This window comes from Notamacropus eugenii, chromosome 1 (genome assembly GCF_028372415.1).
Source record: "Notamacropus eugenii isolate mMacEug1 chromosome 1, mMacEug1.pri_v2, whole genome shotgun sequence".
Lineage (NCBI taxonomy): Eukaryota > Metazoa > Chordata > Mammalia > Diprotodontia > Macropodidae > Notamacropus > Notamacropus eugenii.
In genome coordinates, this window is record NC_092872.1 from 415,960,688 (window position 1) to 416,032,776 (window position 72,089).

Below are 72,089 nucleotides of genomic sequence, written 5' to 3' on the forward strand. Positions count from 1 at the left end.
AGGCAAGAAGCGATGAGGGCTTGAACCAGGGGTGGCTATGTAAGTAGATAGAAGGGAATAGATTTGAGAGATTTTGGAGGTATACTCAACAAGATTTGGCAACTTATTCGATTTAGGGGGTGAGGGTGAAATCAAAGAGTAGAAGACAGAAAATTTGTATGGACTGATACGGAGCTAACAGAAACAGGAGAACAATTCATCCAATAACAGGAATATTATACAAACAAAAAACTTTGAAAGACTTAGTAACTCTGTTCAACACAATGGCCAACCACAATTCCAAAGGATTCAAGATGAAACATGATGCCAACCTCCTGATAGAGAGGTAATGGATTCAAAGTATATAGACTGAGATTTATTTTTAACTTGGCCAATGTTGCTTGATTATTCATGTTTGTAAGAAGAGTTTTTGTTTTTCTTGCTTTTTCAATTGGGGGAGCTCCGGACATAGGAAGGAGAAAAATGAGGATCTGAAAATAAAATAAAATTTAATTAGAATTTTTTTTTACAAGAGGATGAGATTGAAGCCTCAGGTGTCTGAGAGAACAGTGGTTCCTTCAACAGAGATAGGGAAAATAGGGACTCAGAAGGGTGGGGGTGAGCAAGGTGGGAAGGAGGGAATTAGGATTTGAAACTAAAATAAAATTTAATTAGATTTTTCTTAAAGAAGCCTAGGAAATGATTTTAATGTGGAAGGCTTGGGTGACTGGGAGAAAAGAGAGACCATCAGTTGTTGTGTTCGTCCTTCGTTTTTTGAAGAGGACCATGACATCAATAGGGAAACACAGGTGGCATGGGGGTAGGAGGGAAGATAATATGATGACTTCTGTTTTGGACATGTTGACTTTGAGGTGCTTGAAGGGCATATGATTTATATCCGGTTGGCAGCTGGTGGTACCAGACTAGAGCTGAATACACAGGTGAGTACGTGCACTGTATAAATTATGTATACGTATATTGTATATAATACATGCGTATTCGGTTCGAATCTTTCCTGAACTCCACCAGCTGCCCATAGGCTATCATCTCTGCGCAGAGATCATTGCTGAATCTATGGAAGCTGATGAGTTCACCAAGAAAACAGGTAGGGAAAGAAAAGCAGAGAGAAAACAGTCTTGTCCACAGCAGGCGAATCATCGATGCGGGTCGAATGAATGAGCTAACCGGCAGGTAAGCCCACTGGGTTCAGGTGTCTACCTGTTCCCACACCGGCTAGGTGACGTGGGCCTGGCTTGCCCTCTCTGTCCATCAAAGGTGACGGGATCAATGTTCCCTTCTGAGGAGGGTTTAGAACACCTGCCAGCAGAGGTCCACGGCCCCCCCTCCAGTCCAGCCCAGGCCAGCCACACCTCCGGCCAGAGGCGGCCCTCCCGGCAGCCCCGGCTCCAGGGCCCCGCCCTCTCTCAGGATTGGCTGCGCCGGGCCTCGCTTTGCGCTCAGCGATTGGCCGCGGTGCCCGTCGGTCCGCCGAGCTGGGCCCCCGGCTGCTGAAGACGGAGCCATGAGCGGAAGGGCCTGAGCTCGGCTCCCAGCTTCGGCTTCGCACCCACTGCGGCGGCGGCGGCGGCGGCCCGGGAGCTGGGGCTGAGCCCTGAGCGCCGCCCGCCCGCCGGCCCAGACAGCCGCGGGGAGGGCAGGTGAGGCGGCAGGGAGGCGGGGAGTGGTCGGGCCGGGGCGCGAGCCCCGGACGGGGAGCCGGGGGCCGGGACCCGGGACCCAAGGCGGGTGGGGAGTGAGGCGCCGGGTCCTCCTGGGAGGAAGGGGAGGGGGCGGAGGGAGGGCGCGAGCCTTCGGCTGGGCCCGGGGGGCTGCGGCAGCCGGGGCAGGGCCGGGCGGGCTGCGGGCCCCGGGAGGCCGGCTGCTCCTGGCACCGCGCCCCGCTCCTCCTCCCTGCCCGGAGAGTGCCGCATTCTGTCTGTCGGAGGCGCCGGAGGGACCCGCGCCCGTGCCAGCGCCGGAGCCGGGCCAAGGCTGGGTCCGGGGCGCAGCATCGCGAGGCGGGACCCCAGCGCCGCCTCTCCCGCCCCGCCTGCCTGCGTGACCTTGGGCCGGCCCCTGCCGCCTCCTCTTTGGCACTCGGTAAAACGAGGGGTTTGGCCTCAACGATCCCAAGACCCCGCTAGCCCCAGATCTTCGCATCCCATCCCCCTTGGGGCTGCGGGACACCCAGGTACGCCTGTGTGCAGCCCTGGTGCCTCCCTTCCCAGCTGTCATTCTTGGGCTTCCTCTTTCCCCCTCCCCCCATCTAGAGCCTCCCTGGGGACCACTGCCTCCCACTCCACAGTCCTGTGCTTGATCTTGAAGTGCTCGTGCTTTTCATCCCTCCCTCACACTCATTCGGTGAAAAGGTAAAATGAGGAAAACATACCTGTCACCTAGACTGAAGCCTCCTCTCTTCCCCCGATTCTTCAGTTATCATTGAAGAATTGCATAGCATAGCAGACTCAGCCGTAAGTGACCCTATTTCACATTAGTCCTAGTGTGTAAAGTGTTTGACTTCCAACAACCCTGGGAAGTAGGTAGAGCTCGAGTTATTCCCATTTTACAGAGTAGGGAACTGTGACTCAGAGGTCTTAAATGATATGCCTGAAGTCACACAGTTTAGCAAGACGCAGAATGGAAATCAAACCCTGGTCAGACCCTCTTGGCATATCTCCTAGGAGCCTTACCATCCACCAGTTTCTCAGACTCTCTGTGCTGAACAGTATTTGTAGAGAACTGGAATGAGGGACTGAGGCCTTAGGCAAAGTTGTATTATTGCTCCTGTGGACCCCTCATCAGCATTAGTACATTTTAAGCATCTTGAATTAGATATTTTCCCAGTTTCTTCCTAGGGAACCTGGTAGGCTAAGTGAGTGAGTGAGGCAGAAATGTCTTCCAGGAAGAACCTTGTCTGCTCATCTCAAGCAGAAATTTAGGGTTGTTTAACAGCAGAAATGATTTGGCTCTTAATTGAAATATCTTATTTCAGACTAACTTTTATGTGGATTTAAGTAAATGACCTCTTAAAATTTTTCCCCCCTGTTCTGCCTGATTTGTTGCTACTTTTTAGATCCTGATACATTTCCTTTTGTTGGTAAATTTCCAGAACCAATAGTGAGATGAATGTTAACACTGACAATCTTTTAGCCAGTAATTTGCTACAATTCAAGAAAACATTTAACCCTGATTCAGTTAAGGTTCTTTATTTTTACAATGTAATTTTTTTTCCTTTCAGAGGTCTTCCTTATAAGTTAAAAATCCCATTTTAGTGGTCTTCCCTGGGGAAATTTTGATTTTCTTGAACATGTCATTTTATTCTCAAACTGTTACCAATTTAAATAAACAAGATCAAATTATCAGACCATTTAAATATTAGGTAAATTCATATTTGTCTCAATAGTAATTCAAGTCACATTTATTCCATTTCATAGCATTTGAAATTCATTGACCCAGATGTCACATACAGAACATTTATCAGTCTCTATCAAAGTTTCCAGAGCTAAGCACAATTCAGGCTTTAATTTCAACTTCTTTTTTCTTTATAATATTTACTGGTCTAACAGTGGTGAGGCCTATTTTCCCAAGCATATGAGAAATAGGATATCTTTTTTTTACATACTTGCCTTAGTAACTGAATTGTAACAATGAATAGATACATGTTCTTATATGCTATTAACTGTACTAAGAATCTAAATAATTGTCTAAAATCTTGTGAAATTTTGCCAAGTTAGAGTAGGGAAGGGGAAGGAATTCATGCAGATTTTCTATTGGCATTTGAGTTTGAAAAGTCACATCCCCTTGAGAATAATTCACCTATTTCCTTAACACTTGAAGAAATTAAATATTGAATATTAAAGTAGCATTTGATGTACATTTAACCTTATTTTAAATATTCCCTTATTAATCCAGGTACTTCCTCATATTATTTTTATAATTTCTTATATCAACATATTTTGTTAGGATGACTTCCTTAAAACTCTATCTGCCCCCATAGTTCCCTATAAAAAGTTAAGCAATGCTACCTAATATAGTGGTTTCAATTGACAATACATGTCATTTTCTATTTTTGTGGTTTATTGTTTAACAAAAATTAAGAATACATGCTTTAATTTTAATAATTTGAAATCAACATTGTCTATTGTATTTAGCTTTAGTTTTGCTGCCTTTTCGTGTTACCTTTAATACACAATGACTTTGGATCATAAATTTAGACCTGGAAGATACTTTGAGTCCATCAAGTCCTGTTCTTTCATTTTACAGATGAGGGATCTTGTAAATTTGGCAGGGATTTGGCTTTCTTGACTAAAGGTATTTCCACATTGCACTGAATTTTTCATATGTTTTGTTTCCTTCTGATGTACTATCTCACTACATTTATATACCGAACTTCTTTCAGCCATTCCCTAGTCATTGGGCACATAGTTTCTACTTTTTAACTATTGAAAATACTATTACTAGGAATATTTTGGTACATTCAGGTTCTTTCTGTCATTTATTTCCCTGGATATACAGCCAGTATTGAGATTTTTGAGTAAAAAACCATAAATGGTTTATCTGCTTTTTTTTAATAATTCCATCCTCACTAATTCATAACCTCAGTAGTGAAGTAGGGTGCTTTGTCTTTCTGCATCCCTCCAACATACTTTCATTATTTCATAAGGAAAGACATTTGAGGAAGAGGGAAAGTTCAGGAAATTAAAAAAAGAAGTAGTAATTTTCTTGTAACAATATAGGGAAGAGGCCAGGACTTGGAATTGGAATTTGAATCTTGTTGTCTTCACTGAATATGTGCCCATAGACAGATTACTTAATATTTCTGCCTTAGTGGTTTTATCTGTAAAATGGAAATGATATCTATATTACTTCACTCACAGAGTTGTAATAAGATGAAGTCATGCATATCAAGAACTTTGTGAATTTTTAAAGTACTGTATAAATGTCACCTATCAGTAGGCATTAGCAGTTTTCTGTTGTTAATTTACAGTTGTCATCTGGAAATACATCTTAACATTAATTAAACTTGAAATTCACGTGTATAGAGTGCTTAAAAGTTTATAGAAAATTTTCATCAGAACTACTATATGAAATAGATAGCTAGCACAAGTATCATTATCTTCAATTTGTAGATTGAAAAACTAAAGTTAAGTGGATTTACACATTTGATTCTGAAATGCAACCAGTTGTGGACTCTATACTATCATCCCATTGAGAGTTGGGGTGGGGGAAGGACCTTAATCCACAATTCTACATACCATTGAACTTTGATTCAGTGACTATGATTGTTTAAAGAATGATTAGTTCTTATACTATAAGTTTGTTACAAAACAAAAGGAGATGAATCATGCTCTATAACCTTGGGTAGGTAATTTCCACTCTGTAGACATAAATCACTCAGATAAAGGGATGAGACTAGCTGATATTCCAGTCCAGTGCTAAGATTTGACGTATTGATCATTTTCTTTAGTCTTAACAAATATCTAAAATCAAAATTTTAGAGTTGAAATGGGTCTTAAAAATTTAGTCCACTCATTTTGTTGATGAAGAAACTGAGGCCACAATGACTTAGCTTGGATTGAATAATAGTAGCTGAGTGGAAACTAACACTCATGGTCACTGACCTTGGTCCAGTGTTTTTGCTATTCCTATCTTATGAGTTAAGGGCATCCTAGGTTATAAAGATGTGCTTTTTAGGTTTTTTTATATTGCTTATTGTTTCTCAGATCTGTTCATATATTACTCGTCATTCTATAAGTTCATATACTCTCAGCTAGATTTTGCAGAAAATGCATATTTAGTACATAAATACGTATGCTATTTAGTGCCCTTCCGTTAAAGCTCTACTCTAATACCTCATCATGTATAGAGAGGACTCTGGATCCTAAAAGGCTGTTCCACCAGAATGAAAGTTCTGACAAGTCCCACTAAACGAGAAAGGCTTAGGATATTAGTCCAGCAACACAGTTTTTGCCTGTTGTTTGAGGACCAGTCTATGAAATTTGGAAAGGCTCATCATCAGAAAGTTGGCTACCATATGGTTGGGATTTTAGATTTGTTTATTTTGTTTTTGTTACAACATTTCATAAAACTATCTATTGAGGCGTGAAAGAGTTGAAGATCTGGAGCAAATTGTGCAGTCACAGTTCCTTGGAATATTGAACTAATTAATGTATTTGTAAAGGAAACAGAAGATCATTGTAGTTTAGAGAAGAGCAGCTATCCAGTAGACCAGTAAACATATTTTAGGCCATAAAAATGTTATTGGGCTGAAGATATTTTTCGACCACTTTGCCATTATTTAACAAATTAATTTTAACTGCTCTTTGGGGATAAGGCAGTGTTGGTAAAAACACAATATAAAAGAACCTAATGTAATAAAAGCACAGAAATCAGAGAGCAGTAGTAGAAGAGAAAGGAGAGGTGTTTTGTGTGTGTGAGTGCACATTTGATTGTTTATTTTACCTACTCATGTCATCCTCACAAACATCATTTCAACAAAATGATGAAACCCAAATTAAATAGATTTCAACCTCTTTCTCCAATGCTGTAGTTTGTATGGAGTGAAGCAAGTCACAGAATTAAAGTTCATAACAATGATTTAGCCACACCCCATCCCCAGTACTCCTACGTATTGGACAAGGATGAGTATAGATTCAATCCAAACATCTGTAGTTTCTACCTCACTAGTGTAGTATAGTCCAAATTGATAACCAGGTTTCTAAAATTGTAAGTTCCTTGATCAAAGATTTAGGAAAGTAATTTCATCTCTTCCAGTACAGTGAAAATAATGTATATAAAGCACTAACTGTAGAATTCTCAGTCACTTAGTATTCTGGTTTCTCACATTTACTATAGTAAAGGAATTGAGACCTCTCCACAGGGCAGAACAATAATAAAAAAATAGTAATAGCTAACATTTATACAGTGCCTACTGTGTGTCGGGCACTGTGCTAAGTGCTTTACACATATTATATGTAATCCTCACAACAACTCTCCAGAGTAGATGCTGTTATTATACCATTTTTACATATAAGATTTTACTAACAATTGAGGAAAGAGAGGTGAAGTGACTTGCCCAGCAGCTTACAACTAGTAAGTACCTGTTGTGTAAGTATAGAATGGGGGAGATAAGATTTCTCAGCAGTAGGTATACACTTGAAGGCAGAGGCTAAGGAATGAAATAAGGATTTGAATTTGATCTCAAGTTTTATATGAGACTGTGATGTAGCTACCAAATGAACTGACAATTACAAGCTGTCCTAGCAGGACAGTATATATTTCAGTGACAGTCCCACCATATTCTGATCTCCTACAGGAAGTCCTATATCTCTTTTAGTACATATTTTACGTGTATCCAGAAAAAGGATACCGTATGATGAAGAAACCATACCCATTGACTTGCAATGGAAGGAATAAGTTATGTTTAGCTTAGGAAAGAGAAGATAAAGAGTTGATGTGGTAGCTAAATTCAGATGTTTGAAGGGTTGTTATGTAAATGAGAAATTAGGCTTATTCTGCATTTCTTGAAATTTCCAAACCAATTTAAATTGTAGAATATAATTTTGGCTTACTATATAAGGAACTTTCTAACCAGTAGAGTTCTCTAACATACTGCAAAAGGGGTTCTCCTTGAGGCTGAAGATTTTACTACATTATATTTAAGGCCCCTTCTAATGCTAATGTTGTATAATTCTGATGGAAGTGAAGAATGGTATAGAAAGCTCTTAGTGCAGCTCCAGATAGCTAAGAACTGCCTGTTGAGCTTGGTGTCTGTCTCCTAACATCTTCCCAAGTACTTTTTGTCTAGTGTAGTCCCTGGATGGTCAGAAAGGTGTAGTAGGTAGAGGGCCAATCCGGAGAGACTTGGATTCAAGCCCTGACTCTGAAACTCACGATACTGGCTGTGTGCCTGTGGCCATGTCACTTAACTTCTCAGTATTCTAAGCAACCTCCAAGGTTATAAATTGAAGTGTCAACCATAGGGCCGGTCTCTTTTTTCCTAGCCTACTGTTTGTGGAATACATTAGGTACTTAGTAAATATTTTTTGAATTTTAATTTGCTGCTTGGAAGTTGAACTTTGTTGTGATTCTTTCCAATGTAGTTAAATTGACTAACTTTAAAACCTCAATTTTTGTTCCTCATAAAAATTGTTATAATTATATAACTAATTGTTAGTGTTTATCAGTAAAACAGAGGCAAATAGATTTGAAAAACTGCCCCATTCCTGACCTAAATGGCTGAGAGGCACTGTTTCTATCAGCTGTTAATAGCTGAAGCTGGTACATTCTGCTCCAAGTTCTTCTAAGTGATTCTGGCTCCCACTTTGGGAGAAATGAAGAATTAGATCAAATCCCATATTTTTTCTTATACAAAGTATAAAAATATCCAAGCTTCAGCCAGTGTTCTTCCTCATTCAAGCTAAATAGACCATTGTTTGTGTTAGCTAATATGTCCATTTTCCAAGCACCATTTGTGGATATTTTCTGTAATAGTTATGGAGGCAGCCAGTACTTGAAAATACTGTCACAGAAACATCACTGGACTAGAAGCTGGGAAACCTGGGTTCAAGTCCCAGAGCTGTAAGACCTTAGGCAAGTTATTTCACCTTTCTGGTTCTTTTTCTCTTTCTGAGGCTGCTAGCTCAAATGCCAACTCCTGATTCCCTTCTTATCTCTAGATACATCCTATTTGTCCTGCTTCTTAAGAGAAATCTTTAAAGGAGTCTAACTTTTATCTTATGGTCAACTGAGGTTAGAGAGCCAATTTGTAATAGGCCTACTCAACAGGTATTACCTCCTCCAACTTTATTTAGTCTTTCAAGGACAGAAAGAGGAAGAGGAGGTAGATGGTTGGTTACCCAGAGATAATGAGTAATAGTGTCAGGTTGGCAAAAGGTCAAGAAAGCTCAGGACTTCAAAACGTGAAGGACATTTGAAATGACATAAGATAGCATAAATAATGTGTATAAAATGCTTTTGTAAAGCCTAAAACTGTATAGTTGTCAACGATAACTTTCTGTTATTAGTCATTAAGCATTTGTTAAGCAATACGCATATCCGAAGAGTTGGGGATACAAAAAAAGGTAAAAAATACCTCATCATCTTCAAGAAGCTCACAGTCTAATGGGGGCAGGGTGGGAGGAAACAAACAAAACTCTAATTCACAATTAGAATACCTTGGTTCAAACCCTGAATTTCACACCTTCTACCCATTGATATGAACTCAACCTGTTTCTTCCTCTGTAGAATTAGGATCATAATACCTTCATTGCCAAGATATCACAAGGTTATGGGAATAGCTCCCTGTAAATCTTTTAAACTCAAATACTCAAGTGGATATGTGATCATATCAGTCAGTTCCCAGCAGCAGTGCAGAGTGCATTCCACTTCTGCCCGTTTGTCCCTGGTGCATTTCTTGTCCAAGTCTTCCCAACAGGCTCTCTCAGTGTGCTGGAGGACTTTCTCAATTTCTCTTTAACATCATAAGGGCTTTAGAAAAATGCTAGCTGTCTACTTCTCATTCCTTACCTTTGCTCGTGACCAGCCCACCTTTCCTTCCTATCATACATTTCCTTGATGATGCTTTTTACCCTGTTCTTCAGAGGTCCTGCTCACACTCATGTGCTTCTCCATTGCTTTCAGTGTTCTACTTTTTTTTAAGTTCTTAGGGATGTTCTATTCCTTGTCTTGCTGACATACAGCAACACCAGTCTATTGATTGCATTCAAAAGACAGGCCTTTTTTTCACTCTTCATTCTCTTAGTTGGTCCCTATGGATGGTCAAGCCAAATTACTGAGTGGTTGGCAAATTTCTTCCAGGAAGCTCTGCATTGTTTTAGGGCTTAGTGCAACCAGTGCAATGTCATCTGCTAATAAGAGCATCTAGAAAAACTCATAATCCCCAAAGAAATATTCTTTAATTTTTATGCCAGACCTCTTCTATCAGTGACAAATATGGTCACCTGATGCTGGGATAAGAGTCATTGAACAGTGTTATTTTTATGTCTTTTATTGAATAATTTTGATGTCTAGATGAGAGATACCTGTTGGAAAAGAGCCTTTGAAATGGAAATACATAACTAAGTGCTTATTATGCATAAAAAACTGCTAAGTGCTCAGTTTACAAAGTGGAAAGCTAGGCAGTTCCATTCTCAAGGAACTCACATTCTAATTGGGATAGACAGCCAATATTGAAGGATTCAGCACAAGGACTATAGAAAGGTCCAGTGGTCTTTGTCACTTTACAGTGACAGGTGAATGAGAAAGCCCAGGAGTCAAGATACAAAGGCAGGTCATATGGTAAAGCCCATGAATGTGGAGGGTATTTTGGCAGGACAGATGATATATCTCCCAGTAGAATTTAGGGAGCAATGATACTACAGATAGTAAGGCCCAGTGGTTCATCATCTTACCAGAACTATAGTTGATAAATCCCTGCTAATCCAAATTATTTGAGAGGTCCTACCCCAACTAACAACTGTTGGAAAGGGGATAGTTGTCCACAGTGTAGCAGGGCTATGGGCTATCTGTGGTGGGAATAGGAATCAGAAAATTAGCATCCCAATGGAAAGGGGAGTCCAGCATCTGTCAGGTAGTATTTTTAACTTGTAATTTTTGGAGTTATCAATCGTTGATACTTTGTGGTATCATCTGCCTCCATGTTTTGCTGATTCATATTCTCTCCTGATTTATCTTTAGCAGTAGTTGATAGGAGCTGCCTTCTGGATTCCCTCCTTATGCTACCTTTTGGCTTTCAGGAACTGCTCTGGTGGATTTGGACTAAAGTGGACCTAGCATATTTATGTAGAGACATTTGTTTTTATTTTGTGAAGTTAGGATATCATTCATTCTTTTAAGAGAGGTAAAAAAGGAAGCTTTTATGGAAGATAAGTGATTTGCTGCACAGGAAGTCAGTGGCCTGGGCAATAGCCATAAGATTGGAGAACCTCAGAGTTGGCAGTAACATCTAAGTCTTCTAAAATTCTTACAGATTACACAGAATATTACAACTGGAAGAAACCTTAGCTATACAACATTATCTGCTTTTCCCCACCAAGGCCTTGGGAGGGATGCAGTTCAAGGAGTCAGCGAAGGAAGCTGAGAGCAGAGGAGCTGAGACTCAGTCCTGGTTGTTTCTGCTTCAGTAAATCAAAATTTATTATTCACTTATTGTGTGCCAGGCACTGTGCTAAGTGCTGGTAATCCCCCTATTCCTCCCCCTCCCAAATAGGCAAAAACTGCCCTTGCCCCTAAAGAAACTTCCATTCTAACGGGGAAGACATGCATATGATTAATATCATATGTAAGACAGAGGCTGTAGATATAAGGTCACCTTAGAGATGAAGACACTAGTAGCAGCTGGTGAAACCAGTAAAGGCCTCTTGCCTGTAGGAGGTGGTGCTTGAGCTGTGTCTTGAAGGAAGCCAGGGATACTTGGACATGGCAGTGAGAAAGGAAAGCATCCCAGGCACAAAAGACAGCTGGTCCCCACAGGAAGGAGGTGATGCATTATGGATGCCAAACAACAAGACCACAAACAGCATGGTTGGACATTAGAGTCCATGGAGAGGAGTCCTGTTAACAGGATGATGAAAAAATAGAATGGGTCCAGATGAAGAACAGTTTAAATGCCAAACTGAAGAGTTTGGATTTGACTCGTGAGATAATAAGGAGCCACTGGAGTTCATTGAATACGGGAGGGAAAGGTTACATGGTCAGATATTTGCTTTAGGAAAGTCATCCTGGCAGCTCCCACTGGAACACATATTATCTGGAGAGGATCACAGACTCTTTAGCGGATCATATGATATTTAGAGGGGTCACAGGATCCCAGAGTTTGGCGGTGAATGTGACTTGGCTGTAGCCCTTTTTACAGGAGAGGAGACTGAAGTCCGTGGAAGGACAGTGATGTCCCAGTTCACAGGACCCTTAGAATACTGTCTTCCAGATAACAGAGACCTGGAGACTGCTTTTCTTTAACCTCTAAAGTACAACAGGAGGTGGTCTTTATCTCTTCCCAAGTCCCTTTAGTAAGAGTTCCTTCTGGTGACCGTTACAGTACTGTGACCAAGATAAAGACAGATATTGATATATAGATGGAGATTGCCTCATTGAAAAAGAGGTTTTACGGTGACATTTTGCTGTAGTGAATCAAATCTTTTTCGTAGAACAAATATCTCTTTTACCTGTACAAAGTCTTTATGAGTTACCTATACGTGAATGAAGAGTATCCTTGATGAAGGTATTAGTATTAGTAGGGAACATGCAGACTTTGGAAAAAGACATTAATTTACATGATTGTGCATATATAATATATATGAAATTGCTTACATCTAAATGGAAGAGAGAAGTGAGGAAGGGAGAAAATTTGCAACTCAAATTTTTTTTTTTTTAATGTTTAACAGTCACTGCCATACAATTGAGATTTTATCCCCCCCACACCTACCCCGCACTACCCCCCTCCCTCCCCACGACTGCATACAATTCTGTATAGGTTCTACATATACTTTCCTATTGAGTATATTTTCGCTATAGTCATGCTATGTAGTCAGACTAAAATAAATGAAAGAAATCATATAACAAATCAAAACATGATACACAAACACTTACACATACACAAACATGATCTGCTACATTTTGCGAATGACTTCCATATTTCTTTCTCTGAGTGTGGAAGGCATTTTGCCTTGAGAACCACCATTGGGATTTTTTTTTTTTATAAGAAGTTCTTGCGTTATTACAAAATTCCAAGTCTACCAGAAAAAACTCTCGCACACTGTGGTCGTTGCTGTGCACAAAGTTCTCCTGGTTCTGCTCCTCTCACTCAGCATCAGGTCATATAAGTCCTTCCAGGACTCTCTGAAGTCTTCCTGTTCATCATTTCTTATGGCACAATAGTACTCCATTACATTCATATACCATAATTTATTCAGCCATTCCCCAATTGATGGACATCCTCTTGACTTCCAGTTTTTGGCAACTACATAGAGTGCTGCTATAAATATTTTTGTACATGTGGGACCCTTTCCCATTTTTATGATCTCTTGGGGATATAGTCCTAGTAGCGATATTGCTGGGTCAAAGGGTATGCACATTTTTGTAGGCCTTTGGGCATAGTTCCAAATTGCTCTCCAGAATGGTTGGATGCGCTCACAGCTCCACCAACAATGAATTAGTGTTCCAACTCTCCCACATCCTCTCCAGCATTTATCATTGTCTTGTTCTGTCATGTTTGCCAATCTTATAGGTGTGATGTGGTACCTCAGAGTTGTTTTGATTTGCATCTCTCTAATCAATAGTGATTTAGAGCATTTTTTCATATGATTATAGATAGCTTTAATTTCTTCCTCTGAAAATTGCCTGTTCATATCCTTTGACCATTTATCAATTGGGGAATGACTTGTATGATTATACATTTGAGTCAGTTCTCTATATATTCTAGAAATGAGGCCTTTATCCCCGAGCTTAGCTGTAAAAATTCTTTCCCAATTTACTACATCCCTCCGGATTTTGGTTGCATTGGGTTTGGTTGTGCAAAAACTTCTCAGTTTAATGTAATCAAAGTTATCCATTTTGCATTTCATAATGCTTTCTATCTCTCCTTTAGTAAAAAATTCTTCCCTTCTCCATAGATCTGATAAATACACTATTCCTTGCTTCTCCAGTTTATTCATGGTATCAATCTTTATACCTAAATCATGTACCCATTTGGACTTTATTCTTGTGTACGGTGTCAGGTATGGGTCTATGCCTAATTTCTACCACACTGTTATCTAGTTTTCCCAGCAATTTTTGTCAGACAATGAGTTCTTATCCCAGAAGCTGGGGTCCTTGGGTTTATCAAACAGAAGGTTGCTATATTCCTTGCCTACTGCATCTTGAGTACCAAGTCTATTCCACTTGTCTACCTCTCTGTTTCTTAGCCAATACCAAGTGGTTTTGATAATTGCTGCTTTATAGTACAGTTTGAGGTCTGGTAGCGCTAGGCCACCTTCCCAAGCATTTCTTTTCATTAGTCCCTTTGATATTCTGGACCTTTTGTTTTTCCACATGAATTTTGATATTATTTTATCCAGCTCTAGAAAATAATTGTCTGATAGTTTAATTGGTATGGCACTAAATAAGTATATTAATTTAGGTAGAATTGTCATTTTTATCAAAATTTTTTTTAAATGAAATGTTAAAATTGTCTTTGCATGTAATTGGGAAAAATAAAGTATTCAATTTTTTAAAAAACATATGCAATAGTAGACCACATCTTAACTGTTTCATAGTGGATTGAAATATGTAGATGCTATAAAATCTCATTATGCTTATTATTTATTGACTAAATCTTTAAAGCACCATATGAAATATGGTGTATTATTAGCTTCTATAATAATATATGTTCCAGACTTTCTCTTTTCAATATCCCTTCTCTCTGTCTTACTCCTTCACTCTCAGAAAGGATATTCTTTCCTTGCATTCTTCCCTCAGTCACATTTCATCACATCTGTTCTTTGACTTTATCCCATTTGTTACTTCTTTCAATCGTTGTCATTATCTACTCTGCTAATTCCCATTTTCTCAAACCAGACACATTCAGGTCATTCCTGAAAACAAACAAACAAGCAAACCCAAATTCCTTCCCTTGGTAGTATACTCAAACCAACATCTTCCCTCTTTCACTGTTCAACTTCAAGAAAGGGTAGTTGGCACTCATCACTTCCACTTCCTCAATAGCAGTTCCCTCTCCAACTGCAGTAGTCAGTTTGTCTCCCATGTTCATTATTCTTCTCAAACTGATTTTTCCAAAGGTATTAATGACCTGGTCATTACATCCCAAGACCTTTTCTGCCTTCATTCCTTTTGACCTCTTCACAGTACAGTAACTGACCCTCTGCTCCCTTAGCTTCTGAGACTATGTGCTCTTGTAGTTCTCTTCCCATCTTTGAAAGCTCCTACTGTGGCTCTTCATTTCTTCTTGCCTTTTAAAAAAAAATCTGTATGCTCAGAGTTAGTCTGCCACTACTAGTAATTTTCTAGGGCAGGATTCACACTCAGATCTTCTTGACTCAGCACTGTACTGTAACACCTGTCATCCTGTCCTTGCCTAACTAGCACTATCTGAGCAGTGTCTAGGACCAGATCTGATGGTTTGTTGTATGTACCTTCTCTTTGCCTTTGTCTTTCTCTTTGCCTAGATCCACATGTCATCTGCCTCTCTATCTGCAATTTTATGTATATATCACAGAATTTGAGAGTTTTAAGAGACTTGAGTGGCCTTCTGCTCCAACCCTTCCATGAGAGCAATCTTTACTACAACATATTGGACAGGTGGTTGGTCTGAAGCAATCTATTCCACTTTTATACAAGTCTACTTGTTGGGAAAATTTTCCTGACCTCAAACCTAAATCAGCATCTTTGTAACTTCCATCCATTACACCCAATTCTGCTCTCTGGGACCAAACAGGACAAGTCAAATCCCTCCTCTGCATGAGAGTCCTTCAAATGCTTGAAGACAGCTATTAGGTATCCCTTGTCTTGTCTCTCCAGGCTACATGAACAGCCTGAGAATGACAGCTGTTGAAAATTGCATTATTCATCTGAAAGATGTGGGTAGTGATTCTATCAACAGAAATAGAAAAGCTGCATTTTCCTCATCTTTTAGGTAATCCTAAAAGTAACAGATAGTTACAGATAATAGAATTCTATTAACTTGAAGTACGTTCATTGTTTGGATTTACCGTTTGTTTTCTTTACACAAAAATGAAAGTTTGAAAATGACTTACAGCTAAAACAAATAAATCATCACTCTTTGAGGGGGTAGAAGGAAACCATATTTCCTTATGGAAGGAACCATAATCCAAATCACTCTGACTCTGACCGGTTGGCTGGTAGTGGGCCCTAACCCAGGCTTCAGTTGGTCTTTGGGTTTTGTTGACTCAGAGAGTGTAAATAACATTTGTTTCTGTTCTGGCCAGAAACCCTGAGAGTATTTCCCTCCCAGATTGATTTTTTTTTTGAGTAGTTAAAACAGATTATTCTTTGTCTCCTTTCTTACCTATCCTTAATCACTGAATGGTTGTTACCTCAGACAAACTGAGACCTTAGCTTTAAAAGACTAAGGTCTCCCATTGTATCTGGGACCATCTCCAGTCATTCTGATCTGTGTCTTGCCACTGGAGTCAGATGGCTCTGAAAGAGAGAGTGAGGCTGGTGACCTTACAGATCCCTGCCTCGCTTAAATCCCATTCACTTGAAAGTCATCATTTTGCTGATGTCATTGGTTCCCTTTGAGAACTGAGGGCAGACCACAGTAACAGAATAAACAAGCAAGGACAACAGTTGCTATGGTCAACCTGGTAACATGTGGGCTGGTCCTTAGACAATAGCTATATGTTCTTTCATTGGTCCTTTTTTACTTAAAGCTTATTCATCATGGTATGAATGCCAGTTTGTGTACTTTTGTATCTGAACCTTTGAACATCCAAGGTCTTTGGAGTTGGACTTCATGAAGAATCGATCCTATATCACTTCTAAACAACACTCTATACAGAGAAAAAGCTTTAGAGTAGAATTAGGAGGCAGTCTGGTTTCTGTTGAAAGAATGCTTGGTTTGGAACCTAAGGAACTGGGTTATAATCCCATCTTTTCCAAAACCCTGTCCTCTTAATGCTAATACCCTCCCACCAAAATCATCTCCAATTCATTTTGTGTATGGATATGTTTGTGTTTATATACACACATTCTATATATATGATGTTTGTACATAGTTGTTTGCATGTAGTCTTCCCCATTAGGCTGTGAGCTTGAGAGCAAGGACTGGAGAAAGTTAGAGGTACCTTTGAGGTACCTTCTTTAATCTTTACTAAACCTATGATTTGTATAGTTCATTAAATGATAATTTAGAAGCAGTGCCTCCCACCTCCAATTGAAACAGAGAAGGAACATAGGCTGATTATATAAGGAAACTAATAACAAGAAAATAGTGATACAATCCCATTATTGTAGCGCTAACAGTGCTCCAAAAGACTCACGATGGAAAATGCTGTCCACATCCAGAGAAAGAATTCTGGAGTCTGAATGCAGATGGAAGCATACTATTTGCTCTCTTTTTTTTTCATTGTTTTATTTCTTCTTTCTCGTGGTTCTTCCCATTTGTTGTAATTTTTCTTTACATCATGACTAATGTGAAAATATGTATAATATGAATTTATAAGTAGAACTTACATCAGTCTTGGGGAGGGGGAGAAAATTTAAAACTCAAACTCAACATCTTATGGAAATGAATATTGAAAACTAAATGTAGATAAATTAATTCTATTTTTTAAAAAGCTAAATTCCATTAAAAAAATTTTAACCTACAGGAAAAAAATTATTTTCTTTCATAATGAAGGCATTTATTTATAAACTGTCAAGATTTCTTGAGTCACAGGTAGCAATGTTATTTTGTTCCTTAACAGGTTTCTCAATAAAACTTACCCAAATTGTTTTATATTGTATAGTTATTTACATACATATGTGCATACACACACATCTCAGTTCTGGAGTGGATTATATTCTAAAGTTCCTTGTTTAGAACTAGAAAGTAAGTTCATATAAATAATATATGTAGATTAGTTTCTCCACCCACTTTATAAAAATAATAGCATATGTACCCACTTCTCTCAACTTTAAACCATTGTGGTATTGTCCATCTGTATTCTGGAATGGTAATTGACAAGGTACAGATCCTACAGTTCAGCATCAGACAGTGGAGGTTAGACTTGGTTGAGATGGTATACCAAAGAAGAGACAGCCAGTCAAATTTCCGCTCAACCTTCCTTCCTCCATGGAGCTGGAGTTTATTCAGTGCTATGCAAAGGAAGAGTAGCTGGGATAGAATCTTAGATGTGAGGAGCTGAAATCAATGTTTCAGGGATGAGGGAGGGAAGTTATGGGGTCTAGGTCTGGATCATCTCTACCACTATAAAACTCCTGCCCTAGGCCTATTACCTACCTCTCTTCTTTTTTTTCTGAAGCCACATAGCACTTCTGACCAAGATCTCTCTCTTCTCTTTGGCTATTCATGTCTGGGAGAAATATATAACCAAGGAATACTTTGTGATAATATACGTGACTTTATGCTTCTGAGTGCCAGAAGAGACCACAATTTTCATCTTTACTAAAAATTTATTCTCGGGGCGGAGCCAAGATGGCGAAGTAGAAAGACACACATACACATAGCTCCAAACCCACGAAACACAGAACGGCAGAGGGGACTAACCCAGGGCGAATTCTGCACCCAGAGACCACGGAATATTGGAGCGAGGGAGATTTCTGTTCTGGAGAGACCTGCAAACCTCTCACGGGGGATCCTTCGCGCCGTGGACTGGGCGCCGGGGCAAGAAGCAGAGAGCAGCCCTACCGCGGCAGCGACAACGTGGGAAGAAGATCCGAGAGGGCTTCGAGACGGGATCTCCAGCGGCCACGCGGGTCCCCCCACCCACAGAGGGACCTGCAAACCTCTCGCAAAAGGTCCGTCTGCAGCGACGTGGCGCCCAGCCTGGACCTGCGGCGGCGGCGGCTCTGAGAGGCACAGTTCTAAGAGGGCTCCGGAGGCGGGATCTTCAGCAGCGGCACGGGCCCCCCCACCAACAGGTGACTGACGGGGGTAGGTGAGAGAGTCTCTTTGGTGGGTTGAGAGGGGAGTGAGGTGCCCCCATGGCTCGGGCCCCCCCGGGAGGTGGGGACTGAGAGGCGGCTGCGGACGGCGGATTCCCCAAGCGGATCCCCAAGCGGATCCCCAAGCGGGCGGGAGCCTGGATCCATTGTGGAAGGTCTGTGCATAAACCGCCTGAGGGAATTGAGCCAGAGAGGCGGCCCTGCCCCTGACCACCTGAACTTAATTTAACCCTGAATAACAGCCCTGCCCCCGCCAAAAATCCTAAGGCGGGAAGCAGCATTTGAATCTCAGTCCCCAAACGCTGGCTGGGAGGACCAGGAGGCGAGGTGGGTGTGAGGAGAACATTCAGATTTCAGGCCACTAGGTGGAGAATATGCCAAGAAAAGGGAAAAGAAATAAAACTATTGAAGGGTACTTTATCGGAGAGAAAAAAATACTTCCTCCCCTCCTTTCTGATGGGGAGGAACAATGCTTGCCATCAGGCAAAGACACAGAAATCGAGGATTCTGTGTCCCAGCCCACCCAATGGGCTCGGGCCATGGAAGAGCTCAAGAGGAATTTTGAAAATCAAGTTAGAGAGGTGGAGGAAAGACTGGAAAGGGAAATGAGAGGGATGAGGGAGAAGCATGAAAAACAGATCAGCTCCCTGCTAAAGGAGAACCAAAAAAATCTTGAAGAAATTGGCACCTTGAGAACTAGCCTAACTCAGCTGGCAAGGGAGGTGCAAGGGGCCAATGAGGAGAAGAATGCTTTCAAAAGCAGAATTAACCAAATGGAAAAGGAGATTCAAAAGCTCACTGAAGAAAATAGTTCTTTCAAATCTAGAATGATACAGATGGACGCTTTGGACTTTTCGAGAAAGACAGATATCTCAGAACATACTGCGCAGATTCAAAAAATGGAAGATAAGGTGAAATATCTTATTGGAAAAACAACTGACCTGGAAAATAGAATCAGGAGAGACAATGTAAAAATTCTGGGACTACCTGAAAACCATGATCAAAAGAAGAGCCTAGACATCATCTTCCATGAAATTATCAAGGAAAACTGCCCTGAGATTCTAGAACCAGAAGGCAAAATAAATATTCAAGGAATCCGCAGAACACCGCATGAAAGAGATCCAAAAAGAGAAACTCCTAGGAGCATTGTGGCCAAATTCCAGAATTCCCAGGTGAAAGAGAAAATATTGCAAGCAGCTAGAAAGAAACAATTCAAGTATTGTGGAAATACAATCAGGATAGTACAAGATCTGGCACCTTCTACATTGAGGGACAGAAGGGAATGGAATAGGATATTCCAGAAGTCAAAGGAAATAGGACTGAAGCCAAGAATCACCTACCCAGCAAAACTGAGTATAATACTTCAGGAAAAAAAAAATGGTCTTTCAATGAAATAGAAGACTTTCAAATTTTCCTGATGAAAAGACCAGAACTGGAAAGAAAATTTGACTTTCTAACACAAGAATGAAGAGAACCATGAAAAGGTGAACAGCAAAGAGAAATCATAAGGGACTTACTAAAGTTGAACTGTTTACATTCCTACATGGAAAGACAATGTTTATAACTCTTGAAACATTTCAGTGTCTGGGCACTGGGTGGGAGTACACACACACACACACACACATGCACACACGCACACATACATAGAGACAGAGTGCACAGAGTGAATTGAAGAGGATGGGATCACATACTAAAAAAAAAAAAATGAAATCAAGCAGTGAGAGAGAAATATTGGGAGGAGAAAGGGAGAAGTTATATGGGGCAAATTATCTCTCATAAAAGAGGCAAGCAAAAGACTTATTAGTGGTGGGATAAAGAGGGGAGGCAAGAGAAAAACATGAGGTCTACTCTCATCACATTCCACTAAAGGAAAGAATATAATGCACACTCATTTTGATAGGAAAACCTATCTCATAATACAGGAGAGTGGGGGACAGGGGCATAAGCAGGATGGGGGGGAGGATAGAGGGGAGGGCAGGGGGAGGAGAATGCAATCCGAGGTCGACACTCATGGGGAGGGAAAGGACCATAAGAAAATAGAAGTAATGGGGGACAGGACAGGATGGAGGGAAATATAGTTAGTCCTATACAACACAACTAGTATGGAAATCATTTGCAAAACTAAACAGATATGGCCTATATTGAACTGCCTGTCTTCCAAGGGGAAGGGGTAGAGAGGGAGGGAGCCAAAGAAGTTGGAACTCAAAGTGTTAGGACCAAATGTAATGTTATTACCACTGGGTAACAAGAAATACAGGTTAAGGGGTCAAGAAAGCTATCCGGCCCTACAGGACAAAAGAGAAGACGGAGACAAGGGCAGGGAGGGAGGATAGAGGAGAGAGAAGATAGGTCACAGGGGCAATTAGAAAGCTTGGGTCTGGGGGGGAGGGGAAAAAAGGGGAGAAAATTTGTAACCCAAAAATGTGTGAAAATAAATGTTAAAAGTTTAAAAAAAAATTTATTCTCATGAGTAGTTTTAAAAAATTGAAATAAACTACTAAAATTGCTGAGAATAAATATCTCACATAAGTTTGCATATTTAAGTAAGAATCCATGTATATTTTGCTTTTATTGAAGGAAATCAAACGGTACCAAGTCTTTGGGAAACTACGTGGCACTGCATCATGAGTGACAATAAATGTGATAGCCATTTTTATAGTGTGCAAGTTGCAGATTCAACTTTCACAGTACTAAAACGTTACCAGCAATTAAAACCAATAGGATCTGGAGCTCAGGGAATTGTTTGGTAAGTAATACATTTTGCTATTGTGAAATGGTTGGGGTGCAATAAAAGGTAAAGCTGACTTGTGAGAATTTAAAATGCTTATATTGTAATGCTGTATTTTTTTACTACAGGATTATGAGGTAAATTGATCTACTACTTGCTGTAATTAAACATAGTGAAATTATTTATTTGCAGGCTACAACCCTCAGTTCTTAGACCTCTACATAAATTATAATAGGTAGTAATTTTTCATTCCTTATTTCCTTTTTTGTTTTGTTATTTTCCCCTAATAATTATAATATTAAAGTATATGATTTGACAGTGAGTTGGTGAGAGTTTGTGGGGTTTGCTCATTTCTTCATCATGGCCACCTTTTTTTCCCCCCCTACCCCCTTTTATTCCCAATCACTCCTATCCATTTCTAGGAGCCATCAATGCAGTGCCTTGCCAGTAACTGGCAGGATGAGGCAAGTCAGTATCATTATCACTTCATGGAGTAACCAGGAAGGGATGCTGTGTGAGGGTTGGGCTGGCCGTCTCTTCTTTGGTGTGTTACCTCAACTATGTCCAGCCTCTACTGTCTGATCCTGAACCTTAGTCTCTTGCATGGTAAGACAATGAGCTGCCACTACATCATTGGGCCAGCTAAAGGTAAAGTTTTTCAAATTTTTTCTAGTCTACAGCTACCAGCGATTCCAAAACACTTTTTTTGTCCCATATTTTAAATTGGGCACAACAAGCTCTTTTTTTCCCGTTAATGAAGGCAAAAATGGTCCACACTGTTTTTAAACAAGAAAAAAATTAAATACAAACTGGTGACATAAACCTAAGGTGAAGAAGAAAGCGAATTAGTAGTTAAGAGTTCCAATTTGAGCTTGTATCCTGAGGCAGTGTGAAAAGAAGAGCCCTTTGGACATGTTAACTGAGGGTATTGAATTTAATTCTTTTGACTAGTTACTTAATGATAAGCTTATTTTACTTTCTTCTTATCTGTTGTAGTTCTTGAGTGATCAGGAAAAATATGTGGTAGAAGTCCAGGCAGCTAAACATGATTTGCAGTTCATAGTTTATTTAAACAGTTTACAAGAAAAAGGGACAGATCTTTGGGAGTAATTCATAGGTCTTTTCTAAAATGATGGTCTTAACTTTCAAATGGTACCATTTTGTATTTGAACTCAAATCCAGTGTGTTATAAGAAAGATATAAAGGAATGCATGCAAATTAAGAACGTTTTCTTGTTCTTAATGTGGTTTTCTGTGAGATGAAACAAACTTTTGATTTATATTCTGTCTTATGTTTTAGAGTCAAGCAGTTTGACTCACAGATATATTTTCCTGAGAGTAATCTTAAGGTCACTTAAAAATACCTTAATTTATGACCTGCCATCTCTAAAGGATTTTTAAGTATTATATGAGCTAGTTAAGGGCAAAAGTCAATATTATCAAGATGAAAGCTCTATATGTTTATAAGAGAAACAGTGAAAAAGAACTGCCTTGTCACAACAATAGTGTTCATCACTAATAAACCATGCTCAATTATAGAGCATTAATTTTATTTGATGATTGTTTTTTGACTCCTGTGTTTGTACCCCAAAAAAGGGGAAATTTTGATGAAATTTTCATTATGAATTTTTATTTGAACAGAAAAAACTAAATCAGAAGCCAAAATACTTAAGGCTTTTTTCCATCCTTCTCTATTAAAAACTTTTCTGATAGAGGTAGTAGGAAAAACAGTTTTGATTTTTTCAAAGGCAGGTATGATCTAGTAGGAAGAGCCCTGGATTCTGAAATCAGAAGGCCTGAGTATAATTCTAGGCTCCAATACTTTCTGACTTTGAAACTTTCTTGAGTCTCACTTCCTTCTTCTGTGAAATAGGAATGATAATGCTTGTGAATGACCTATCTCACTGACTTGTAAGGAAAGTGTTTTTTCGGTCTTAAAGTGCTATATAGAAATATGAATTATTTTTATTCAGATATTTACGGACATGTAAAACACTGAAACTACTGGATAAGAAGCCATAAACTGAGAATATTAATCTTTAATAAAGGTTTCTAATGCCAGTTCCAAGTGGAATTTTAAATTTTTTCATTTCATAACAATTATTTTGCTTTAGAAACATACTGATTTTTAATTGAGTATTAAGATGGGGGGTGCAGAGGAAGAGCCTAATAAAAGAAAGGATCAGTGCTTTGGATCTGGAGGAATATATCTGGAACATGTCCTCCAAACCTACTGAGTTTCTGTTTTTTTGTTCTCATGGGGCACTGAGGATTCCCTATCACAAAATCTTTGTTATCCCCTCTTCATTATTTTTTAATCCCCCACTTTCATTTGCCATATTTATTTCTCCCTCCATACCTTTGTTTCTGCTTCTGCTAATGTTTAAAAAAAAAAAAAAGTAAGGTGCTTCCCCACTTAATCTGTCCTAATCCTACCCATGCTTTGAGACTGAAGACTCATCAGCTTTGTGAAAACCTTTCCACATTTGCATAGCTTGGTGTCCTTTGCCTTATTATGAAGATCTCTGGCATGTAGAGACAATCTGTATCACAGTATCTTGTACTTACTTAGGAGTATACATGCCTGAGAAACTATGCCACTTACTAGGTGTGCTATCTTAGTTGTTACTTCCTTTCTTGGGGCCTCAGGGTCCTCTTCTATAAAATCAAGGAGTTTCAAAATATTATTTACTCCAAACTCTAATATTCTGTCACTTCATAGGTATGGTAAGTGAGGGAGCCAGCACCAGAACCCAAGCCTTCTGATGCCCAACACCAGGCTGCCTCTCAGCTTAGACAAATTAAAAAAGATGTTAACACGACTTTTAGTCATATATTGAAAACTTTTTGCTGTTGGTTTTGGGGGGAGAAGGGTGGTATTTTAATCAGCTTTATCTTCTTGGTATAGTTGTAATATACATAAATATTTATGGAATTACTACGAAGTTTTCTAGTACTAATCTTTATTTCTTTTTCAAATGTACAAATACCTAGTTTCTTACACTTTTCCAAAAATCCAAGTTGTTGAACCCAAATGATGGTTATTTGATTTCTAAATCAGTTCTGTGAAATGTTTAGTCATTCTAAAAAGTCATTTTAGGTCTGGCAAAATTGGAAGATGTAATTAGGTCTTTGTCACAAAATACCCAATGTATCATTCCTTTTTGTTTTCTCCAACACTATGCAAGTAAGAGAATCTTATGCTAATCCTCTTGTTATTTTTGCATTACCTTAACTATTCTTTCATGAAAGAAAAGCCATTGGGTGAACATTGGTAAATCTCTTTTTCCTTCATGGGCCACAGTTTTCTTATCTGTAAAATGAAAGAGTTGAACTGTATATGAGGCTCCTTCCAGTCACAATAGTCTGTGGTTCTCTGTGGAAGTTACTGGCTACCTATGGGTTTCAAACTCCAGATTCTGCTACAGAGCATGCTCTTGTACAGGAGGGTCTTTGTTGCTTTTACATTTAACTTTATGTGTAGCCTTTTGACATTACAGAGAGAAAACTAGACTGGGAGTCAGGAGATTTGGTTCATAGCTTTAGCTCTGCCACTATTTTCATATGGTGTTGGGTAGGACACTTAATGTCCCAAGCCTCAGCTTCCTCATATATAAGATGAGCAGTGTGGACTGAATCTTTACAACCTCTTTTGGTGCTAGGATTCTTTGATATTCTACCCTAAAGAAAGCAATTCACTATTTGCCTTCAAACAGTTTGTCAAATTGAACAAATGGTACTTTGGTTTATACTACTTTACAAACCAAAAGAAAAAGTTGTTTAGGAAGAAACAGAAGCCCTAGGTAATTAGATAACTCAAGGCTATGCCATTGTGAATAAAATCTTTGATAGGTTTGATTCTTTTGTTTTGGTCATCTTCAAATTTGGTAGAGACAGAAAAAGTTCTAAAGGAAAAAGATTTTGAAATTTATCTCACATGTTTCCTAGGTCATGGAATATGAGTATATCTGCACATATGTGGGAAACCTACTATTTCACTTCAAAAGTTTTATGATTTCATAGCTGTGGATACTTCCTCCACCAGTGTAGATCACATCACAACCCCTTGATGCCTTAGATGATTTCATGAATTTATGGTTTAAAAAAATATTAATACTTAGCAAACCCACCTTCTCATTCTGTTACCTAGAATGCCCTATGGACAGCATATGAACAGCCCTGTGGCTTCATGTAAGTCCTGTCATGCATATGTGTATTTAGTTTGTATGGCTATATACTTCTCTAATTCTTTCTCTGTGGCCCGGTGGTGAGTCTGGATTCTCAAAGACTCTACCTTTGGAACACAACTCTGATAGTCTGACCAAAAAGTATAGGCTCAGTGACAGCTGACTCATCTGAGAAACCAGCACAGCACAATTCTGAGAGGCTTGTCATCAGAAAGTTGCCCCCAAGATCGTGACGTCTTCATGATCATCATCATTATTATCATTATCATTATTATTATTTTGTTACAGCAGCTTATAAAGCTATCTACTAGGCTACAAAGAGTTTATAGTCTGCCTTAATGGAAGGAGTACCTCAGCTGATAAAATCATAACTCTTGAAATATTTTCATGTATATATGCTTGTATTTATATATATACATAAGAACTCTGCCTGCACCCTGAATTGGTCCAAGTATAAGCCACACTCTTCCAAAACCTGGCTTGTGTAAAACTTGAGTGTGGACAACAATTAATATATATTTACCCAATGTCTTTACTTTAAAAAAACATTATTAAAGGGATATTGCCAAGATCTGGATCAATTCTTTTTTTGTGAATAGAGAAAGGTTAGGTTTAATTTGTTTTTCATTTGTTGTTGTCGTTTTGTTTGTTTGTTTTTGCAAAATCTAGATCTGTGATTTCATTGTTGTAAGGAACTCTAGAAAAAGAAACTCCCTTAGCAAATACAGATTGACAAATCCTACATGTGATACTTCCCATGTGACCTGGGCAAATCAACAACCCTTCTTGAGCCTCATCTAAAATGAGAGATCTGGACTAGATGGCCTGTAAGGTCCCCTCTACCTCAGACACATACTGGCTCTGTTTCCTGGGCAAGTCATTTAAGTTTTGGTGCCCTTAGTAACTCCCTAAGACTAGACTATATAGTGCAGTTGATCTACATTGACAGGAGGACCTGTTCTTACCAAGAGTTCTTTACATGGTTAAAATGAAATCACAGTTTCAGACCAAAAAGAATTTTTAAAAAACAGCTGTGAGACAGGCAATTCAAATGTGTGTGTCTGTCGCCTTGGACCTCTATTTCAGGAAATGCCTATATTATGATATTTCTCATTTCTATTTTTCCTATTGCACATTTCATCCCAGATGAACTAGATTATGCTTCTTTCTCCTCTTTCATAATTCCTAGGATGTATGAAAATATTCCTTTTTGATAATAACTGTTTTTCCCTAATTGAAATTTTAAAAATTAAGACCTTTTGTATAATACTTTAACATAAAGTATATAAAAAGTAACTGTTGACTTGAATATAGTTTCAGTGGCCTAAATTCAGAATTCCATCTGCAAAAAAATAGCTAAACTATATACTTTATAGAATTGTTTTACCTACAAACTAAGTATTTTTATATTTGAGAGAAAGTAGGACCAGGGCTGGACTTAGATACCTACCTAAGTTTGACTCCTAGCTCTGCCACTTGTCCATGGGGCTCTGGGCAAGTCACATCCGTAATAGAATCAGTGTTAGATTCAGAAGAGCAGGACCCTCCTGTGCAGGGAGATTAAATAACTTGCCTAAGGTCACACAGCTAGTAAGAGACACAGCAAAGACACAGCAAGGAGTAATTACCCGTGTTGTCCATTTTACATGGTTGTTGTTAGGCCAAATTCGTTGACATATGCAAAGGGACTTTGAAACCATAAAGGGCTAGCTGAATATAAAGAATTGTAATTATTATCTATGGAAGGTAGATAACAGTGGTGTTTATGAGTTTAAGTATGGCAACAATTCTAACAAAACTCAAATTCAAGCAGTTTCTGTACTTTTCATTCAAAATGTTACCTGTGTTTTAATACTCCAAGTTAATACATAATTAGTGCCTAGTATGGGACCTTGCATATAGTAGAATTGAAACAAATGGTCAGAATCTCTCCATTTTCAAAGACTTTTTAGTGGTTCAAATGATTGTCCTTATATGTTTTGTATACGAAAAAAAGTTAAATATATATTGTGCAAGTCTTTTACCCAAAGCTGACAATGAACTGTTTGTTATGTTTCATAATTGCAGTGCTGCTTTTGATACAGTTGTTGGGATAAATGTTGCTGTCAAGAAATTGAGTCGGCCATTTCAGAATCAAACTCATGCGAAGAGAGCTTATCGTGAACTCGTTCTGTTAAAATGTGTCAATCATAAAAATGTAAGTTAGTATTGTTTTCCTGAATATATTAACATGAGTGACATTCTCTGTTCTTTGGGAGTTCATAGGTGTTTTTGTTTATTAGTTTTATCTCTAAAGGCAAATTAAGGGTAATACTAGTTGACCCTTAAATGATTTTTGGACTGAGCTATTATTTGTAAAGTTTAAGATTATATTTTTATGGGGAAATTAGCAGAAGACATGTTTGGGATGGTCGCATGTTTTTTAAATGAGAATCTGGAAAAATTGATTAATTGCCTCAGCAGTTACTCTTCCCCTTCTCTTCCTTGCCTTCCATTTATGTAAAATGAAAGTCACATTGACCAACCTGAGTCTGCTTTTTCCTGGATACTTGCAGTATTTTATTTTCTTTGTTGTGGGAATTTGGGATTTTTGGAGTTTCTTCCAGGAATTGATCTGTTTTGATTTTCACTGTGCCCTTTGTTCTAATCGTTTCAGTCAGCTTTTGATTTCTTAAAATGTGATATCCAAGCCTTTTTTTTAAATAGTGATTTTTAAGAAGTCCAATGATTCTTAAATTGTGTTTCCATTATCTGATTTCCTGGTCAGCTATTTTTGATCTTGCATTTTATTGTATTTTTCCAATCATTTGGTTAAGATTTATAACTTTCTCTTCAAAATTGTTTCTTCTCGTTCTTTTCTCTGTAGCTACTGTTTCATCTTTTTTTTTTTTTCAACTCGGTGCATTTCTTTTAGGTATTCCTGTAGTCCTTTTGGAAAAATCCGTTTCTTTCCTTTGAGTAGCGGTTTTTAGTTGTTATGTAGTTACCCCCTTTGAGGAAATCTCTTCATTTACAATTACTTTTTAATACTGACTAGTGTTTTCTTTGATTTATTCATCTCTCCAGCTTTATTCCCTGAACCTTTGTGTCAGGATCATGCTCCACGCCTTGCTGTGTTTCTGGGCAGGGTGGTTGGTTGGCCCTACTTTGGCTTGCCTTGGGTCATCTAGATTACTATACTCATCTTCACCTCTTAGAGTTAGGTCCTCCTCTGTCTTTGAGATTGACAGCATTGAATCTTAAGGGCCTTCTGTAACATCTCAGAGTAGACTATTAAGTATCTTGGAACCTTAGGAGTTTGGGAGCTATCCCAGTATGAGTGCTGCTGCTGCTCCCTGGGGCTTCCAGGGAGTTTCACCTTGGAGTTTTCTGACCACCCTGGCAATTTTTTTTTTTTTTACATCCCTAGGTCTTTCTTGGTGGGAGGATGGGAGAGGGCTATATATGTTCTTGCTGCTTCCAGACACAGGATCTTGCATAGGCTATTATACAAATCCCTGGCCAATATCTGGTTGTGCTAAAGGGTTTCTTTGCCTAGGCTAGACTGACTTTGGTGATAACCCTCTTTCTTATTGCCTGTGGTCCTCCAGCTACATTTTTGTGCAGTTTTGGCATGGAAGAAGTCACTTAAGATAATTTTTCATTAGATTTCCTGGTAATTATTCTGTCTGGTATGAGCTTCAGGTGTTTGCTGGAGTAGGTAGGTGACAGTTGGACAGTATGCCTCTGCTCATGTAATCTTCTTCTCTATCCTATTTATAATCTGTTAAATAAATGTTAAAGTGGTTTGATTGTTCCAGTATTGAATTTTTGCCCTGCTTTAAAAAATATTGCTTTAACTAAATTGTCTATTACATAGAATAGAATGTGCTAAAATAATCTATAATGAAAGTTTCCATTTTAAAATGAATTTTCTGTCACTATTTAGTTTTAATAACTAAGGTTAAAAAAATATATTTCCTGGTATTCTAAACAACAGTGAATTTTCTCTTCCCAGATAATTAGCTTATTGAATGTGTTCACACCACAGAAATCTCTAGAAGAATTTCAAGATGTGTAAGTAATCTTATTTCTACTCCTGTCTTTAGCTAATAGATTTAAATGTTTCAATAACTAGGGAAGTAACATATGATAGAGACTGAGAAAAGTAGCTGTTTTCCTAACTATCACTTTAAAGAAGTATCTAATAAAAAAACTCAAGGCTAGAGGGCTCTTCTTTTGACAGTTCCTCTGTTGAACTAAAACTTTTGCAATTATACTGTTCATTCAACTAGTTTTCTTTGATCATTAAGACTAAATGGTTATAAGTACACCTCTGTACACTGTGGAGAAATGCTTGAAAAGACTTCTTCAAAACAGAACTAACCACCTTCCTTAGGAGGAAACACATTATAACTACAATACCAGGAAGCTTTGTTATATTCGTAACCAAATATTGTTAGTAACCAAATAATATCTATCATTATAGGTCTTTTCTGGAGCTTTAAATTACACTATCTCTGGTCAGCTAGTGTAGTAGTAGCGTGCTTATTTATAATTATGTGAAATTGATTAGGTTAGTAAATCAAAATGCTTTCCTCCAAAAATCATGAAGTAGAATCTTAATTTGTTGTATATTATATATTATGTTAATACTTATTGGCATATGGAGGCCTTTGGAAGTAGTAGCCTTTTCTCATAGATAGAATACTAAGTTTGGAATTAGTATAATCTGGATTCAAATCCTATTTCCAAACTTTATTTATTCTTTGATCTTGAGCAAGTCCTTTGATTGCTCTATGCCTCAAGAAATTCCTAGAATTTAATTGCTGAGTTTTATAGGAGTTATAATCTGTCCTGGCTGAGTTGGAAGGAGGTCCTGCAAGCTGCCAAAATTATATATCCTTTGCATTTTCCAATATTGGGGCCTGTATCACATGGCATAAGGTACTTAATTTAATAAGAAGCTATAGGTTCCATTTGTGTTCTTTGAAATACAAATTTTTAATAGACCATGACACATTCTTTATTTCTCTGATACTTGATAGTTTGATGTATTTCTAGAATCCTCAAAAAATAATGGAGTGTGGTTTTTTTGTATTTTTTAAACTAGTCAATGTAATAAATAACTTGATAAGATTTATTGTCATTTCCTACAGGTTTTGAGGTGAATATACATCCTTTAAAAAGCCATATAATTCTACTAGTGTACATATGTGTAAAAGGGATTTTCTTGTTCCCTTTTAGGTATTTGGTTATGGAATTAATGGATGCTAATTTATGCCAAGTGATTCATATGGAATTGGACCATGAAAGAATGTCTTACCTTCTTTATCAGATGCTTTGTGGTATTAAACATCTCCATTCAGCTGGTATAATACACCGAGTATGTAGTGATATAACATTGATGGGAATTATTTTTAGTGTTTTAAAAGAACATTGTTTTTGTTTTTGCATTGCTTGCCTTTCCCAATACATTCTTCTCTTCTCCTTTTGGCAGAAAGTCATCCCTTAAAAAAACAAAGAATAAAAAAGAGGGGGAAAAAGCAGTTAGCAAAACTAACCAGCACATCAAAAAAGGCTCATTCTATATGCACTGTACCAAGAAAAGCAGAAAGTGCCTTTTCATATCTGTTTCTTCCTGTAGGCCAAACTTGGCCGTTATTATTTTCTAGTACTCAGTTTCCATATTTTTTTGTTACATAACACTTTATGTGTTGTAGCCCTTCATGTTGTATATTGTTTTCTTGGTTCTTTTTTCTTAAATTTGCACCCATTCATTTAAATCTTCCCATGCTTTTCCACATTCATCTTATTCATCATTTCTTACAGCATGGTAATAATCCATTACATGAATGTACCACAATTTGTTTAGCCATTTTCTTATCAGTGGGCATTTATTTTGCTTCCAGTTCTCTGCTGCCACAAAAAGTGTTTCTACAAATATTTTGGTGTGTAATGGACCTGTTTTTTTCCTTCTTATCATTGACCTCTTTGGGGTATATTTTAGGGTATTTGCTTAGGAGTGGAATCTCTGAATTGAAGCTATATAACTTCAGTAGCATAATTTCATATTTCTTTTGAGAATGGTCAAATCAATTCAAAGCTTCACCAATGTTGCATTATTGTGTATGTCTTTCTACAACTTTGACAGTATGAATTATTCCCATCTTTTTTCACTCTTGCCATTTTATTAGGGGTAAGGTATAATCTCAGAGTTACCTTGATTTGCATTTCTTTTTTCATTAGTAATTCAGATAATTTTTTCATAAAAACTGTTTTCTTTTTCTGCCATTTTCACTTTTGCGTTGGTTTATAATGCAATACCCTAATTCTTCAATTACTAGAGAATTTTACAAATCACATTTTAGAGTAGAAAAATCAAGTATACTAGTAGGTTGTAATTGTATTAAATGATACTCTTGTTTTTAATAAGTAGTCAGGCAAAAAGATGACAGTTTTAGAAATAGATGAAACTGTTATTTGAAATATTACTCAGGTTCTGTCCAAAAAAATCCTTTATAATAAAATGACTGTACATACTAAAAAATAATTATCAAAGATATATTTCCTAGGTGATGTTCTCAGTTTTTACATGTGTATGATGAATACGAAATGTTTGGGGGTAAAAATTTGGGGAGTTTATTATTAAAAAAATAAAATTCATGAGGTTCCTCTTGCGTGAGGATTTCCAAAATCTTTGAGATTCCTACCCAATTTTTTTCTTTTATTTAGCCCTAATTCCTAATGCCATTCATGTCAAGAATCAAGTGAATGAGGTCACTAGTCAGCACTTCCTAAACTATGGATCATAACCCCATATAGGGTTGCAAAAAATTTCACAACAGTAAAAGGTTTCTGAACACGCAGCAATCAAAAACTAGTTAAAAATCAAACACGGAATGAATGTGAGATGTTTTTCACAGCATTTGCCTGTGTTGTAGCTTCACTGCATCCTTGGTTCTGAACATAAAGCATTTTGCACTGTGCATGCCCTGAAAAAGCCAGTGGAAAAAGTTTAAGAAGCCCTGTATAATCTATACAATTGACTTACAGTCCTTTAATCAATAGTTACATTATCATAGTAGCAGTGCAGCACCTGCATTCCTCTTAGCTCTTTTCCTGTGGTGTAAGACCAACCAGGGCTAGTTGGGTCCTACCAGCCCCTAAAGGAAACTAGTAAAGGGAGGATCAGAGATAGTGAAGGGCTATAGAAAGTTAGAAGCCACTTGCTGAACTGAGACCTTTTCACTTCCTTAGATGTCATAGAATTGTAACACTCAAAGGGAGGAAGGCCCAAAAAACTGAATGACTCCCCTCCAGTCTCCTGCTTTTTCTACCAGTCTATCCTCAAGTCACTCCTCTGATTACCCCAAAAGGCTTTGCTCCTTTGATTTCTCCTCACATCATATAAACTGTATTCCTTTAAACCAGAGCTTTTCAACCTAGGGTCCACAGATTCCCCCCAACAATTTCTGGGTATCTGTGAACTTATGAGGGATAAAAATAGATGTTTGTTTTTACTGAATCCTAACCGAAACTTAGTATTTCCTTCAATTTTTTTAATTCATTTAGAAACATTCTGTGAAAGGGTACATGAGCTTCACCAGATTGGCAAAGGGTTCCTTGATACCAAAAAAAGTTAAAAGCTTGCTTATTGTTCTCCATGATTAATTACAAAAAACTGTGCAGTGTTAGTGTATCACAAATGGGTTGAATGGAAATAGGTTGGGTTTTTTTGGAGTCAGTAGGCTTGGAAATGTAAATGCTTTAGATTTACTGGCTTCCCCTCAAAATTAACATATTACTGAATATAGATTACTAAATAGAAATAATAACACTAAAATTTTAATTACTTTTATTGCTTTAGGTTCCAGATTTAAATAGAGGGTAAATTACTTCCACAAACAGAGAGCAGGGATCATGAAAATTGATAGTTAATAACAGAGCTGAAATTGGAGACTCCTAGTTAGAAAGGACCATAGATATTTTCTAGTTCAGCCTGTATCTGAGTAGTCATATCCCCAATGAATGAAAATTGAACCACTGCGTAACCACTCCAGGGACAGAGAGCTCACTATTTACCTAGGGTGCTCATTTTGCCCTTAGATAGCTCTGATAAGGACATGTTTTCTTTTGATTTGAACTGACGTCTTTATTCTCTGCAGCAGATATACTTGCTCCTCAGATACACTTGAAGACTGATATAATATCCTTTAAGTCTTGTACATGTTAAACTTCTCCACTTTCTACAACAGATTCTTGTATGGAATGCTTTCTAGTCCTCTCCACATCTTAGTTACTTCCCTGAATTTGCTTCAGTTTAATATCCCTCTTAAAATGTGATGCTTAGACCTGACCATGTTACAGCAAATGTGACCTGAGTAGGGCAGAGGTCACATCAGTCCCCACTACTTTAGTGGCTCTTCAAGCCACTTGCAAATAAGATTAAAAATCTAGAAACAGGAGTGATAGATATCATCTTATTGGAAAGGTAATATAGCATTTCTTGAATCATGACATTATTGCTTTGGGTCATAACTGAGCATTTTCTTAGTTTCTTTTTTAATTACACATCCATATATATGTGTGTATATGTATATACACACACACATATATATGTATATACGTACACACACACATTTATCTATATATACGCATATGCATACATATATATACATATATTGCATATACGTTTAATTGCATATGCATACACATGACAAATATTTGAACAGATGACTCTCTCCTTATGGTAATTCTCTCAAGGTATATTGCCAATAATGGGATTTTTTGGGTGGGAAACTTAAGTTCTATTTCAAATGCAGAGCCAGGCATCCTGAGCCATAGGAAACATTCCTGTGGTGGTTTGGAGGAGAGTCATAATGGAAGATGAGATCCTGAAGTTTGAAAAAGGCTGCTGGGACCTAAAAAAAATGCATTCAGTTTTACAGACAATATACCCAGGTCTCTCACCTTCCTCACTTAACAATTTTCATCCTAGTCTCTGGGGGATTTTTTTTCCTAAGAAATGTATCTGACTTCCATAGTTGATGCAAATGAGGAAAATGGATTTACTTTATGTAAATTCTAGCTGTTTTTCTTGTACTGCATCTGTGCCATAAAATAAAGGATACCTGTTTTAATAAGTAGAAATTGTACACAACTCATTTCTAATATTCTTTTTTTTTAAAATTAAATTATTTTATTTGTTTTCAGTGTTCTACAATCACTTCTATATATCTTAGGTTTTTTTTATTTCTAATATTCTTTCACCTGATAACTCTAGACTTGAAATTTAAGTTAATAAAAAAAGTATTAAGTGCTTATTATGTGCAGAGCACTGTGCTAAGCTCTGGGGAAAGAAATAGAAGAAAAACAAGACATATTCCAAGTACTTCTGTCAAAGTATTGCATTGAGCCAAAATATATGTAACATTTTCCCATATATCTTTAAATCAGTGTACTAATTTAACTCATTGTTTTATTAGGATTTAAAACCCAGCAACATAGTAGTAAAGTCAGATTGCACACTCAAGATCCTTGATTTTGGCCTGGCACGGACAGCATGTACTAATTTTATGATGACTCCATATGTAGTCACACGCTATTATAGAGCACCTGAAGTTATCTTGGGGATGGGATACAAAGAAAATGGTAAGTTCCAGATTATAATGAGAAATTTTATATTCTTTAAAATGGTATTGCTGGTTTTATTAATTTATTAACAGTAAGTTTGAATTTTAATGTAAAATTGTGATTGCATATTGTTCTAGAATTGGTTATGACCTTGTCTAGAGATGTCACGGTAATCGACATTTATAAAGTCATTCATTTTTTACCCATATTGGTAAAAAGCAACTTCAGAATTTACTTTTAAATCTGAAAATAATTGATTCCTGAGATAGTAGGAAAGTTATTTTCTGTATTTTTAACTTCTGTTGTTTTCTTAAGATTCTGTATTATTTTAGGAGAATCTAAGCCTATTTTAACTCACACATAAAGAACAGAGGCCTAAATTCAATCTAGTTACAAGTTACAAAATTAGCTTGTTTTCATTGATAAATTATATTCTCAGACCTATTCCCTCCCTCATACTAACTTGCACTCAGTCATAATAGATCTGATAAAAGGTTCTTTACTGTCACCTTATTAAAGAAATGCCCCCTACAAATGAAATAATGGAAAACCAGGCTACTACACCCCACTCCTTATTTATCCTCATCTCCTCATACATATGCTTCTGGGCAAAATTGTTCATACCTTCTGGGGCAGGGTGTTAAGAGTTCAGCCTGAACTTAAAAGAAGAAGATGTATTTCGTGATCAAAGTCACTTCTCCCTGTGCTTTAAAGTTTTTTAATGTTTAAAATGAGAGGATTGGACCTAGATGACCTCAAAGGCCTTTTTTTGGCTCTAAATCTATCAAATTGGGGTAAACTTCTGAAACTGCTCTGTCAGTGTAGTACTGTCTAGAGCAGTATAGCTGAAGGGAGCCCCCTGCTGGATGCTTCAATTTGCAGTACTCCCATTTGAATCTGAGATTATACTTTTTACGTGTAATAATGCCAAAGTACCAATGTAATCATGTTTCAGAACGTTGTAAAAACTCTGAATTAAGTTAATTTAAAAAATACTTGAGGTAGAGTAAGGATGATGGGCTTCTTTCTATGTTTCTGTTGTTTTGAAGGTGGTTTGGGGATTAAAGGGGCACGGGGTACTCTATGGTTAACTTTTTAATCTATGTTCTCGTTGCACCTGGCGTTGGGTAGTGGATATCTGGTCTGTTGGGTGCATTATGGCAGAAATGGTCCTTCATAAAGTCCTGTTCCCAGGAAGAGACTGTATCCTTCACAGTGGTTTCTAGTATTAAAGTAAATTGCTCAGGTTGGAAAATGATCTTTAGATTAGTTTACATGTACTTTATCAGCATATTTTAACAGCAGCATAAAGTATTATAGTCAGTGCTACAGCTGAATTACTGTCAAATTGAAAACAACCAAAAACCCGAGTTCATATTGTGCAAAAGCTCATCTTTAGCTAGCTATTTATTTTTCCATATTTATGTGTCTGGTATAGAAGCTAGAATTCCTTTTTCCCGCCTTTATTTTGTTCATGGCACTTCATAATTTTATCATTTCATTTTATTTTCAGTTGATATCTGGTCAGTGGGGTGCATCATGGGAGAACTGGTGAAAGGTTGTGTGATATTCCAAGGCACTGATCGTATCCTTCCCCAGTCATCCTTGAACCCCAGCCATACTTTCCATAACCACCAAAGACAAAATTACTTTCTTTGTCCGCAGTAGATGAGAACACAAAATGGAAAACATCATACTTCTTGAGTATGTGTTTGAAATGGTCTTATTCTGATGTTTATTAAATTAGTGTCACTAACCAAGTTGCACATATTTAACTTTCATTCCTGATTATTTTACTATGCTAAACTCTACTGCTTAAATATTAATGTATTTACTGTAGTAGCTATCGCATTAGATAACACATTGGCATTAACTTCATTAAAAAAGGCAAGTAGATATGTAGGAATATAACTATATTAAAAAACAAGATATAAATAGCCCACCAAATTAGTTAATTTGTCTAGGAAAGTGGCTATTTTAAACTCAGGATGTTGTGCTTAAAGAATTTTACTAACATGTTGTATTTGTTAAAATTATCAGTATGAACTAAAAAGCTTCTTTTTAAAAGACAGGATCAGAAACACGTTAAAGAGACCCAAATAGAAAGTATTCAAATGAGATAAAAGGTTGTGTCAAATTTTCTAATTCTTATTTGGGAATACTTTTTAAAAAATCACCCCATTGTGTGTGCTTGGTTTGTTTTTTTTTTATTTTAACAATGGTTACTTTGCTCTGGCACATTACAAATACACTGTAGGAACATAAACTTCAGAATTTTAATAGATGGTCAACTCATCCATAATAACATCATTTAACAGAAAAAAATCAAATTCAGTACTTGCTGTATGCCATTTCTTGTCTGTAGGTTCATGCTTTCATCTTGTGAATGCTTTTCATCCTAACCATTTTTCCCATGTATCATTTCTCATTATGATAATTATTGAATATTTTCATTAATCTTCATTTTTAAAAATTATTAAAATAGTTTATGTCAATTTACAGGTATTCTTTGTTTTTCTAATTAATCAATCTGTCTTTAGTATCATATACATTATGTCAGCTTTTTCTTGTGATCTCTTTTATTGGGGTGATTTTTCCAGGTGAAGTAGATAGAGCAAATTCTTAAACAACAGATATTGTTTTGAAGGCGTTTTTTTTGTTTTGTTGTGGTTGGCTTTATGAATACTTTTATGTATCATCTATTTTAATAAGTATTTACCATGAAGTTAGATGCTAGCAATTGTCTAGCAATTGTACCCTAATTAAAATTTACCCATTTTGGTGACTAAATGAACTTTTATACTGAAAATAAACTCAATTTAAAAAAACTTTACATAACATAAAACAGTTAAGCTTTTTTGCCTAATATTGGGTGAATTAATATACTTATCGATCTTTTTTTTATTTTTGTACATTTTTACGTATTAGCTTATTTTGTTCTTTAAGAAGGGAATTGAAATTTTAGGAAGTGCAGAAATGAAAAAAGTGGTACTTTATAACAAATGAAAAAAATTTGTTAGAAGTTAGGATAGGCTTAACAATTCCACAAGAACAGTAAATAGTGTTACTGTAGAAAAAATAACTTTTTGCAGAGAGGAGAATCAGTCTGGTGTACTTTCAAAAGGAATTAACGAAGTATTTAGGTTTTTCTGTCATAGTTTAAATGAAAAAGAATACAGATTTGTAGACTCTTGATCTATCAAGTAGTGTCTAGAATATAACACTGAATTTGGAGTCAAACATTTGGATTCCAGCTTTGTCATTCACCAGGTCTGTGACCATGGGGAAATTACTTTGCTTTCCTGGACCTCACAGAAACAGTCAGTGATACCTGTACTGACTCCCTTACAGGGCTGTTACTAGAATTCAGTGAGACAAGATATGTGAAGTGCTTTGTAAGCAACAATAATAATAAATGAGATTACTAGGACCTGCCAGAGCTTGCATTCCATTGTGGTCTTTGGAACCTACAGTGAGACATTTTACCTAACTTTTGGTGAAAGTTAACTATGAATTATGAGAGGCTTCCTGGCAGGAGAGGTGTGGAAGTCATCCTTAGATCTAGCAAGACCAAGCTTCGAGTTCTACATTTGTCATACACTGGCAGTGACTTTGGGCAAGTCACTTAACTTCTTAGTGCCTCAGGTACCTCTATAAGACTGTAAGTTGTAAAGCAGGTGCCAAATCTACATTGGAAGAAGGAGTTACCTCGCCCATAATTCTCTACACCATTGAACAAGTTTGATCGTCTTTCTTCCCACCCCTACCCCCAAAAATAAGCCCCCTACAAAAACCAGGAGTTACCTATAATTTTTGACTTAAGCACTAATCTTCAGTCACAAGAAAACTATCTCATTGGAGCCAGAAAGGCAAAGCAATATTCATTAGTAGGTAGCTTGATAGGTTGAATCAGTTGACTACAGAAAATAGAGAATTTCAGAGTTGTAAGGGACCAACTTCCTCCTTCACAAACAAAGAGAACAAGATCCTAGAGAGGTAAAGGATTGAGGTAGGTAGGGGCAGAGCAAGAATTAGAACCTGGGTTTCCTAGCTGTATTGCCACTTCTCCTTTAAAATTAATTATATGCCATACATTGAGTAGTTTGTATAATTATCTTTGTCTTAAATAGTCAGAACTTAGAATTCTAAGTGCTTATGTTTAGATGGTATTTTTAAAATAGCAAAGTAGGATCTCCATTCATTACTTGTTGATTTTAGCTTTTTTTTTCCTGGATTATACTTTGTTTAATATGAATATTTCAGTTATATTTTCTTAAAGAAGTCCTACAGATATTGATCAGTGGAATAAAGTTATCGAGCAGTTAGGAACACCATCATCAGATTTTATGAAGAAATTGCAGCCAACTGTGAGGAATTATGTAGAAAACAGGCCGAAGTATCCTGGTATCAAATTTGAAGAGCTTTTCCCTGATTGGATATTCCCATCAGAATCTGAACGAGATAAACTGAAAAGTAAGATTTTTTTTTTCTTTTCTTAAGTTTCCTAATCCACATGAATTTTTTTTGTATTTTTCATATTCACATTCCATAACGTGAACAAGATGTGATATATTTACCTCATCTGTGAAGTGAAAATAACATTAGAATACATTAAAACCTTGTAATTATACCAGTAATTAGAATCCTCAAACACCTTGCCACTTCTCAAGGACATCGAAGTCTAAGATGAGAAGAATCAGTGTCAAGATGAATATCTAAAACCTGAGATTCTGCTCTCAAAACCTGCCTTTTTGAAGCCTTCAAGCAAAATTTAAAAACTTCGTAGATTAATTTGAAAGATTGTACATATGTTAGTTACTGACAGTGGAATTATAAGGATGGGAATTTCACGCTTTGTCAGAGCTTCCAAGTAAAGTGTATTTTAAATATAGTTTCCATACCAAATTACCCCAGTCATCCTAACCATTTGCCTCTTCAGAATCTGACCTTGAAGGAACTCAGAAAAAAATTGATACCCCTGAACCCAGAGCAAATTATATCATGTGATGATCAGAGGAATCACAGTCCTTTATTTGCCTGTAGTTGAGTAAATCTTACTCAGTGCAAAAGCCCATAGCTTTAATTTATGTATTGATTTTATTTGGTTTTTTAAAATTATAATGCTCTAGATTGTTTTTTAACTGCTAAAATTTCTTCCCTAAAGTACTTTTTTAAAAAATACTTTTGTGTGGAGTTGAGAGGCCAGGCTTATACATCTCTGTCACCTAGCACAGTCAGTACCTGGCACATAGTAGACACTTAATAAATTCTTTTTGATTGGTTGATTGATATAATCTCTTTCAGAGAAGGAAAGAAAGCACTACATTTCTTCTCTGGACCTTTTTTAACTTGGCAGATAAACTTTGTAGGAAAATGGCCCATCTTGTGGATTTATGGATATTGGTTGATATTGACTGTTTTCATCATGCTTCAGTAGTCCTTAATTAATCATAAAGTTGCTTTAGGCAGAATCCCAGATTCCTGACCTTTCTGGTTAACCAAGGTTTTAGGGTAATTGTTTTTAAAGTTTTTGTGTAGCCATGGGAGAGGGAGTAACTAGGGGAATGATACCAAGCTTTAGTATTTTATTTCCCAGGAGGAAGAATGAGATCTGTCAAACCTCAGGACAGTCCCACCTCTTTGGGCCTTTTTCTTTTGTTTATTGTCAGAAAGTGCTGTCCTTTCTCAGATATTAGAGTATACATGTAACCTGCACACAACTCCATCCCATGAGAATATTCTTTTCTTATTTCTCATAAAAAAAACAAATAGGATTTAATGTTGTTTTTTTTTCTTTAAGAAATAGTTCAAGATTGTTTTAATGACTGTGGAAATGACTGATTTATTGAAAGTCACTTAGGAATTTTGATCTTGATGTCAGAAACTTCTTTTTCATAATCTGAGCTTTTGATCTTTTTCTTCTGTGATGCCATATTTAGCTTTTTTATCATGTGTTTTTGTTTAATTTTCCAAATAAAAGCTTAGTTTTAAAAATCTGATTCTTCACATATTTTATTTTTCTTCCTAGCAAGTCAAGCTAGAGATTTGTTATCAAAAATGCTCGTAATAGATCCTGACAAGCGAATTTCTGTTGATGAAGCCTTACGGCATCCATATATTACTGTTTGGTATGACCCTGCTGAAGCAGAGGCAGTAAGTATTAATTTAAGGTGACCTAATGGATCTTTTTAATCTCTGTGGTTTTATAGACAGAAGCAAGGCATATTCTGGAAGTTTAACACTGATAGTTGTAGATCTCTCTCTGTTCTCCTGTCTCTTCCTTCTCTCCTGTATTTTTCTTCTCTCTTTTTTCTCCCCTCTCCCCTTTCCTTTCTTCTTCCTCTCCCTCTCTCCCATAAATTATGTGTGTATATGTGTATAGTACATATAGATACATATGCATGTGTATATCTATTATATACACATGTATCACAGACATATTATGTATATATACGAAGGTTAAATAAGTATAGGCAGTCCCTGATTTATACACATCCTTAACATACATATAGGAATCAGTTTTACTCGATTTAGAACTGTCAGGTGAATGCCCTGGAGAACTGCTTTCTCTTATGCAGATGTAGAGATATAGATAGTACTTTTCTGTTATGCAGATACAGCAATGTAGAGAGTTCAAGTTGTCCATTCCTAGCTAAGCTCTAATTCTCTGCCTTATCCTGTTCTCTCCACCCAGCCCATTGCTAATGCTGAATTTGGGAGGTATGTGTTTGCCGTCCTAGATCAGAACTCGAAATACACTGTCCCCAAAGAAACCTTGAGCTCTCTGCATGCTTTGACACTTGACTCTCCCTTCATCCTGGATTCTGTCTCCTTTGCTTTTTGCAGCACAGCTCTATCATGGTTCTCCTTCTACTTATCTGGCCATTTCTTTGTCTTCTTTGCTGAGTATGATCCAGGTCCTGTCCTTTCACCATAGTTGTCCCCTGAAACTCTGTGCTGGGCCTGTTTTCTTTTTTCTCAGCCCTCTCTTGGTGAGCTCATCATTTCCTATAGCTTCAATTCCCTTTATCCTTTTAACTGCCAAATCTGTATATTCTTCTCCAGCTGTCTTCTAGACTCCAATCAGTCCTACTTCACCAACTGCTTATTAGACATTTCCACCTGAGTGTTCAATAGAGACCTCAAGTTTAACATGGTCAAGTTAGAACCCATTATCTTCTCTGTAAACCCATCTTTTCCTCCATATTTCCCAATTTCATTTCTTTTTTTCCTATATTGTTTCCATATTGTAAAACATATGCTATGCTGCAAAACCATTTTTAACACTCATTTTTTAAAACTTGGGTTCCAAATTCTCTCCCTTCCTTCTCCCTAAGATGGCAACGAATTTGATATATATTATTATTTTGCAGAGATGCAAAACCTATTTCCATATTAGTCATATTGTGAAAGAAAACAGACCAAAAAAAACCCTACAAAAAAATGAAGTTAAAAAATAGTATGCTTTGATCTCTGTTCAGACTTAATCTGTTCTTTCTCTGAAGGTAGAGAGCATTTTTCATCATAAATCTTTCAGAATTGTCTTGGATCTAGTATTGCCTAGAATAGCTAAGTCATTCACAATTTGTCATGACACGGTATTGCTGTGACTGTGTACAGTGTTCTCCAGGTTCTGCTCACTTCACTCAGTATCAGTTCATGTGAGTCTTTCCAGGTTTTTCTGAAAGCATCCTGCTCATTCATCATTTCTTATAGCACAGTGATTCCATCACAATCGTACACCACAGCTTGTTTAGCCACTTCATAATTTATGGGCATCTCTTAAATTTCCAACTCTTTGCCACCACAAAAAGAGTTTCTGTAAATATTTTTGTACATATAGGTCCTTTTCCATTTTCTTCTTAAATCTCTTTGAGATACAGATCTAGTAGTGCTGTTGCTGAGTCAAGGGGTAAGTATATTTTTATAACCTTTTGGGCATAGTTCCAAATTGCTCTCCAGAATAGTTGATTCAGTACACAACTCTACCAACAGAGCATCAGTGTACTGGTTTTTCCACATTGCCTCCAACATTTGTCTTTTCCTTTTCTGTCGTAATTTGAGATGGTACCTCAGAATTGTTTTAATTTGCATTGCTCTATTCAGTAGTGATTTAGAGCATTTTTTTCATATGATTATAGATAGCTTTGATTTCTTCATCTGAAAACTGCTTTTTCATATCCTTTATCGATTAGGAAATGACTTACATTTTTATAAATTTTACTCAGTTCACTATATATTTGAGAAACAAGGCCTTTATCAGAGAAATTTGCTGTAAAAAATTTTTCCCACTTTTCTGCTTTCCTTCTAATTTTGGCTGCATAGGTTTTATTTGTGCAAAACCTTTTTAATGTAAGTAAAATTATCCATTTTATGTCCTATAGCTTTTGTTTGATCCTAAATTCTTCTCTTACCCATATATCTGACAGGTAAACTATTCCATACTTCCCTAGTTTGCTTGAGGTATCACCCTTTATGTCTAAATTATGTACTTATTTTGATATTATCTTGGTATGTGATGTGAGATTTTGTTTTATACCTGCTTTCTGCCAAACTGCTTTCCAATTTTCCCAGCAATTTTTTTTCATATAGTGAGTTCTTGTCCCCAAAACTGGGATCTTTGAGTTTATCAGACACTATATTACTGTGGTCACTACCTACTATGTATTGCGTACCCAATCTGTTTTTTAGCTGATATCTATTTGTTTTGATAATTACCACTTTATCATACAGTTTGAGAACTTGTGTGGCTAGGCCACCTTCCTTCACATTTTTTTTTCCATTAATTCCCTTGATATTCTTAACCTTTTGTTTTTCCAGATGAATTTTATTATTTTTTTTTCTAACTCTCTACAGTAAGTTTTTGATAGTTTGATTGGTATGGCACTGAATAAATACATTAATTTAGGTAGAATTGTCATTTTCTTATAGTGGCTCATTCCTACCCATGAGCAATTCATATTTTTCTGGTTGTTCAGATCTGACTTTATTAGTGTGAAAAGTGTTTTGTAATTGTATTTATGTAGTTCCTAGGTTTGTCTTGTCAGGTAGCCTCCCAAAGGTTTTATACTGTCCATTTTAAACCCAGTTTTACAACTTCTCATCCATCTTGAACTCTTCATTCTCCATCATCCCCTAATCATTTGCAAGCCTTGTCAGTTCTACTACCACAACATCTTTTGCATCCATTCCTTCATCTAACATGGCTACCCAACTTGTTCAGAATCTCATTACTTCTCACTGGATTGTTGCAGTAGCTTCCTAATTGGACTCATTGCTTCTAGACTCTCCTCACTCTAGTTCATTCTGCACACAACTGCCAAAAAATCTTTGTAAAGCACACCTCCAACCTTGTAAGTTCCAGTGACTCCTTAATGCAACTAAAATAAAATAAATATTCCTTCCTTAGTACTAGCATTTAAAGCTTTTCACAATCTGGCCCTAGCCTTCCTTTCTAGACTTATTTCATATTACTCCCCTTTATGCACTATGTCCCTGCCAAACTGGCATACTTGCTGTGTTCCAAACAGTATTCTTATCTCTCCCCTCTATTGCTTTACTCATGCCTAGAATAAATTCCCTCTTTGCCTGTATCTCTGAGAACTATTAATTTTCCTCAATTTCCAAAAATCTCCTTAGGTACCACCTCCTTCTCATGATCCCAGTCATTGTTAGTCATTCTCTGAAGATCTGTATTTACCTGTGAACAAGTTGCAACCTCTCAGTAGATTGAAAACTTCTTAAGGACAGGGTCTAGTTTTTGTTTTTTTCCTTCTATCTTCACTTAATCAATGTTAAACATTGGGGAAGTCTCTTAAGAATTACTTATATATATATTAGATTTTTTTGAAAAACAGATTTGTGGTTTTTTTTTTCAAATTTAACTTTAGCCACCACCTCAAATTTATGATGCCCAGTTAGAAGAACGAGAACATGCCATTGAAGAATGGAAAGGTAATGACACAAGTTATTTTGATCATTAGTTATAGACATTTTTATCAGTATTTCTTGGCACAAATACATTTTGTATAGCATAATTGAGTCAGTTTAGTCTTTATTTTCTAAAACTGTAGGACTGTTTAGAATTATAGTTTTATCCCCAAATTCTTATGTTAATCAGTAAGTTTCTTGAGATGGGTTTTTATTAGTTAGCTATTTTATTTTCAATTCTGGTTAAGCCAGATCCAGAAATTTTTAAAAATAATTTTATTTGACTTGTTTTTAACAAAAAAGAAAATTTAAAAGATATTTGTTTTTGCTAAAGTGCCATTGTTTTAAGTTTGAAGAGGTTTGATTAAGATTTCAAGTATTTTTTATGATTACATGGCAGTAATACTTAGAATATCTTTTCTGTTTGCTAAACCTGGCATCTCTCAAAGAGTTGTTAAAGATAATTTACTCCAGTGCTCTCATATTCCAGACAATAAAACTGAGACCCAGAGAAAGACTTGCCAAAAATTGAGCAGTAAAAGGGCTTAGCAGAAAGAACACACTGGATCTGGAGACAGAAGACCCGAGTTTGGGTTCACCTCTGCTACTTAATTTGTTGTGCATCCTTGAGCAAGTCACTTAATTACTCTGACCCTTAGATGCCTGATCTCTAAAATGAGGGGCTTAGACCAAATGATGTTTAAGATTCCTTCCAGCCCTAAATCCTGTGTTCCTCCTCAGTAGATCAGGATAAGGCCTTTGATTAAAGCTGGCATGTCCTGACTTCTAGTGCAGAACGTTTCCCTCTAAGCCATACTGTGTGAATGATAGATAGAAACTGTAGCATGTACATAAAAGTTTCTCATGATAGAATAGCAAATTAAAAACAAAATGCTTTCCATCATATTTTATAGCTACCTAATCATTATTTAGTTTAGCCATTGAATACTTCATTTTTTGTTCTTCCTGTAATGTTCAAATCTATTTGATAGTGTTAATTTAGTTGTCAGTAAAAGCATTTTGAAAAATTCATTGGCATATAAAGATACCATTAATGATTATTATGCCATATTTTATTTTGAGCCTGACCTATGATTTTATTGGTATAGGAAACTCCCCCTGACAAAATAGATTTTTATCTGCTCTCCAGCTCCAGGGCACTGAGAAATTAAGGATTTTACCCAGGGTTACTCAGCCAGGATGTATCAAAGACAGGCATTGAACCCAAGTCTTACTGATTCCAAAGCCTGCTTTCTGTCTTCGACCTATACTGTATTGTTGCTTATTATTTTATATCACTATTTTGTTAACTATTCTAAATTTTTAATTATGTTTTAGAAATATTATTGTCCTGGTATTACATTCTTCATTTTTTAAAAACATGATATATAAAGATGTGGACTCCATCTCTAATTCTAGACAGATAAATCTGACAAAAGTGACCTGGGCTCAGATTTGCCTACAATCACAACATTGAAATGGAACATGTTGGATACGTAAGACTATAGACTAGCATAGTATTCAATTCAGAGATGTCAAAAATAGAACTTTTATCATAGTGAAAGCTAATCTTGAAACAGTTTATAGAAATATAAGGAAACTAATGAGCATTTTAACTTAAATTTCTATTTGAAGAACTAATATACAAAGAAGTAATGGACTGGGAAGAAAGAAGCAAGAATGGTGTGGTAAAAGATCAGCCTTCAGGTTAGTGATTAGTTTAATAGTTTTACTTCTAGTAGTCTTTGCTTTAGCCAACTTCAATACCAGCCATGTGTTCTGTACTAATGATTATGGTTTAGACAGTTGTTTTTAAAAAAGAATTTGCCTCTTCTTAGCTCTCTACTCATTCTGATGAATATAAAGTTATCTTCTAAGATATACATAATCCTCTATAACCACAGCAGCACAATCAAACCAAGCAGAGAATTAAAGCAGTTTGTTCCAAGGACAAATTGGAGTTTCTCTAAACACTTTTGCTCAGGTTTTCCAACTAATTGCTAAAAATAATTTTATTTCACTAGTAGTAGCCTGGGACCTATGAGCACTTCCTTAAAGTACAGAGGCTCAATAGATTACTTTTATACATATAAAGAGCAACTAGGTGGCACAGTAGATAGAGTTCTGGTCATGGAGTCAGTTCAAATCTGGCCTCAAACACTTATTAGCTGTGTGACCCTGAGCAAGTCACTTTTCCCTGTTTGCTTCAGTTTCTTCATCTATAAAATTAGCCAGAGAAGGAAATAGCAAACCACTGCAGTATCTTTGCCAAGAAAATTTTAAGGGGATCATGAAGAATTAGACATGACTGAAACACCTAACAACAGCATGTATATGTCCTTGTGAACTGAAGTCTGACTTGCTCTTTTCTGCACTTGCTACAAGTGTACAAAAACAGTTTTTATGTAGAATATGGTGATGACTTTTCATTTCTGGATTATAAACCAACAAATAGTATTCAAAGATACAAGGTCACAGTGCAGTTTAAAAATGAACACGATTTGGGAGTTGGGTGGACTATCCTTGTCCAGGGCTAATTCTGGGCAGGCTGGGCCATAAAACTGGGCCTTCCAAATGAAGTGTCCTACTGTACTTTGATTAATTTAAATCGGATCCCCAAGCCCCTGGTACGTACATTCATTTTTCTTTGGGGCAGATTGGTCTGTGTTGCAGACACCTGTTGTTATTGCCAAACCTTAATCTTAAAGATGTGTTTTTTGGCTTACACTTAAGTAGAACACAAAGGTAATAGAAAATAACCCTGATGGATCTTAAACCCTGATTTTCCACAAGGCTTTTGAAGAACAATGATATTTGGACAATGCAGTGATTTTCTTTTTAAGTTTTCTTGAAATTAAAGTGTATTTTCAGAACATGATTGAGTCTACTCTTATATGATCAAGAGGCAGCATGATAGATAGCCAAGAAAACCTGAGTGTTAAGTCCTACTTCTTTGTCTGGCTTTGTGACCCTGGACAAGTCACTTAGTTAACTCTTGCATCATAAGCAGTTCTCTAAGTTGAAGAGGAGATGCTAACCTGCACTGGTAGAGGCAGTTTTTTCATCTGAGTGTTTCTTATAGCAATGAAGGTGCAGGTCCAGGCCTTAGCCATATATAGATAGGGCAATGTGCTTGATGCCAGAGCACTGGAAAAGAAAATGAAAATGCCTATGAAAAAACATTGACTCTAGGGAATTAAGGTACAAGAACTTGGGAAAAAGATTTAAAAGTTAGCCTTAACTAACTGCATCCCACCGAGCAACTACTTCTTGAGATTGCTTTTCTGCCTCCAAAATTGAGGTCGGTGAATTGTCATAAAGGGGAAGGAAAATAAACATCATTTGCCCACAACCTTCACCGTTTTGCTTGTTTTTGTAGCAATGTCTTGCCTCAGATTTTATTATATTTGGTTTACTTAGCACAGATGCAGCAGTAAATAGCAACACCACTCCTTCTCAGTCCTCATCTATCAATGACATTTCATCCATGTCGACAGAGCAGACATTGGCTTCAGATACAGACAGCAGCCTGGATGCCTTGACAGGACCTATTGAAGGTTGTCGATGATAAGTTAAAAATTGCAAACTTGCAATTGGAAAAGAACTCTTGATTCCATGCTTGTAAGTTCATGGAACCAAGAAGGGAAACTCCATGTTCTGCATGTCCTCGTCAGTGCAGTGCCTGTGTTTTTACTCAGCTGTAATTTGATTGCCTGCTTGATGTTATAAAAATGAAAGCAACGCAATGTCTGAGAAAAAAATCAAAAGCCAATCAGAATATTTCAGGTGAGCAATTATAGTAGGTGGGGAAAAAAAGATAATTGTGATATCAGCAGTGACCATGTGTCTTTAGCAAACTTCTGGACTTACACACATGTGCCATCAGAAGCTTGCTTATTTATTTAGCTTTGCTTTTTGGCCTGTCTTGCATTCAAAACTGTGGTGTGTAAAAGTCCACTGATGCTACAGATAGTGTATTTTTTCAAGCCATTTCTTATTCCTCCTAAGTAATGTGGTGTCTGCGATAGAAGAAATAAATAGTCCTGTGAGATTTAATCATCTATTATTGCCTATATTTGCTCTCGTATCATAGTATGCTTCATCCTATAGCTTTTTTTCTTTCAGAAGAACAGGCATTTTAAAAGTACATATTTAGTAATAAAAAAGGCAGTTGCTTTCCATGAATTAATGGCATTAAAGCTGAGGATGAATTATTGTAATATATATATGTATACATATATATATGTTGATGTTGACCACTACCCAAATAAAAATATTTATGAGGACATTTATTCTTCTTAAATTGCTCTGTCCTGTGTTGATATGTAAATTTGACTTTTCAGTATGCCAAAGGATGTTTTGTTACACACAGAGTTACATCTGGCTTTTAAAAGCCTGTCCATTCAGCTTACCCCTAATCTATTAGTACTCCAGATATCTTAGTTTGCAGTGCTTTAAGGAACCCTGTGTCTCTCAATATATATTGTTACAATTATTCACAACGGTATGATGGCACATGGATTCTTAAATTAATTGTCTTCATCACTGATAGAATAGATTTTTGCAAAAATTTGTCAGGGTAGACAGCGTGACTCAGTTTGGCAAATCAGGATGAACTGGTTCCTGATCCTGCCTCTGATGCTTAATAGGCACACACTTGACTGTGAGCAAGTCACATAACATCCTTGAACCTCAGTTTCTTCACCTGTTAAAAGAAGAAAATAATCCACATAGTACATGTCTTACAGGGTTGTCTCCAGGCTCAAACATGATCATGTATGGAAGATGTGTTGCAGGTTTTAAAGTAATGTAATAAATGTGAAAAGTCAAATTGGTCATTGATTTAAAGTTAATAGTGGTTTCTATTCTAAATTGAGAAAAACATTGATTATGACCCCTCATTCATATTTTATCTATTTTTAAGTGGAAGATGCTTAAAATATTTTTTAGAAACTTCTGGTGTTTCTTTTAAAACTTTTCTGAAGGGTATATAAAGGAGTCTGTCCTGAGAGTACTCTTTTTTTTTTTTTTTAACTAGCAAAATGTTATTGAAGTATGACTTTGGGATTTGAGAGGGTGTACAGTTAATAAATAATCTGATAAGAGATTTGTAACTTGTAATTAAACTGCTCACCTGAAAGAGATACTTTGAAATTATTAATGTGTTTTTATATATGTATACATATACATACATATATATGTCAATCAAAGTTTATTAAGACACTGAGTATCTAAATGGCATTGCAGAAATGGAGTCAGTTAAAACAATTGCATTTCAACTATGTTGCTCATAATTTTTCCCCCTCGAGCTTATTTTTACAGACTAATACCTTGTTTTTAGTCATTTTGAAAGCTATTTGGACTGAATGTTCAGTAGAATGTGTTTTGAGGAAGTATTTTAATAAGAAAATGTCTGTTATAAATACTACATAAAAATGAGGTTTTGTCTACAACCTTTATGTCATATGATTGGTCTTATCACTGGAAACTGGAGCCTTTGGTGGACAAGAAAGCAAACTTACATGAATCTCTGAAATCATTTATTCTGTATTGAATGTTACAAATTCAGCTAAGAAATAAAACATTTTGGTGATTCTAGGATTCCAACAGAAATACCCCATTATAAAAATTAATTGTCATTTGTTCTTAATGTGTTTGAGGGGGAAAAAAGATATCACTATGCGTATTAAGATGGCCCTTTCTTTTACATTTATTGTCTGAAGAGCACCAAATCCACTATGCCTAGATTTCTCTTTTTTTAATGCACTTTTAAAACATCGATGACACTTTGGAAGTTTGTCTGAATAGAAGCACCCTGACACTTAAAAGGGTACTTCCTCCTGTCATCTACCAAAGGATATTTGTGAGTAGAATTCATTGTAATTTGTCCGTAAATTACACTGCTGCCCATTTATTTTCAGGTGCAATTCCAGATGTTCATTTTCATTGACAAAGCCCAGTATGATTTGGATGCTTACTCTTGGCGCCATCTTTCTTCTTATATGTTACCATTGCAGTAAAATTCTGTGAATTTGCTCTACATGACAGATCTAAGACTTAAGACCCTGTGCTGGAGGCAACATGTTTTTCAGAATGATACCTCACTGCAATTTTAGAATTCCTGTCCCCAACCTGGGCTGGCTGACTTTGGTTCTTGTACAATGTGAATTGTTCTAGTTTGACCTTTCTTGACAGTTACAGAAGTTGGATAAAAGATTACAAATTTTGCATATCTTTTTCATCTTTGCTGTTTGTCTTGCTTAAGTAACCCTTTGGGTAGAGCATTCTTATAAACCAGATAACTTTAGCAGAATCTTGAAGTTGGAAATTTGGACTTTTTTATGGGCTCCATTTTTAGTCCAAAAGAAAAGTGGTTCTGTTCTGATTTCACATGCCAGTTCCAAAGTATGGAAAGCTCTCAGAGCACAGTAGTAGGTCAGCTCAATAAATATCAAGTGTAGACCATGTGCTAGGCACAAATCTAAGCACAAGGGGTACAAAGGTGAAATAAGACACGTGTGCCTTCCCTCAAGAAACTTAGCATGTAGCAAGGGGCAGGGAAATCTGAAACACTGATTAGTCTTTTAATAGCAGTTTTTCTTGACCCTGATCATTGGCATGTGAATTTCAGAGTAGCAGTAAGAGCTAAAAGAGAAAACTGTATCTGTGGAATACTGAGTGTAACCTTGTTTTAATCAAGGTTTAATATTGTTCTTTGTGACAAGTTCATCTGGATAACTTGTGTGATAACTACACTAAGTATGATCACAACCACTCAAGACCAAATATATGTCCTGGTGATTAATATATATGATCTTTAAGATCACACATCCCAAAAGTAAATGGATTTATCTAAGTTTTTATCATTTAAAAAAATAAAATATCCATTTGGATCATTGAAAATTCCTGAGGCCAAATTTTCCAATAGGATCCCTTAATTATACCTGTATCGAAAGTTACAGGCAGCAAATTGCAGCAGCAGTTTGTGATTTCTCACTCACTCACAGACACATGTAGGCCCTCCCTCCCTCCAGTGAAGCCTCCTTAAAAGACTGTGACCAATGGAGTGCTTGTTAGCTGTCATTTGTGTTAGGTCTTGCTGCTTAAAAATCCTAATGGTGCTTGCAGTTTTGCACATGAACCATTTCGTTTTCTGTTTTTGAGGTACTTTAGGATGATCTTAATATAGCATCATAGGCTTGGAAGGTTCCTCTTGTTTTCCTTATAGCTGAAAAGCAGAACTACCCTTGATCATCCCAGACAAGTGAGTACAGTATCTATCTTACTTTAAAATATGAAGGGGAAAATTTATATAATATAAGCGTGGCTTTGATTTCTCTCTTACTGCCACCTTATCTTCCCCCTTTTAAATTTAGAAAATACTGTTGCTTTTGCTTGTGTATTAAAGAGACCCATTCTGGTCTTTTGTTTAAACCATACTTTTTTTAATCTAAAAAAATTATTCTAAAAATTAACTACATCCTGTCCAGAAGACTTTCTGATCATGTGTGATGAATTTAAGCACTAGTTCCCTAGTTATTACTAATTATATTTTTCAAAAATATAATTACAGACTTTAGAAAATCATTATGTTGATACAAGTTAGTTTCCTAGATTTTAAGAATGGAATGTAGAGCTGCAGTGTATCTCCCTGTTAGTTTCTGTCCTGGTCCCTCTGTTTTTTGTATATACTGATCAGGTCATGGCTGCCACTTTTCCTCGGGGAATTTTTAAAGAGAGTCTTTAAATATACATGTGGTCATTTTCTTTCATTGTGCACAGAGAGAACCCAGGTCAGATGGTGACACAGTAGCTGTGAACTGCCTTTCTTTTGATTGGAGAAATTTAAGAGCTGGAAAGGACTTTAAGTCATCTGATTCAAATCCTTCATTTTATATAGAGAAGGACACTCAAGCCCTAAGATGTACTGAGATTTCAGTACAAGACCACACCTCTGGTTAAATCTTGGCAGAACCAGGACTAGAGCCCAGATCTATTGATTCTCTATTCAGGGCTCTTTGAATTGCACTACCATGTAGCAGCCTGTCACTCTTATTATGGCTCCATGGAATGGCTGTTTCTGAGGTATTCAATGTTCAGACCAGAGGGAAGACAGAAAATGTACTTCATTTTTTACTACTTCTCCCCCTGCATCTTTCTCATCTTTAAGTACAAGGGAGATTTTCAGAGTCCTCATTCTAGACCTCAGGGCCAGCTGGGGTTCTTATTGAAGAGCAAACTAAGGAAGGAAACTCACTACAAGTCAAAGGTTCCCCTTTCAGTTTTCCTATCTCTTATTTAGTAGCAAATTTGCAAGGGGACAGACTTTAATCTTAATATTAGAGCTTTATGAAAACATGAATGAAATAAGTAGCTATACATTTAAGGACCATGTTCATTATCTTTTTTTTTACTAGCTGGAATATATAATTTATTCTTTACTTAATCACTTTAAACTTATGCTCTTCTAAGAATGTTATCTTCTCTACTCCCCTGAAACTTCCCTATATTTCATCCTTAATTCCAATGAAAATGTTATACCTTTGTCTTTGTGCCCCATATTTGAATTTTGTAGAATCTCAGTTGGAAGATACCTCAGAGGTTATCTAATCCAGCCTATATTTAAATAAGAATTCCTTTTTTTATGTCTTCAATAATGGGCCATCTACCCTCCATTTGAACATTTCCAGTGACTGAAACTCACTACCTCACAAGCCAGCCCATTCCATTTTTCAACAATTCTAATTGTTGTAGATAAGTTAAGCTAAAATTTGTTTCTCCTTAACTTTCACCAGTGATTCTGATTCTGCCATTTGGAGCTGCATAAAATTGTCTGATCCCTCTTCCATATGAGAGCTCTCCAGGTGTTTGAAGAAATATGACCCTTCCTTCCCTTCATTAAGCCCTTCTTCATATGACTTGGTTACATCCTATTTAATTACATCCCTCATATCCTGGTGGACTTTCTCTTGATGCACTCCATTTTGTCAGTGTCCTTCTTAAACTGTGGCACCGGAAGCTGAAATAGTCCTTCATCTGTGGTCTGAATAATTTAGAGTTTAGCGAGACTCCCTTGTTCTGAACCTTATACTTACGTTAATAAAGCTCCTAAGGTTATTTGTAGCTTTTTTTTGGCAGCCATATCACTGTTGACTCATATTGAGCTTGCAATTATGTAAAACCACAGTTCTTTTTAATGTGAAATTATGTTAGGCCTAGTCTAAGTGCAGAATGTTTAACTTGTGAGCCCATTCTTCCATCCTATGGAAATAGTTTTGGGTCATATTTCTCAACTACCATTTTATCTCCCTCCCAAATTTGTGGATGATTTATCTTTCCATAGATTTGGCGAGCCATCCTTTGTCTTCACCCAAGTCAAAATAAAAATGTTGAACTAAGTAAAGCTGGAGACAGTGGCCTATTTCTGTGATTCAGATTCTATGATAATATCCTGAGGCAGATTACTAGAAACTTTCCTTGAAGTGGATGTAGATTCATTAAGCAACTTTTTTTGCTTACAGCTAACCTTAATACAGTTATCTCACTCTTCCATTTTTTCCACAAATCTTGAGACCTATTGTCAGAACTCTTACTGAGATACACATATATAGACACACACGTACACACACATATACATAATGTATGTATACCTACATATATATCTGTTCCATAATTATCAGTCTAACAAACCTATTTGAAAAATAAAATGAGGTTAGTTTGATGTAAGTGCTTCTTAGAGTCCAAGGTTGGTCCTGGGGAGTCATTGCTTCCTTCCTTTTTTTTTCTTTTGTTTGGAGGGGAGCACCAGCTTTTACTTTAGTATCACAATCTGCTTTGACTTTGTCCTGTGTTTAAAGTGCACTCTGTTGTTGAATAGTTCAGCACATCCCAATGTATTTTAATCAGTGAGCAAATTGTGGGAGTGGTAGGGAGCAGGACAGATATAGTATTGAGTCCTAATACCACTAATTTGTATTCAGAATTTTTGACTTTATTTTGGTTACAAGTTTGTGATTTCTAAAGGAATGATGTGTGCTTTGAAGTCTGTAATCCCTGTAGAGTTACAAGAAGTGGCTTGTATTGCCTATTCCATCAGGCTTCACTGATGCCGCTGTTTTTCATTCTCGTTGCCTGTTCAGTACAAAACTGTTTTATGTAATGGCCTTGATGATTTTGTCTCATGCTGGATATAATTTCAAGAAGTTTTACCACTTAAGACATGTTTTTTTACTGATGGCAGTTGTAGTTCCTTATTTTCATTTGATTTTAAAGTAGGCTAGCGTTTCATAAAGAATGTTGTCAGTGGTTAAGTTTGAACTGCTAGCTATCTCATATAAAATTTTATTTCTTAAAAGCCTTTTTAAAGAAGTAAATTATCTTACTAAAAACACTGTAAAAAAATAAATATTTGAATGGCAAACATTCAACTGTCTGTGTTGTTTGTTTAACTCCTTTTCAAAGTTCAAGGTCCAGAATGCTTGCCATTATCTGTGATAATGTGAGCCGAGGATTGCATGGATAATTTGAATTTACAGAGGATCCCCAGAAGTTATTATAATAAATAGATGTTAACCACCAAGCCTTTTTTTTAAACCAGAACTATTGACAAGAATAGAGTGACTTGAGTAGAATCTCCAGGTCCTTTGATACAAGTTGTAATGATTGTAACAATGCTTAAAGCAATTCTTCAACCAAACAGTGAACCAAAACCAGAGTAAATCATGCTAACTGATTGGACTCTCGTCCAAAACAAACTTGATACTGATTTCTCGCTGAATTTCAGTAACCAAATCCAAGCTGATTTCCCCTTTACCATCCATCACTGCTTGTCTCTCAAAAAAGATACCTAGTGAACCACATCAAATTAAAATAATCTGTAAAGGATGATCAATTTAGAACTGGAAAGAGTCTCATCATGTAGTCCAACTTTTTGTTTTACAGTTGAAGAATCCAAGGCCCCCAAAAATGACTTGTCCAGTACCCCATATGTAGTAATAAAGAAGTGATTTGAACCTAGGTCTTTTGACTCCAAATCAGTTGTGCAGTTGCAAATGCTACAGTTGAAGGGCAGTTAGTGAAAATCATGCTGTATATGATGACTTCCTGACAGCCACAAAGGAGTATGTATGATATAAAGAACACTCAGTTGCTTTTGTGAATAGATAATTTTTTCCTAGGATGCAGGTGTTCCTTTGTTACCTTTGAATTATCCTGAGAATCAAAACAAAAAAATTGGCAAAAGCACTTTAATTCAGCTGTCTTAGGGAACACAGTATAACATACCCCAAGAAAGTGAAGACCAAGTGCCTGAATGTAGGCCTTGCTTCTCAATGGGACCTCAAATAACTAAAGCTGCTACCACAGGAAATCTTACCCTCTCCTCCAAATGTCTAGTTACAGAACTGCTTCCATATTTGTAATTTCAGGAAAAAGACAGTTTACAGGTACTGATGAGGTATGACCCATGGCTCTAGGAATCCCAGGATGGCTTGCTCTGAAGACCTGCCATCCTACAGAGAGTATCCTATTATCAGAATGGCATCCTGTTGAGCTAAGCTGGTAGATGAAAATGGATAGAAAAAAGGGCTAGAAGGTAGCCTAGCTACATAGAGAAAGAAGAGACTTTAAATGTAGGAGGATTGTTGAAACAGTAGATGGCATATTTGTAAAATGTTTCCAAGAAAAACTAGTATGTTATGTGGGGGAAGGAAGGGGAAGAGAGGTCAGCAGAGGGATAAGGGATAGAACTGAAGTCCAACTTTACTGCAGAGTATTATAAACTTATCACAATGGATCACTGCCAATTTGTTAAGTTGTCTGTGTAAGACACTTTGAATTTTATACTATTTTCTTTTAAAATTTTCTCATAAAAAGTAGTTATCAGACATCTCAATTTCTGTGTAACCATTATCTGTGTTAATAGTACATACAGGAGTACAGTAAGGTACATTTGGAAGTGGTTGAGCGACCAGATTCTAAGTGGAATTAATGTCAGCCTGGTGAGAGGTCTTTAGTGGAGCATCCCAGTGATTAGTCCTTGGTTCTGTTTTATTGTGACTAGTCACTTAAATGATGCCAAAATGGCAGTGCTCATCAAATGTGAAGTTTTTTTAAAAAAATTATGAAGGATTTCATAAGCTAACAATGTTAGTAGGCAGAATTCAGAAAATTGTGACGTGATGAAACAGGCTAAACCTAATGAGATGAAATTTAATAAGGATAGGGCAAGTAGTCATAGCCTCTTCCCAAATGATAGATATGCCAAAAAGAAGCAAACCAAGAAATATGAAAGAAGTGACCAGACAGAAGAGCTCTAGGATTATGGCTCAAATGAGAGAAGGTTCAAAGCATCAGAAACAATACATGCAGAAGAAACGATGCAAGATATATTAAGAGATGACTTAAAATGGATAAATTAACAAATTAATATTTAATAAATTAAAGCAAGAATTCACACAGGCAAGAAAATCACAGGAGATAAAAGAACTTGCCACAATGAAGACATACCACAAAGACCTAAAACTGAATGATGCTTTTTAAAAAATTGAACAAAGAAATATGAAAACTGATATGGAGAATATAATTGCCAATGGAAAAAGACAACCAAGAGTAGAATTAATACAGTTGAGGACAGTCACAGACAATATAATAGAAGTTCGGTGTGGGGAGAAATTATGATTTTGGAATCACAGCAAAGGAGTTTATAACCTACAGTTTCAAAGGACAAATCTGTAATATAATTGTTTGAGATAGCAATTTCACCATCACATTCCAGAGAATTTAGGAAAAGGGAAGAATTTGATCAAAATATTGTTTTATTTTTAAAAATTTTTTGCAATTATCTAGGTCCTTGAGTGGATTCAGTCAAAGGGCCAAGAGAGTCACATGTGACATTGAGGCCACAGTTCCCCACCCCTGAATTCTAAACATTCTTACAAGTAGACATTTAACGTCTTCAAGAAACTTAAATTTAAACTCTCCTGGACAAATTTTTGTCCAAATTCAAGACTGCACTCACAAGGTAATGATCATTTAATCTTCAAGAATTAAAATACATGATGGGACATTGGTCAAGATCACAGAACACTTTTTTCCAAAAGGGTAAGAATGATTGGAAAAATTTTTAATGCAACCTAGTTTTTTTCTAAACGAGCCAAGAATATAATCAGCCTTCAGAAAATTTGACAAGAGAATAAATATTTCAGAATCAAAACTACTCTTAACAGTTTCACATGGAGTAAGGAGTAAGATTATTGAATAGATAACTTTTAGCACTTTTAGATTGAGATGAATCAGTCAATAAGTATGAGTGCTTGCCAAAATATTGTATTGGTTAGTTCACTGATTGTTACGAAAATCATTTATTAAGCAAAATTATAAGATGGTGTAGAATGATCCCAAATTAAAATATGAATCTAAATTAAAAGAAACTTGGGCAGTTGGAAGCATAAAATACGGGAATTTTGTTTAATGGTGTTTTGTTAAAGTAACTTAAATAGTAAAGTAAATTTTATATTCCCTTTTGCCAACAGAAATAAGTTAACTAAGAATGGTAGAAATAAACAAATTTGACAGTTATGCTAATGTAGATGAATTGAATTCTCCAATTAGAAGATTGCATCATGGATTAAAAATGATCCAACCATTTGTTGTCTTGTGATTTGTCCTTCATTCTTGAAGAGGACAATGACATCAGGAAGACGATGATATAACTTGTAATTGATTTGAATGAGGGAGGGCTCTACAAAGTCACAGCCTCACTTTCTCTTCCAGAGGCATCTGGGTCCAGTGGCCAGATATTCATCAGGATGACAGGATATGGTCCAGGATGCAGTGAGAGACCTTGGCCTTTTTAAGCTAAAGTCTTTTCAGGTTCTCACTTTGAGTGAGGCAAGGACCATTCAGTGAATAGGCCTCTTTAAGAAGCGAGTCAAAGGATGGCCCCTTAAAAAAAAAAAAAAGCTGAAAGGGGAAGACCCTCACTCAGGGTTGCTGGCCAAAAGAGAAACACTGAGCCAGGAGAGCCCAAAAATAGCCATTAAATGGTACTTGGGCAGGTACCTGTTATCCAATCCATAAGATCCAGAGTGAATTGGGTTTGAGGCTTGGTCTTTGAGAAAGAAATCTAGCCAGTAACCCCAAGTTAGCTTTTGGCTAGTCCTTTGGACAGAACACCCTCACGTAAGCGGAGAGGAGAGGAGTTGTCCAACTGGAACTGGCCAGCTAGGTCCCCATTCAGATATCTCGGACTACTCACAGGTTGCAGCGTGTCCTTCATTTTCAAAGAGGATCATGACATGACTTGCAATTGACTTTGATTTGAGTAAGGGAGGACTGTGCATTGAGATGTCAGATGAGTGAATTTGAAAGGCACTGAAAGAATGAAATTCTATTATGGTTAAATGCGTTACTCAAAATGTGAGTGTTACAGTTCTACAATTTTATATATATATGTATATATATCAAATGATATGGCAACAAAATCTATAACGGAAAAACTTTGAAAATTCATACAAAATTTTAAAATTTCACTAATCAAAAAATATCTTATGAAAATATAATAGTAATCCATGTTTATAGATTTAACACTTTAATAGCACTTCCCTGTGAGGTAAATTGTATTTTATCTGTATTTTATAGGTGAGGAAATTGATGTTCAGAGAGAAGTGATTTGCATGTAGACACAGCTAAATATCAGAGTTGAAATTTATCTCTAGTTAATCTGACTACAAATCCCAGTGATCTTTTCACTGTGCGTTGATGCCTCCCAATAGCGTATGGTGGAAGATAAATAAGAAGGGGAAAAAATGAGGAAAAAAAAGTGTGTACATTTTTTTCAAGTACACATGATACACAAAAATTAATTTGCTGGATTGTGTGAAAACTTTGAAAAAGAAACTGAGCACTATAGGTAGAAAATAGAAGAATAACCAGAGTTAGAGTAGAAATCAATAAAACTGAAAATAATAAAAATTAAATAAGACCAAAACCTTTGTTTAAAATGATAGCTTCAATTAAAATGAAAAGGATAGAGACAAGTAAAATGACCAAAGTTAAGCACGAGATATCAAAATGAGGACAAATGAATCAAAAAAAGTATCATACTACTGTGGTAGATAGACTTGGAATAAGAAAGATCTGTGTTCTAATCCCAACCCTGACATTAGTTATCTGATCAAAGGCAGGTGTCTTAATTTCTTATCCACAAAATGGGGATAATGCGTCATCTATACCTACTTTATAGGATTGTTGTGAGGCTCAAATGAGCTCATGCATGGGAACTGCTTTGCAGATTTCACAGTGCTGTCAAAATGATGATTACTCTAACAAATTTGAGAACCGAAAAGAAATGAATATCTGAAAAAATACACAATACTCATTTTCAGAAAATAGGAAGTAGATAATCTGAATAGAACAATGCCAGAAGAATAAGTGAAGCTGTCAATGAGTTTCCTGCACGGAGGCACCTGAATCAGATTCACAAGTAAATTCTACCAAGCCTTCAAAGAACACGTCGTTTCTATATTAGACTAGTTCTTAATATAGAGAAAGACAGTTTCTTCTACCCAGTTTCTTCTGTGAGACATGATTTCAGCCCCTAAATGTGACTAAGAAAATACTGGAAGAAGTTTAAGCAAATATCACTAATATCAGTATGTTAAAATACTAGCAGGTAGAGGACAGTAATATATAAAACATTTGTTATCAGCTAGGACTTAAAATTGAAATTGAAGTATAGAGGACTATAAGTCAGCATTAATAGTGATAGTTCATGATGGTGGAGTAGCAGGACACAGTGCAGCAAGCTCCCTCTTCCCACCTCCTAACCCCTTTGCCCCCCTCCCTCCCCCACCCCATAATCTCCAAGTAGAGCTAGGAAATGCACCTGTCTAAATCCTGATGGGAAAATCCAGAAACAGTCGTGTTGAGTCATTTGTTCAGCCCAAGTTGACATAGTGAAACAGGTCTGTGGATGCTGGAGATAGGCTCGGCCAGAAGCATACTTCAGAGGGAGCACTCAGACTACAGGCGGAAGCTGTGAACCCAGGTAAGAGGAGGTCCCAGACTAGGGCACCATCAGACACATACCAGTACCTCATGGTGGGGACAAGTGCAAACAGGCAGCTTTGTCATCCACTACCCAGTCCCCAAAGATGCAAGACAGACTGAGAAAAATATTTTGCATAAACAAAATGAGGGAAAATAGATTAGAAGAAAAATAGTAAATGGGAAAACAATTTGCATCAAATGTCACTAATAAAATCTGATACATAAAATATATGGTCAGGAAAGCCAAGAAGAGTACACAGTGCATCTTTTTCCTAGCCCAGGACAGCTTAGGAAGGTTGAAAGAGATCGGACAACACTGGGTAGCAGGTCTGGCCAACAAGGTGCATTTTACCTTGGAAAAGGAAAGAGGATTGAGATGGAACCAGGAAAGGAAATCCTGGGAAGAAAGAGGTCTTAGGGTATCTCTGAGTAAGCACTAGGTGCAGGCGCAATGACATCTGGCAGCTCTTTCACCTACGACCCAATTCCAACTCATGGATCCAGACTAGAGAGGAGTTATGAGTATTGGTCCTAGTACTGAGCATAGACTGAGCTCCAGGAAGCAAATGTGACTCCCAATCCAGGAGCAGAGCTCAATATCCCAGACCAAAGGGGACGGTCTGGTCTGTACTTCTGAATCGGCAGAGCCTCCCAGCAGACCAATAGTGGCTAAGTCTAACAGCAATATACTGAAACTTCTAACCAGAAATAAGCCAATAGACCCAAATTTTGGCCAGGAACTTGCAGAACTCAGATAAGTAGTATAGTGAACAAACTTCACATCGCCCCACCTCCCACTCAGACCATGCCATTTGGGAGCACTGAAAAGCCTGCAGGTTCCAGTGAAGTTGTGAAAACTCAAGAATGTGTTACTATTACCGTGTACAATGTTCTCCTTTGGTCTTCGGCAACGAAGGGCAAATGCACGCAATGTTCTCCTAGTTCTACTCACTTCTATCTTTTATTTTGTCTTTTTAATATATCTTTATCTGAAACTATAATTGCTATCCCTGCGCCTTTTTTTTTTTTTACTTTAGCTGGAACATAATATTTTTCTATAACTCCTAATTTGAATTCTATGTGGAACTTCATATTTTTAACGTTTCTTATAAACAACATATTGTTGGATTATACTTTCTAATCTATTCTGCTGTCTTTTTGTTCTATGGGTGAGTTTATGGGTTTGTTAGTATGTTTGATGCATATTAATGTTTATGATGGTCAATTGTGTATTTCTTTCCATCCTGTTCTCTTGTACTTCCCCTCCCCTTTCTGGAAATAAGAAGGCAATAAAAGAGAAGGAGTTTGGCAAGAACTTGTAATCTACAAATAAAATAAATGAAATATTTCTTCTCCATTACTGTTTTTATTTTCCCCTTTCCCTATAACTAATTGAATGTTTTTATTCTTTTTTTCTTTTCTTTTAGTCCTTTGTTCATGCTCCCCTCCCACCTACAAATGAAATTTGTTTTGCTTGTAACTCTCTTTGCCTGTTCTGACCTCCCTCTTAAATCCATCTCTCTCCCTCCCCTCCTATTTCTCTTTTGAGTTTAATGAATTTCTAAGATGATATCTTTATGCTTCTATGTGTAGTTGTTTTTGACCTTTTATCATTTCAGATGAAAGTAATGTTGTATGTCCATTCCCCCACTTCTTCCTCTTTGAATACTCTTTATCTTAGACACTTCTGTTACATGATACTATTTTCCATCCAAACTCCTTTCCTTTCTTTCAGAAGATAATCGACAGATTCTTCTATTTTCACTTGGGTTCTAATAGATCTAAGTAGTTTATGACTTTTTGAAATATAGCATCAAAACATTTGTTTTGGTCATTATTTTCAGAGAGTGTGATAATTTCTAGTTTCTCTCCTAGACCTATTTTGCAGGTAATTTATTTGTGATGTACAATTACAATTTCTTCTATTTTTCCAATCTATTGATTTTGTTTTAATATTTCTTGCTGTCTCACTGAGTGGCTTTCTGTTTGACTCATTCTAATTATCTGGATATTTGGTTCTTGGGCAAGATTTCCCATTGCCTGTTCTAAGGTATCGAGAATCCTTACCATTCTTTCCTCCCTAGCTTCCATTTTGTATAATTTCTCCCAGGTACACTTGCAATCCATCTGGGCAGCATATTATTTTCTCTGAGATTCTACTTAGATTTGCTGTGAGGTTACTTTCTTCTTTGAGGTTTGGCCCTTCAACAAAGTAGCCTTTTTTTAAAAAAATATTATTTATTTATTTGAAACATTTGTTTTTTTAAAAAAAATTTTGAATTCTGAATTCTCTCCCCTCCTTCTGCTGCTCCTCCACCAATTAAAAGGCAAGAAATATGATATCAGTTATACTTGTGAAGTCATGAAAAACATTGTTTGTTCAGTCATTTCAGACATGTCCAACTATGACCCCATTTGAGGTTTACTTGGTGAGATGTTGGAGTCATTTTCCTTTTTCTTCTCCAACTTATTTTACAAATGAGGAAACTGAGGTGCCCAGAATCACACAGCTAACTGCTACATATTTCCATATTAGCCATGTTGAAGAAAGAAGGCAAGAAAAGTGAACTGAAAAAATTATGCTTCCATCTATATTAAGATTCATCAATTCTTTCTCTTGAATGCATAGCATTTTTTTCATAATAAGTCCTGGTTTCCCTGCCTATCACTTTTAATTGGGTCCATTTTTGCTTTTGCTTTGTCTGAGATCGTGCTTCCTACCTGTCTTTTTTTTTTTAACCTCAGCTAAAGCATAGTAGATTCTGTTTCAGCTCCTTATTTTTACTCTGTGTATGTCTTTCTGTTTCAAGTGTGTGCTTTTTAAACAACATATTATTGAATTCTGGTTTCTCATCCATTCTGCTGTTTGCTTCTGTTTTATGAGTGAGTTCATCCCATTCAAATTCAATTATAATTACTGTGTATTTCCCTCCATCCTATTTTTTCCTGTTTAATTTTCTTTCTCTTCTTACTCTATATCTCCTCAAAAGTCTACTTTTGTTTCTGACTACTGCTTCCCTTTTCCTCCCTTCTATCATCCTCCTTCCCACCTCACTCAACTCCACTTCCCTGTTAGGTAAGATAGATTTCTGTTTCCAGCTCTGTATGTGTATGTTTTTCCATCTTTGAACCAATTCAAGCATTGCCCATCCCCTCCATTTTCGCCGCCACTGTAAAAGTGCTTTCTTGAGTGCCTCTTTTATTCCCATTCTTCCTTTACCTTTCCCCTTCTCCCAGTGCATCCCTCTTTCTCATCCATTAATTTTTTTAGATCATCCCATCGGAGTCAACTCACACCTATTCTTTCATCTATATATACTCCTTCTAACTGCCATAATAATGAAAAGTTCTTAAGAGTTACAAGTATCATCTTCCCATGTAGGAATGTAAACAGTTTAACCATATTAAATCCTTTATGATTTCTCTTTCATATTTACCTTTTTTGCTTCCCTTGCGTCTTGTGTTTAAATTTCAGATTTTCTATCTAACTCTGGTGTTTTCATCAAGAATGCTTGGAAGTCCTCTATTTCGTTAAATATCCATTCCTCCCCCCACGCCCGAAGGATTATACTCAGTTTTGCTAGGTAGGTTTTTCTTGGTTGAAACCCTAGCTCTTTTGCAAATCCTCTGCTCCTTTAATGTGGGAATTACTGTATGTTGTGTGATCCTGACTATGGCTCCATGATATTTGAATGGTTTCTTTCTGGTTGATAGTAATGTGTTTTCCTTGATCTGGGAGCACTGGAATTTAACTATAATGTTGCTAGGAGTGTTCATTTTGGGATCTATTTCCGGAGGCTATTGATTGATTTGTTTTTCAATTTCTATTTTACCCTCTGTTTCTAAAATTTAAGGGCAGTTTTCCTTGATTACTTCTTGAAATATTTCCAGGCTCTTTGTTTTTATTATGGCTTTCAGGTTATCTGATAGTTCTTAAATTATCTCTCCTTTCTCTGCTTTCAAGGTCAGTTGTTTTTCTGATGAGATATTTCATATTTTCTTCTATTTTCCCACCTTTTGACTTTTTATTATTGCTTCTTGATATCTCATGGAGTTATTAGCTTCCACTTAAAAAATTCTAATTTTTAAAGAATTATTTTCTTCCCCAATTGATAAATGGTCAAAGGATATGAACAGGCAATTTTCAGAAGAAATTTTCTTTAATTATAATCATATAAAAAATGTTCTAAATCACTTTTGATTAGAGAGATGCAAATCAAAACAACTCTAAGGTTCCACATTACATGTATCAGATTGGCAAACGTGACAGAACAGGAAAATGATAAATATTGGAGAGGATGTGGGAGAGTTGGAACACTAATTCATTGTTAGTGGAGCTGTGAGCTGATCCAGCCATTCTGGAGAGCAATTTGGAACTATACCCAAAGGGCTAAAAAATGTGCATACCCTTTGACCCAGCAATATTGCTTCTAGGCCTATATCCCCAAGAGATCATAAAAATGGGAAAGGGTCCCACATGTACAAAAATATTTATACCAGCTTTCTTTGTGGTGGCCAAAAACTGGAAAGCAAGGGGATGCCCATCAATTGGGGAATGGCTGAATAAATTATGGTATATGAATGTAATGGAGTACTATTGTGCCATAAGAAATGATGAACAAGAAGACTTCAGAGAGGCCTGGAAGGACTTATATGATCGGATGCTGAGTGACAGGAGCAGAACCAGGAGAACTTTGTGCACAGCAATGACCACAGTGTGCGAGAGATTTTTCTGGTAGACTTGGATCTTCAAAGCAATGCAAGGACTTAAAAAAAAAAATTCCCAATGATCTTCTAAGGCAAAATGTCTTCCACATCCAGAGAAAGAACTATGGAATTCAATTGCAGAATGTAGCAGATCATTTTTTTGTGTGTATTTAATGTTTTGGTTTGTTATATGATTTCTTCCAATTATTTTAGTTCTTCTACACAGCATGACTATAGTGAAAATGTTCTCAATAGAAACATATTTGTAGATCCTATATAGAATTGTATTGAGGAGGAAAGGGGGGTAGGTAGGAGGGGGAAAAAAAAATCTAAGTTTTATGGTAGTGATTGTAGAACATTAAAAATAAATAAAATTAATATTTAAAAAAAGGAATTATTTTCTTCAGTGAATTTTTGTATAATGACCAATCTTGGCCCCCAAGAAGAAATATGAGATTACACTTCCCATCACTTCTTTGCAGAGGTGAGGAACAAAGAGTGGAAGACACTGCAGATGGTATCAGGACTTTCTGATGTGTTGAATATTTGAACTTTTTTTCCCTTTTTGAGGGGGATAATTTTTATTATAAAGGATGTCTCCCTGAGAGAGAGTGAAAGAAGGGATACATTGGGAGTAGATGATATAAAAGCAAAAGCTATCTGTAAAAATTTATTTTTAAAATTACTTCTCCAATTATCTTTAAGGAACGTTTTACAGGTGTCTTCATGTAATTCCTGTGTACATATTATCTGAATTTCCAGATATTTTGTGTGTTCTCTAATGACTTTAAACGTAATTTCTTTTTTTAAAAAACTCCTTCTGCTGGGTTTTAAGCAGCTAGGTGGTAGAGTGGCTACAATGCTGGGCCTGGAGTAAGGAAGACTCATCTTCCTGAGTTCAAACCTGGTCTCAGACACTTGCTAGCTGTGACCCTGGACAAGTCACATAACACTGTTTGCGTCAGTTTCCTCATCTGTAAAATGAGCTGGAGAAGGAAATGGCAAACTACTCCAGTATCTTTGCCAAGAAAACCCCAAAGGGATCACAGAGAGTCAAACAAGACTGAAATGACTGAACAACAACAACTGCTAGGTTTAATTGATAATATGCAGAAAACCTGATGAGTTCTATGGACTGATTTTATGTCCTACTACCTTACTGATTCTTAATTACTTCAATTAATTTTAATTAGCTCTAGGAACCTCTCAGTAAACCATCATATCATCTCACAAAAAAAAAATCAACTTCTTTTTATTTGTCCAAGTGTATTCCCTCAGTTTCTTCTTGTCTTAGTGCTTTAGCTAGCAATTCTTGAGTTCTATCAAAGTTACTTTGATCTTGTCCCTTTTAGAAAAGCTTCTCAGGTTGGTCCATTGCAGAAAATGCTAACTGTTGGTTTTAGATGAGTACTATTCATCATATTAAAGAATGGTATTTTTGTTACTATGTTGTTTTGATATTTTAAAAATAGATGTATTTTGTAAAAAAAAAAAAAAAGCTTTTATCACATCTATTGTTGTAATCATATTATTTTCATTGTTCTAATAAAATGATTCATTATATGTACTGTTGTTTCAATATTGAACCAATTCTGCACTCCTGTTTAGTCATTCAACAAGCCTTTTTTAGGTGCTTACACTTCAGCAGGCACTGTACTGAGTAGTGAAATACAAAGATTAAAAAAAAATTTACCTGCCCTAAGGGAGCTCACATTCTAAAGTAGGAGAGAATATGCAAATAACTTGTTACATGCAAGATATATACTGAATAGATGGAAAATAATCTCAAAAAAGAAAGTAATAGCAGTTGGGGAAACTATGAAAGGCCTCCTGAAGAAGCAGATATTTGAGCTCAGTCAAAAAAAAGGGAAAAAGGGAGACAAAGAGTTGGAAGTGAAGGAGTTAAAGCATTCCAGGAAGGAGGAACAGTCAGTGCAAAGAGTTATCTATTCAAGGAGCTCTAAGTAAGGTAGAATAGTTGGATTGCAGAGTGTTTGGGGAGAGTAAACTGAGAGAAGACTGGAAAGGTAGAAAGGGATATAAAGGATTTAAATGGTGGACTGAGAACTGTTTCAACCATTTTGCAGAGCAATTTGGAACTGTGCCCAAAAGGGTATAAAACTATGCATACCCTTTGACCTAGCAATACCACTACTAGATCTGTATCCCAAAAGAGATAAAAAAACAAAAAGGAAAAGGACCTATATGTACACAAATATTTATAGCAGCTTTTTTTTTTTTGGTGGCAAAGAATTGGAAATTGAGGGGATACCCATCAAATAGGAAATGGCTAAAAAAGTTGTAGTATATGATTATAATGGAATACTATAGTACTGTAAGAAATAATGAGCAGGTGCTTTCAGAAAAACCTTCAAAGACTTAGATGAACTGATGCAAAGTGAAGTGAGCAGAACTAGGAGAATATTGTACATAGTAACAGCAACATTGGACCATGATCAATGGTGAAAATCTTAGCCTTTCTCAGCAATACAGTGATCCAAGACAATTCCAAAGGACTTACAATGAAAAATGCTATTCCTCTCCAGAGAAAGAACTGATGGAGTCTAAATGTAGATCAGACCATACTTTTTCTACTCTGTTTATTTTTCTTGGTTTTGTCTTTGCTGTGTGTTTTCTTTCACAACATGACTAATATGGAAATATGTTTTGCCTGACTTCACATGTATAATCTACATCAATTTGCTTGCTTTCTCAATGAGAGAGGGAAGGTAAGAGAGGGAGAGAATTTGGAACTCAACACTTTTAAAAATGAATGTCAAAAATTGTCTTTGCATATAATTGGGAAAAATATTAAATATATGAAAAAATAAATGCCACACCAAGTTTATATTTGATCCTAGAGTCATGGTCAGAGCTGTGCTTTAGAAAAATCACCTTGGGAGGCTGAATGAAAGATGGAATGGAGTTGGGAGAGATGTGAAACAGCAAGAGCAATTGGAAAGCTATTGCAATAATCCTGGTAATAACGAATGAGGGCTTGAAGTAGGGTCATGGCAATAGGAATAAAGAGAAGGGGACAAATATTAGAGACATTATGATAGTACCAACAGCAGGTTTGGCAATGAATAACAGGTAGAATGGCCCTCATTTTAGAAGAGGTCTGGATTTTAGGGGAAATATGAGTTCTGTTTTGAATAGGCTGTTTGAGATGCCTACAAGACATCCAGATAGACATGTCCAAAAGGCAGTTGGTGACATGGGACTGGAACTCAGGAGAAAGGTGAGGTCTGGATATATGGATTTATAAATCATGTACATAGAGATTGAACCTATGGGAGCTGCTAATGTTGGAATGAGAATGATGGTCCCCCAGTGATTTGCGCTTTGCCTCCTCAGAAAATGCAAATGACATGAAAACTCACACCAAGCTTGTTTCTTGGATGAGACCTTGGTTGAAAGGGATCTAATGCCTTTTTATAGCTTCTCAGAAAAGCAGAAGCATTCTTTGTATGAGGCCTGAGTTCACTATCAAGAGCTCCAGTGGGGACAGTGCCCTTCGGTAAAATCTTGATATCTCAGGGAAAACCAAGATAGTAGAGTAAAGTAGAACCTCTCCATATCAAATAGTTGAAAAACTGGACAATCTGCCCATCTACAAAATAGCCTCATAGAATAACTGGAACCTTGCAAAGATAGGACGTTGCAGTCCCCTGCTGCCTACCTGACTTTATTCATAGTCTATCCTCCATCTCCTATCCCTGCCTTTGTCCAGGCTGCCTTCCAGGCCTGGGATGCTCTGCCTCTTGGTTTACCAGGTTTCTTTCAAGACCCAGTCCAACTTTTACCTTCTACCTAAGGTTTTTCCCAGTCCCACTGCCGCAAGCTGCTAGACCCTTCCTCTCTCAGGCTGCCTTCTGTCTACTCAGTATAGAACTTGTAAGTATCTATTTATATGTTGCCTTTCACATTAGAATCTAAGTCCCTCAAAAACAGGGACTGTTTTTGCCTTTCTTTGTATCCCCAGCACTTAAGATAGTTCCTGACACATAGGAGGTACTCAGTAAATGTTTGTTGATTGATAAGTGAGTTGGTCAGACTCTTTCACCATCCAGAAGAAAAAAATGTAAGAAATAACCAGACAGCCAAATTCCAAGAAGCACCTTTCCATCAATTATAGCTAGACTGTGAGAAATATGTGACAGCATCTGGAGAGATCTGGAGCATGATTTGCATGAAGACAAAATTGCCCATTGGCACTTTCTGAAATATGTGGAAAGTCCAGTGAAAGAGTGTCAGCCTGAAGAAGACCTCAGTCCAGATAAGAGGGAAAGGTTGAATCCAGAGGCCTCCCTTCTTTGCCTAACATCCCAGTTCTGAAGGCCTTAAGGGAACAGAAGCTCCAAAGAGAGACTCTTTGAAGGACAGAAGCTTTGATAGCAGACCTATTTCAGAGATCAGGATTAGGAATTCAAGTCAGTAGATCCAGTGATCCTCAAGGTTCAGGACTGACAGCAGGTCACTGACAGTCCCAAGGCTGGACACTGACAAGTGGACAAGCAGGACCCGAGGTCTATCTAATTCATTGTGCTTCTAGAAAGCTTGGCATCACTGCAAAGGCCTGTGAGTAGACTAGCTATTGCTAACATGAAGAAACCATAGGGAAATGTGTGCTCATGGGAAAGAATGCTGTCCCTGGTCAAGACGGTAGAGAGCACCTGCTTATCTTGTTCCTAGAAACGTTCTAATCATTACCTGGTCATGATCCTATTAATCACACATTCTTCAATTCCTAATTTGGAACTTCCCTTTCTAAACACTATTCTATTTTACTACTCTTCCCACTCGTCCTTCAGCTCTATACCATCCCCAATTGATTCTTTGTCTCTTCAGTCTAGCCTTAAGAGTATAAATTGGCAGCTAGGTGGCTCAGTGGACAGAGTAGAGGGCTGGGCTCAAAGTCAGGATGATGAGTCCAAATGTGATGACACACACTTAGCAGCTGTGTGACCCTGGGCAAGTGACAATCTCAGTTTCCCTGTCTGTAAAATGAAGATCATAATAGTCCCTGCCTCCCAGGATTGTCTTAAAACTCAAATGAGATAATAATTGTAAAATACTTAGCACAGCCCCTGGAACATAATAAGCACTGTGTAAATGTTCATTACTATTGTTATCATGTTGGCCTACCATACTGCTCTTGTTTGGAGAACGTGACTGCGAGACCTGCTTACATATCCATCGTCCAACCTGCCCCTTATGTACACAAGTAATAAAAATGCTTTGATTAAGCCAGGAAAATGAGAAATATGCCAGCTATTGATGGAGTGCATGTAATATGTACATATAATTATATCTATGTCATCTGTATATCTATATTCTATATATTATGTCTATTACCTATGTATCATATATACATGTAATTATACTTAGCATAAACATATAACAATATATAAGTAAAATATGGAATGGAAAGTGGAAAAGCTGTAGTAAGCACTGATTGTGCACCAAGAATGATGCTACACTCTGAGAATGTGAATAGAAAAATGAGAGAGTTCCTACTCTGAAACATCTCACTCTCTATTGGAGAGAGACTATGAAGAGAGGAAAGATCATCTAGAAGGTGGATGGAAAGGCTGAGTGTTGGGAAGGGTAGATGCTGGTGGGAAAGAGGTATGTGAGGTTTGCATTGGGGTCATTAGCAGAAGGACTCTTACCACTTCTCTGGTTGTTTCTGGGCCAGAAGAGTTCAGGGTGGGGTGGTTAAGAGACAAATTATATCTGTACTATCCAGTGTTTTCTGTTTGCCAACATCATAGTAGTCTCTGGACAGGCAGGGCTCAGGGTGGGACTTTTAGAGGATAAGAAAGTCCTACGTTGATCCAGTGGGCTCTGGATGTTACCTGACATTATATGATATTTGGGCTATTGATGCAACAATGATATGGCCTGATACATTATTTGTGATATTATGCATTGTATATAGCATATGGTCTGTGTTTGGTCTACAACGTGCAGTTGTGTTTTATTCTGTGTTCTTTTTTTCAGCATGTGACCTCTATATCTTGTTTATGGCTATAATTTTAATGTAAGTATAGATGCTATATATTGGCAGGTGTTGTGGTGTTTGAGATGGATACCTATATCTGTATTATGTGCAAAGTGATATCTCTTATTGTGGGCCTCTATAAGTTCTACCTGTGTACCAGGTATGATTTGTCAGGACCACAAAATCTTTACTCACAGGAGAGCATAGGGAGGGCAGCAGTTCTGTTGCTGTCAAGAATCCAG

General features: G+C 36.8%; 1 protein-coding gene across 7 annotated transcripts; it reads left to right on the forward strand.

Annotated features, from left to right (window-relative positions):
• The first annotated feature begins 1,465 nt into the window (after positions 1-1,465).
• On the forward strand, positions 1,466-55,505 carry MAPK9 (mitogen-activated protein kinase 9). 7 transcript variants are annotated; one of them, XM_072631224.1, is made up of 14 exons: positions 1,468-1,637; positions 17,982-18,600; positions 21,202-21,370; positions 27,606-27,735; positions 29,536-29,594; positions 30,765-30,903; positions 35,006-35,171; positions 36,667-36,738; positions 39,444-39,626; positions 41,182-41,306; positions 45,044-45,107; positions 46,719-46,790; positions 48,509-48,640; positions 51,005-55,505. In XM_072631224.1, the coding sequence occupies exons 3-14, from the start codon at positions 21,249-21,251 to the stop codon at positions 51,031-51,033; spliced, it is 1,293 nt and encodes a 430-aa protein (XP_072487325.1). In that variant the 5' UTR covers positions 1,468-1,637; positions 17,982-18,600; positions 21,202-21,248; the 3' UTR covers positions 51,034-55,505. The 7 variants fall into 7 exon arrangements, with proteins under 7 accessions (XP_072487326.1, XP_072487325.1, XP_072487324.1 ...); XM_072631225.1 differs by lacking the exons at positions 17,982-18,600; positions 36,667-36,738 and adding an exon at positions 36,285-36,356 and having other exon boundaries at positions 1,466-1,637; XM_072631223.1 differs by lacking the exon at positions 17,982-18,600.
• Positions 55,506-72,089: the final 16,584 nt, after the last annotated feature.

What these genes read in the sequence shown, in the direction of transcription:
- MAPK9 (XM_072631225.1), top strand. Translation starts at nt 21,249, where the DNA reads ATGAGTGACAATAAATGTGATAGCCATTTTTATAGTGTGCAAGTTGCA. An exon ending in CCTGTTCCCAGGAAGAGACT is followed by an intron (nt 36,357 to 39,443) that starts GTATCCTTCACA and finishes GAAGTCCTACAG; the next exon opens with ATATTGATCAGTGGAATAAA. An exon ending in CTTGACAGGACCTATTGAAG is followed by an intron (nt 48,641 to 51,004) that starts GTTGTCGATGAT and finishes ATTTATTTTCAG; the next exon opens with GTGCAATTCCAGATGTTCAT.